The 72,089-nt window shown below is 41.7% G+C and overlaps 1 long non-coding RNA gene and 1 pseudogene across 1 annotated transcript; one reads left to right on the top strand and one right to left on the bottom strand.

The window, feature by feature from the left end:
* Positions 1-29,599: 29,599 nt before the first annotated feature.
* Positions 29,600-50,440, top strand: LOC110565176 (probable leucine--tRNA ligase, mitochondrial; annotated as a pseudogene).
* A 16,709-nt stretch (positions 50,441-67,149) lies between these two features.
* Positions 67,150-70,862, bottom strand: LOC132650094 (uncharacterized). Its single transcript, XR_009588463.1, has 3 exons — positions 70,769-70,862; positions 70,225-70,535; positions 67,150-67,825 (listed from the first exon to the last, which is right to left on the bottom strand). It is a non-coding gene; the product is annotated as an uncharacterized LOC132650094 (long non-coding RNA).
* Positions 70,863-72,089: the final 1,227 nt, after the last annotated feature.

The following is a 72,089-nucleotide window of genomic DNA, read 5'->3' as shown; positions in this document are numbered from 1 at the left end:
AGAAACATTTATTACATGAGATTTTCTAATACAGACTGGAATATTTAATTATTTAAATTTTAGATGATAAAATAAATCACTTGTCCCTAGCAAACAGCATTCTAGCTTCTGTTGTGCAAGGTTCCTGGTACTTTGCCAGACATGTTCAGTGGAGAGACCAAATCCAATGGTGGAGGGAAATTCAGTAAATGGACTAGCCTCAGGATATGATATTTAATCTCATTTTATGCATTACCCACTAGAGAGCTGTCTGGCATGTTCCTTTGATATGACTGTGGCTTCAAACTTAAAAGGAAGTAATATGAAAACTTAGATCAAGATTGCTCTAAAATCAGTAGCCCTCTTATATACAAAAGACAAAAGGATGGAGACACAATATGTCACAATAGCCACAAATGACATAAAGTACCTTGGAGTAACACTAACCAAGCAAATCAAAGACATGTATGAAAAAAAATTTCAAGTCTCTGAAGAAAGAATTAGAAGAAGATATCAGAAGATGGAAAGATCTCCCATGCTCATGGCTTGGCAGGATTAACATAGTAAAAATGGCCATCTTACCAAAAGCAATCTACAGATTCAATGCAATTCCTATCAAATTACCAACACAATTCTTTACAGACCTAGAAAGAAAAATTCTCAACTTCATATGAAATAACAAGAAACCCAGAATTGCTAAAACAATCTTCTACAATAAAAAATCTTCTGGAGGTTTCTCCATCCCTTATCTTAAGCTGTACTATAGAGCAACAGTAATAAAAACTGCATGGTACTGGCATAGAAACAGAATGGTGGGTCAATGGAACCAAGTAGAGGACCCAGAGATAAACCCACACACTTATGGACACCTGATCTTTGACAAAGATGCCAAAACCATACAATCAAGAAAAGACAGCATCTTCAACAAATGGTGCTGGTCCAACTGGATGTCTACATGTAGAAAAATGAAAATAGATCCATACTTATCACCCTGCACAAAACTAAAGTCCAAGTGGATCAAAGACCTCAACATAAAAACCACACACATTAAATCGGTTAGAAAAAAAATGGGCAATACCCTTGAACTCATTGGCACAGGAGACAACTTCCTGAACAGAACACCAACAGCACAGGCTCTAAGAGCAACAATAAATAAATGGGACCTCATGAAGCTGAAAAGCTTCTGTAAATCAGGATACTGTCATCAAAACAAAGCGACTGCCTACAGATTGGGAAAGAATCTTCACCAACCCTCTATGTGATAAAGGACTAATATACAGTATATATAAAGAACTAAAGAAGCTGAAAAGCTACAAAGCAAGTAATCCAATTAAAAAATGCGGAACAGAGCTAAACAGAGAATTCTCTGTAGAGGAATATCGAATGGCAGAGAAGCACTTAAAGAAATGCTAAACGTCATTAGCCATTGGGGAAATGCAAATCAAAACAACCCTGAGATTTCACCTTACACCCATCAGAATGGCCAAGATGAAAAACTCAAGTGACAACACATGCTGAAGAGGTTGTGGACAAAGGGGAACCCTCCTCCACTGCTGGTGGGAATGTAAACTTGTACAATCACTCTGGAAAGCAATCTGGTGCTTTCTCAGACAACTAGGAATATCGTTTCCACAAGATCCAGCCATACCACTCCTAGGCATATATCCAAAAGAGGCTCAAGTACACAGTAAGGAAATTTGCTCCACCATGTTTGTAGCAGCTTTATTTGTAATAGCCAGAAGCTGGAAACAGCCCAGATGCCCCTCAACTGAAGAATGGATGCAGATATTGTGGTACATCTACACAATGGAGACTCAGCAATGAAAAATAAGGAAATCATGAAATTTGTAGGTAAATGGTGGGACCTTGAAAGGATCATTCTGAGTGAGCTGTCCCAGAAGCAGAAAGACACACACAGTATATACTCACTCATATAGACATAACATAGGATACACCTACTAAAAACTGTTCATCTAAAGAAACTAATCAAGAGAGAGGACCCTAACTAAAACGCTCAATCCTCATCCTGAAAGGCAAAGAGGATGGACATCAGAAGAAGAAGAAAACAGGAAACAACCTATGAACCTGCTACAGAGGGAAGAAGAAGAAAAGCCAGAAGAAGAAAACAGGAAACAAACTAGGAACCTGCCACAGAGGGCCTCTCAAAGCCTCTGCCCTGCAGACTATCAAAGCAGATGCTGATCCTGATGGCCAACTGGCAGGCAGAGTGAATGGAATTCTATGTAAGAAGTGGGAAATAGTAAGAGCTGGAGAGGACAAGAACTCCACAAGGAGAGCAACAGAACAAGAAAATTTGAACACAGGGAACTTCCCAGAGATTCATACTCCAACCAAGGACTATTCATGGAGATAACCTAGAACCCTGCACAGATGCAGCCCATAGCAGTTCAGTGTCCAAGTGGGTTTCATAGTAATGGAAAGAGAGACTTCCTCTGACATAATCTGATTGCCCTGCTCTTTGATCACCTCCCCCTGAGGGGGGAGCAGCCTTACCAGGCCACAGAAGATGACAATGCAGCCACTCCTGATGTGATCTGATAGGCTAAGATCAGAAGGAAGGAGAAGAGGACCTCCCCTATCAGTGACTTGGGAGGGGCATGTATGAGGAAGAGAAAGGGAGGGTGGGATCGGGAGGGGAGGAGGGAGGGGCTTATGGGGGAATACAAAATGAATAAAGTGTAATTAATAGTAAAAAATTTTAAAAAAAGATTGCTCTATTAACATTCAAAGCTGAAAAGAATATATGGTGCTCACTCCTGTAATCCTAACATTTGGGAGGGTAAGACAAGAAGATTACCTTGAGTGTAAGGCCAGCCTGGGTTACATACAAGATCCTATCCCACAAAATGGAATCCATATGTAGCTAGTTAATTTGAGGGGGGGGGTGTTTATTTGTTTGTTTTTTCCAGACAGGATCTTTCTATGTACCCTTGCTTTCTAGAACTCACTCAGTAGACCAGGCTGGCTTCAAACTCACAGAGATCAGCCTCACTTTGCCTCCTGAGTGCTGGGATTAAAGGTGTATGCCATCACAGTCAGGCTAAAGGACGCTCTTTTATGATGACTCTGTAGTGTTAATATGTATGTGAACTAGATGATGGGCACATGTGCTGTCTCTCTCTCCCAGTGCTCTTCTCTTTATCTCCCTCTCTCTGTCTCTCTTACACAAACACATACAAAAAAAAATGGTAACAAAGAATTATTTGTAGCCATTGTCAAGTAATCCCTAGAGAGCAGAGTCTCTGCTTTAGAGAGAATTAGTACTGTTAATATTTTCAAAGGTGTTAAACTTTATGGCCTCTTGACTGTAGAATTGATTTGAGTAACTTCACAGAGAACATGTGAAAAGAAGCTTTAGATTTTTAGCCAATTGGCTAAATTAAAAGCTTTTAAGTTATCATTTCAAAAAATGCCTTTGATGATTTTAAAGACCAGGATTCTGTTTTCATTTTATTTGTTCTAATGAGCAAATCATGGAAGGATCCAGAACAGATCTTTGACTCTCAAAACGTATATTACTTGACTTAGTAAGAAAGTTGGCCTACCGAAGGTAGAAGACACAGCATGGGGAGCACAGCAGTCTCCTCAGTCCTAGCCATGTTGGGCAATTGCACAGCCATACAGCAGCTAGCATTACATTTTCTCAAGATGACAGTTGCAGAAGCAACAAATAAAACAGGTCAAGTCCAAAAGTGAAATTAGGGAGAAAGGAGGATTACAAACTCCTTGTGGATCTTTCACCTTAAGCTAACAATGCCCAAAATGAACACAGGTGAATAATTGACTAGATAAAGATCTCCCCTTCCATTCATTCTACCCTTGCTTTTCTACTTCAGGTAATACTGATTTTCAAAACAGTAAATCTAGTTGAAGATAATGCTGTTCTATTGCTATATGACTTTTATTCAGTGTCTGGAAGCAGATCCAAGGGCTTAGAGAGTACATTATTAAATATTTTCATTATAATTCATATTCATTATCATCCACATTATATTTTATTTTAATATATTCATTGGAAAGATTTTGATATTTTATTATGAGGAACTCAAATACACACAAAATGTAGTATTAAGGGTCCCATCCTTAGATTTAAGTTTCTTTTTTTTTATTTTTGGTTTTTTGAGACACCATTTCTCTGTGCAACGATGGCTGTCCTGGACTTACTTTTGCAGACCGGGCTGGCCTCAAACTCATAAAGATCCTCCTGCCTCTGTCTCCCCAAGTGCTGGTATTACAGGCATTCACCACCGCTGCCAGAATTAAGTTTTATTTTTAATATTTGCTTTATGTTCTTACTTAAAACCATAGTGGTAAAGGTGTGTGTTTTTAAAAGATGTTTCTACTATAACAAGGCATAAAAATATTTCACCCATAATCCTCACCCATCCTACCCTCCAATTCCCTGTGTGTTTATGGCCACAATGCAATGAGAATTTAGCTGTGAAACTAGTATACAAATTTGCTTTTGTATACTAATATTCACATTTTTAGTCTAGTCTTCACTCAGCAGCATTTTGGAGGTACCTCAATGTTGAAGAGCATAAAATGATATAAAACAAAATAGAAGATGGCTCCTGACATATGTTTGTTAGGAATGGACATTTTAAAGATATTTGTCTAGAAAACTAAAGAGAAAAAGTCTGTGTCATGCTAGGAGGTAAAAGTTGAAAAGGTAGCATTAGCATTGTTAAAGGGATTGGGGGAGGCAAGCTACTCCCTGTCTGTTAGTCTGATTCATGAGCTGGTAGAGTTCCACGTACCTGGCACCCCTGTATACCAGGTGCCTGCAGAGTCACTGGGAGCCAGTGACTCATGCATGTGGTAGAGAAGCCAAAGTTCAGGCATTGGTTGGGGCTAGACTGCTTGGACCCACCATTAGATGGCTGGTTTACCATTGTGTCTCACCATGGGGAGATGGAGCTGGTAGTCAGAGTTGAGTTATTTTGCATCTTTTAAAAATATATATTTATTTAATGTATATTGGTGTTTTGTCTGCACATATGTCTGCACACTATTATATGGCATTGGATTCCATGAGACTTCAGTAATAGATTCCATGTGTGTGCTGGGAATTGAAACCAGGACCCTCTGGAAGAATAGCCAGTTTTCTTAATTACTGAGTTATCTCTCCAACCCCTATTCAGCAATTTTTAAAAAACTGGGTTGGGTTTATAGCTTAAGTGTTAGAGTACTTGTTAGCATGCCTGAGGCCCTGGATTTGATCCCTAGTAACACCCAAATAATTTAATTGTTTTTTTTTTCTTGTTTGTTTGTTTGAGACAGAATTTCTCTATGTAGTCTTGGCTATCCTGGACTCACTTTGTAGACCAGGATGGCCTCGAACTCACAGAGATCTACCTGCCTCTGCCTCCACAAGTGTTGAGATCATAGGCATGCACCACAGCACCTAGGTAATTTAATTTTTTTTTTATATTAGGACTCTGTTACTTAAAACAACAATAACAAAATAGCATATAAAACAACCAAGGAAAGGGTACGGCCCGCCCAATCCCACAGTGACAGAGAATAGGTTATATACTCACCAAAACCAGGCAGAAATGTCATACAACCTGGACACACCAGGCGCTGGGCCTCCCAAGCTTGGAGAGCATAGCGAAGAGACCCCAGGACTTCCTAGAAAGCATCCAGAGTAGCGACCCAGTCTCCAGTTACAGCGGGACGTGACAGTGGAGCAGCACTGAACTGGTGGGGCACCACAGCCCTCCAGTTTAAGACTAACCAGGGCCAAACCAGAGAACAGAGAGCCTGGTTACCCCATCCCTGCTGAAGTGACCATCCTGAAATCTCCAGCTGCAGCAAGACCTCAGAACCTGGCAGTGACAGCAGCACAGAACTGGCGGAGCACATCAAAGAAGCAGGGCCAAACCAGAGAGCAGAGAGCCCCGGATACCACGATCTCTGCCAAGAGACCTGCCTGTACAGCTAGTCCTCAGCACACGCTGAGAGTTCTCAGCTTCCTGAAGAACTCTCCAGACACCAGAGAGAGACAGCACCAGTCTGATCTGAAGAATCCAAAAACGAACAGGGAAGGTTTCAGATAAGCCAATGGCCAGGGGTAGGCAAAAGAACACAACATAAATCAGGACATCATGACTTCACCAGCAAATCCCAAAATCGATGGATACTCCAATTCAGCAGAAGCACAGGAAAATGATTTTAAAGCCATGCTTGCCCAATTATTTGAAGCTCATAAGGAGGAAATGAACAAGTCTTTCAAAGAGATATAGCCAGTCAATTGGAGGCAAAGAAAGAAGAAATAGACAATATCCTTAAAGAAACACAGGCAAACATAACCAAACAAATAGATACACAAGTAGAGGGAAAATTAGTGGCATATAAAAAGGAAATGAAAAAAGAAATAGAGGCCATCGTTGAGAGACAGGAATCCAAATTCAAACACATGAAAGAAATGGTGCAAGGCATGAAAATAGAATTAGAATCAATAAAGAAAACACAAAATGAGAAAACCCTTGAGCTGGAGAACTTGGAGAAAAGATCAGGAACCACAAAAGTAAGCATCACCAACAGAATACAAGAGATGGAAGAGGGAATCTCTGGAGCTGAAGACACACTTGCAGAAATGGATACTTCTCTCAAAGAAAAAGTAAAATCAGAAAAGTCCCAATCACAAAATATCCAAGAAATCAAGGATGCTATGAAAAGACAAAATCTAAGAATAATAGGAATTCATGAAAAAGAAGACTCCAGACTCCAAGGTCCAGAAAATATTTTCAAGAAAATCATAGAAGAAAATTTTCCCAACTTAAAGAAAGAGATGTCCATAAATATACAAGAGGCCTACAGAACTCCAAATAGACTAGACCAGAAAAGAAACACATCACGTCACATCATAGTCAAAACACTAAATCTACAGAACAAAGAAAAGATATTAAAAGCAGCAAGGGAAAAAGGCCAAGTAACATATGAAGGTAGACCTATCAGAATCACACCGGACTTCTCATCAGAAACTTTGAAAGCCAGAAGGGCCTGGGCAAGTATCCATTTACCAAAATTAAGTCAAGATCAGGTAGAAAGACTGAATAGCCCTATATCTCCCAAGGAAATCGAAGCAGTCATTAACAGTCTACCCTCCAAAAAAAGCCCTGGACCAGATGGCTTCAGCGCAGAATTCTACAAGACCTTCAAAGAAGTGCGAACTCCAATTCTCCTCAAGCTACTCCACAAAATAGAAACAGAAGGAACACTACCAAACTCATTCTATGAAGCCACAGTCACCTTAATACCTAAACCACACAAAGACCCAACAAAAAAAGAGAACTTCAGGCCTATCTCTCTTATGAACATTGACGCAAAAATACTCAATAAAATACTTGCAAACCGAATCCAAGAACATATCAAAGATATCATCCACCATGACCAAGTAGGCTTCATCCCAGTCATGCAAGGCTGGTTCAACATACGGAAATCCATCAAGGTAATCCACTACATAAACAAACTGAAGGAGAAAAACCACATGATCATCTCCTTAGATGCCGAAAAAGCATTTGACAAAGTCCAACACCCACTCATATTTAAAGTCTTGGAGAGATCAGGGATACAAGGCACATACCTAAAGATAGTAAAGGCAATATACAGCAAGCCTATAGCTAACATCAAACTCAATGGAGAGAAACTTAAATCAATCCCACTGAAATCAGGGACAAGACAAGGCTGCCCATTGTCCCCATATCTCTTCAACATAGTACTTGAAGTCCTAGCCAGAGCAATAAGACAACTAAAGGAGATCAAGGGGAAACAAATCGGAAAGGAAGAGGTCAAAGTGTCACTATTTGCAAATGATATGATAGTATACATGAGCGACGCCAAAAATTCAACCAGAGAACTCCTTCAGCTGATAAACACCTTCAGCAAAGTGGCAGGATACAAAATCAACTCAAAAAAATCAGAAGCCCTCCTATATACCAAAGACAAAAAGGCTGAGAAAGAAATTAGGGAAACAACACCCTTCACAATAGCCACTAATAACATAAAGTACCTTGGTGTGACTCTAACCAAGCAAGTGAAAGACCTGTTTGAAAAAAACTTCAGGGGGCTGGAGAGATGGCTCAGAGGTTAAGAACACTGGCTGTTCTTCCAAAGGTCCTGAGTTCAATTCCCAGTAACCACATGGTGGCTCTTAACCATCCAAAATGTGATCTGGTGCCTTCTTCTGGCCTGCAGGCACATATGCGGGCAGAATACTGAATAAATAAATCTTAAAAAAAAAAAAAAAAAAAAACTTCAGGTCTCTGAAGAAAGAAATCGAAGAAGATATCAGAAGATGGAAAGATCTCCCATGCTCATGGATTGGTAGGATTAACATTGTGAAAATGGCCATACTACCAAAAGCAGTCTACAGATTCAATGCAATTCCCACCAAAATACCAACTCAATTCTTTACAGACCTTGAAAAAAAGATTCTCAGCTTCATATGGAGAAACAAAAAACCCAGAATCTCCAAAACGATCCTGTACAACAACAGATCATCTGGAGGTATCTCCATCCCTGATCTCAAGCTGTACTACAGGGCAACAGTAATAAAAACTGCATGGTATTGGCATAGAAACAGAAAGGAGGATCAATGGAACCGCATAGAAGACCCAGAAATAAATCCACACACTTATGAATACTCGATATTTGACAAAGAAGCCAAATCCATTCAATGGAAAAAAAAAAAAAAAAAAAAACAGCATCTTCAACAAATGGTGCTGGACCAACTGGATGTCTACATGCAGAAAAATGAAAATAGATCCATATTTATCACCCTGCACAAAACTAAAGTCAAAGTGGATCAAGGACCTCAACATAAAACCAGATACCCTAAATCAATTGGAAAAAAAAGTGGGGAACAGCCTAGAACTCATTGGCACAGGAGACAACTTCCTGAACAGAACACCAACAGCACAGGCTCTAAGAGCAACAATCAATAAATGGGACCTCATGAAACTGAAAAGCTTCTGTAAAGCAAAGGATACCGTCATCAAAACAAAACGACTGCCTACAGATTGGGAAAGAATCTTCACTAACCCTTTATCTGACAGAGGACTAATATCCAGTATATACAAAGAACTAAAGAAGCTGAAAAGCAGCAAACCAAGTAATCCAATTAAAAAATGGGGAACAGAGCTAAACAGAGAATTCTCGACAGAGGAATATCGAATGGCAGAAAAACACTTAAAGAAATGCTCATCCTCATTAGCCATCAGGGAAATGCAAATCAAAACGACCTTGAGATATCACCTTACACCCATCAGAATGGCCAAGATGAAAAACTCAAGTGATAACACATGCTGGAGAGGTTGTGGAGAAAGGGGAACCCTCCTCCACTGCTGGTGGGAATGTAAACTGGTACAACCACTCTGGAAAGCTATCTGGTGCTTTCTAAGACAATTAGGAATAGTGCTTCCTCAAGACCCAGTTATACCACTGCTAGGTATATACCCAAAGTTCGTTCAAGTACACAAAAGGGATGCTTTCTCAACCATGTTTATAGCAGCTTTATTTGTAATAGCCAGAACCTGGAAACAACCCAGATGTCCATCAACGGAGGAATGGGTACAGAAATTATGGTATTTTTACACAATGGAATACTACTCAGCAATCAAAAAGGAGGGAATCATGAAATTTGCAGGCAAATGGTGGGATCTAGAAAAGATCATTCTGAGTGAAATATCCCAGAAGGACAAAGACAAACACGGGATATACTCACTTATATAGACCTATAAGATATGATAAACATAATGAAATCTATACACCCAAAAAAGATAATCAATTGAGCAGACAGGGGGTAAGATGATCAATCCTCGTTTAGAAAGACAGATGGGATGTGCATTGAATGTATGACAGGAGTCTACTGAGCACATCTGAAAGACTCTAACTAGCAGTGTTTTCAAAGCAAAGACTCATGACCAAACCTTTAGCAGAGTACAGGGAATCATAAGAAAGAAGGGGAGTTAGTCTGTTGGGGAAAGGATAGGAGCTCCACAAGGACCAAATATATCTGGGCACAGGGTCTTTTCTGAGACTGACATTCAATCAAGGACCATGTATGGATATAACCTAGAACCTCCGCTCAGATGTAGCCTGTGGTAGCTCAGTAACCAATTGGTTTCCCAAAGTGAGGGGAACAAGGACTATTTCTAACAGGAACTCAATGACTGGCTCTTTGGTCTCCCCACCCCCGAAGGGAGGAGCAGTCCTGTTAAGCCACAGAGGAGGGCTTTGCAGCCAGTCCTGAAGATACCTGATAAAACAGGATCAGATGAATGGGGAGGAGGTCCCCCCCATCCGTGGACTTGGAAAGGGGCACGGTGGAGATGAGGGAGGAAGGGAGGGACTGGTAGGGAATGAGGGATCGGGACACTGCTGGGATACAGAGTTAATAAAATGTAACTGATAAAAAAATAATAATAAAATAAAATAAATAAATAAATAAATAAACAACAACCAAGGAAAGGTAGTAATGCAGCTCAGTTGATAGAGTGTTTGCCTAACATACAGGAAACCCTGGACTGATTCCCTAGTAGCACATTGTCCTGGTGTAGTGGAATGTGCCTATAATCTTTGCACTCAGGAGGTAAAAGCAGGTGGATTATAAGATCAAAGTTTAAGGCAAGCCTGCAATACATGAAACCCTGTCTGAAAAGGAATGAGTGAATGAATGAATGACTCTTACATGAGAAAAACAACCCATTTCCTACTACAAATGCCCTCCTCCTGGGTTGGAAGCTTTCCTCATTTTTTTATCTTATGCTCTGCACACTTGGTAAAGTTTACCTTTCATTGAAAGTCAGCTACAGAAAGAGCCATTTGAAACATGATTTCCTCTTACATTTTTTTTTCTCTTTTCCCACTTATGGTGGTGATGGGAATTAACTCTAAGGCCCCAAGGTTACTAGGCAAGCACTCTACCACTAAGCTACATCCTAGCCTTTTATCCACTTCTTTTACTTGCCTTTTAAAGTTCAATAAAACTAGAAAACAAGCACATGGCAGTTGTAAGATGGGTTGACTTTACCAAATTCAGACTTTGTCAGTTATTCAAGATCCATCTTTAAAAATTCTGTATTTTTTATTCTACATGTCCCCATGTAGACAACAGCTTGATTCATATCATAAAGAGAAAATAATGTGGGTATATAAACTAGTAGACCTAGGTTCTACGTAGACACAAATTTCCTTTGAAATGAGAATCAAATCACAGTGAACAAATACTCTTGACATTTATGATTGCTTTTCAGATGAGCTACGTTCTTCGTCTCCAGCTTGTGTTTATCCCGGTAAAAATGTTTGTACTGGGTTGGAAAGATGGTTCAGCAGTTAAAAGCACTTGCTGCTCTTCCAGACGACCCAAGTTCAGTTTCCAATACCAATGTCTGATATCTCATAGCCACTTATAACTCCAGTTCCAGGGCATCTGATGGCTTCTTCTGGCCTCTGTTAATAACCCTACTCATGTTCTTCTACTCCCACCCACACACACATATTAAAAACTAAAATCTTTTTTTTTAATGTTCATAGCTGTTTCCTGTATTGTAACTACTGAGCCAAGAATAATAGGCAAAAAACTTGAGAGACTCTTCTCATTGAACATGTCTAAGAAAAGTGGGAGAAACATTCCAAAAGCATTATCTCTTTTATCTCAAAACAAATGACTTCATTCCACTTTGAGATTTAGTGGAAATAAATTGGTAAATATTTTGCAGTATAATTGCTCGTAAGAACTGAATCTCTAAATTGTGGTATGCATGGTGGGGTGCTTCAGGACCTGACTGTGCACTTATGTCTCTTCCCTTTTTGGCAGGAAATTACTACATGTTTGCCAGATTACTACAAATGGACACAATATCTGTTTATCAAACTCTATGAAGCTTATCAAATGGAGTTATGTTCATGTTAGCTACACTTTTAAAATTTTATAAATTCTCTCTGTCTCAGAATCTTCTCTGGTAGCCAGGTGTGATGGTGCATGCCCTTATTTCTAGCACTAGGAAGACTGAGGCAGACAGATATCAGTGTTTTTCAGGCTAGCCTGCCTTACTACGTAGTGAGACCCTGTCTCAAAACTACTAAAACAAAACAAAATTCATCACTTTCATGTGAGAAACAAAATCCTATTTGCACATAATGGTAAAGATGAATGCTGCTTCAGGCTCATATACTCCTCTGCAGCAGACCTTGCACTACCTAAAATAAAGCAGTGTTTGGTCCTTTCTTTTTATCTACTAAGTAAAATTTTTCCTGCATTCTCCCTGATGAGCCAATTTTCCTAGTCTTATGAACCTAAGCATTTTAGGTCCTAGATACTTATATCATGGTCTTCTTTATATGTTTATATGGAAAAGACCTTGGGGACCTGATGTTAGAGGAAATAAACTATTTGATGCTGTTCTTTCCATCTGATTCCAGACTGCAGTTCTTCAAGTTTTTTTGTGACTACATAACCTATGGTTGTAAAATTATAACACAGATTATAGTTTATGGGCTGATTAACCTCTCCCACCCTGATGTTTATGACTCAGAACCAATCAGGTCCCAACACATTCTGAAAGAGGCACTGAAGAGAATACAATAAAGGACTTGACTGTGCTGTCTTTAGCACTGCCTCGAAAGGCTGGAAAGTATCTAGCACTGGTGACAGAGGATACACTTGTCATCTGACAGGCTTGAGGGCAATGTCAGGACCCTGATCAGGCAAGAGTGGCTATAGCCTTACAGTGTTGTAACCATTAGTAACATTGCCCACAGCCCACCAGAGTTCCTCACAGAAGGCAAACCATCCTGCAGTCCGGAGTTGAGGTAGATGCAGGACATGAGCAAGAGAGAAGAAGGGTCTGTGCGGTGTATAGGTGTTAGTTCCATCTCGATGGGAATTACTGACAATACTTTTTGGTGCCAAGGAACTACACATGTTAAACACATCAACTACCATTAAGTTTTTAAACAGTGTAATCAGGTAAAGCAAGCTCCAGACTCCTCTGTACTCATTGCCTTCTTTTTACTAGGAGACACCTGAATGTCACAAACTGGTAAGTATAGGCAGTGGTATTTGTTTTAAACTAAGACTAAAATTAACAGGAACTCTGTAGTGTCTTCATCATGGTTAGGACCACCTGTTCTACCTGCCAAGTGAGTCTGTGGAGTCAGACTCAGAATTGTTACCCTTAAGGGGACAGTGTTGAAGGCAGAAGGCATAGCAGTTCTGGAGCTGATGAAAATGTTCTATATTTTGACATGAGTAGTGGTTACATGCCTACTCATTTAAAAATTCATTCATTGTTCACTTAAGACATATCTACTTTTTATATATTACACATTAACTTAAACTACAGTCTTTCAAAATTGCAAATGTAGTTTAGTTTCTTGAGACTCGAGTTTCTTCCCTGTCTGTCAGTATCTCTGGGACCTTAGACAGGTTACACTGCTTCTCTACTACTCATAATCATTCTCTGTGATAGGATTCTCTGAGGATAGGTGTCTCCTTACCACAAAGTTGATGAAAGGGACACATCTAAGCCGAGGATAGTGGCACACAACTGTAATCTAGGGATACTGAGGAAGAAGTAGTCCAAGTCTGGAACTAAACCCGAGCTAGATAACCACTTAGCTGTAACCTACTTAGCATGGAAACTTAGCACCTGGTTATCACTCATAAAGTTAGTGCTGTTATTAAAGACCAGTATATTTATTTCTTCTTCAGTAATCCTATTCTTCAAACCTTTAAATAGTACCATTTTTTTCTTCTTTTCCAAAGTGTTCTAGAGTTTCTAATCCTGAATGTTCAACCTGTCGTTCAAGAAAAACATAAGGTTGAAATAGACACATGCTGAGAGGCTTTCACTTTCTTAAGCATATTCTCATAAGGGCATTTTGTATGTCCTTGTCACAGCTTTCTAGTGGTACATTGGTCAGGCAGCCCACCTGAAGGTGTCTTCACACTGTTATGTTACAACCTTGTTCTCGAAGGGCACCTCCACAGGGCATTCACCACAGTGCACTCCCCTGTCTCCCGCATCCTGACAAGCTTTGGTTAACTGGGATCCAGTGGATCAAACAGTGCTAGCCAGGTGAATGAATATGGCTGTTCATGGTACTCTGGAGTCAAGGTAGAGAAGAAGTACTTCTGACAGTAGTTCATTAAGACAACTGCATATGGGGCTGGAAAGATGGCTCAGCAGTTAAGAGTACTGACTGCTATTCCAGAGGACCTGGATTCAATTCCCAGCATCCATGTGGCAGCTCACAACTGTCTGTAATTTCTGTTCCAGAGGATTTGACACCCCCACATAGACATGCATGCAGTCAAAACATCAATGTACATAAAAAATAATACATTAAAAACTGTATATGCAAAGGTAAGTGATAGTCAGAGACGTTCATTAATGCCTAATATGTGGGTATACCACACCTGCAGCTCTACTGAAGGAGCTTATGCAGAGTTCTTAGAGATGGGCAGAGAGCCTCAGTGTTGTTCAGATATATACAGGGTGGTGAGCAAGGTCTTGAATTTTTAACAAGAAAGGCATCTGAAGGTCATTACAGGTCGTTTTTGATGAGGTATCACAAATCAGCAGTAACTCTACCTTGCAATTATGCATCCAAAAAAGGAAAAGGGACTGAGTCTTTGTGAAATTCCAAAGAGCTTGAGTTATAGTTTCTCTGCACCATTGCTTATAGTGACCTAGAAGTAAAGAGCTGACTGGTCTCCAGGAGGGAAAGCCAGAGTAAGAATGAGCTGATCCAAGTCCAAAGTTCCAGATGTGACTCTCCTGTGCATTTGATTAGTTGTACAGGCTGCCCAGGGCCTCAGTCTATTGATACGTAAAGATGAGCAATTAGACCTGATGACAGTTCCAACAGTGAAAGCAAGGTTGCTTAGTAAATCATAGTGGCTTTGACAAAGTCATGAGTTTTGTATGTGTGTAATACCCAGTGCTTCTTTTTTGGGTTGTGTCTCATCTGCAGGTAACTCAGGTCAGATATAATATACAATAAGGCTCATGTGCATGAAAGCACATAGTCCCACCAGCTCAGCAGAGCCCCAGTGTCTTCCCTTTAAAGACTGCAGTGAGGCGCATTTAGTTTTAGTTTACTTTGATACAGCAGACCCTAGGCATGCACCTGGAAAAGATTCAAAAGAGCTTGTTAAGAGAACAACTCTGATAATACAGCTTTCTGTGTAGCTCCTCTCTGTTAGCCTTAGGCCCACCATATTCCTCAAAGGGTAGTCATTCTTCCCTTCCCCCACCCTCCAGAGAATCTCTATGGCATATTGGAAAGGAAGGGTGCCAGTTCCCTTCCTTACCTGCCATGCAATTTAAATGGCTGTATTGGTAGACCTGTTTAGAACCTGTGTGTTGACCTCTGCTTTGTGTTGGAAATGTAATAACCTGTCCAGGGGCATTGTTCTTTATACTGTTAGCTGTGAATTTTCAACTGTTGAGCAGAAATGGTGAGTTGCCATGGTAACTCTTGGTTCTTGCTGAACTTCTGTGCAGGTTTATTGTAAAAGCTCTTAGGAGATTAGCACTGAAAGCTGGGAAAGGGGGAAGAGTCCGTGATGCTGGCACATGCAGTGGCTCTGTTAAGAGAGCAGACCCACGGCTGTGAAGCACATGGAAACCTTTGGGTTACACCTGGCTAAAAGAGGCACTGAGTCTCCAAAGACCATTGGAAACATGAATAACACCCTAGGACTGCGGAAAAAAGAGAGGAGAGTGGCTTTACTGAAAATTAAAAGTAAGCCTCTGAAAGGCTCAAATAGAATTACTAGAATAAAATAGATCCAAAGGGGTTCGAACATGGTATAGCACCCTGTAAGGTATCATCTGCAGTGCCCAACATATAATTAAAGTTACTACATTTGTGGGGCAGTGATGGTATATGGCTTTAACCCTAGCATTTGGAAGGCAGAAGCAGGCAGATTTCTGTGAGTTCAAAGCCAGCCTAGTCTACAGAGCTAGTTCTAGGACAGCCAAGGCTATCAAAGACAAAGGCTATCAAGACAAAGAAACCCTATCTTGAAAAACAAAACAAACAAATTATTACATTTATTTTAAAGCAGAATTTTGTAACCCAATAGGCATAAACCCAGAAGTTGAAGTAAATTGATAACATGAAGGCATTTGTTATATAAATCAACAGGACTTAAAAGAAAAGATGATCACAGAGAATTTTTTTTAACTTTTATTAATTACAGTTTATTCCTTTTGTATCCCCCCATAAGCCCCTCCCTCCTCCCCTCTCAGTCCCCCCCTCCCCCCCTTTCTACATGCATGCCTCTCCCCAAGTCCACTGATAGGGGAGGTCCTCCTCTCCTTCTTTCTGATCTTTTTTTTTTTTTTTTGGTTCTTCTCAATGCAGTTTATTCAGGAACCTTGAACAATCTTCTGACCCTGGGGAAAGCCAGCCCACAGCTTAAAATAGCCTCTGGGTAGCCAACCCCAGCGTGCCACGTGGGCAATGCAGATAGGTCCACATACACGGAAGCAAGCCAGATCCTCAGCCTTACCCAAATATGGAGTTGTTTGTGACAGAGAGCACTCACCATCGGGAAGGTGGAAGGCAGAAACCAGCTCCATCTTTAAGGCACGGCATTACGCAGCTCTCTACAGTTCCCCCTTTTTGTTTTAGACGCATCAGGCAAGAGTAGAGGTCTGATCTCTGATATAAGAAATAAATTGGGACTTTGTACCGATGTTCATTTAGGTGTCATCCACCCAAAGAGCATCAGACCCGTCTGATACCTTTTTCTCAGAGGCGGGACCTGGGGCATCAACCCGCATGCAATCAGACATGCTCTTCTCTGGGTCCAAAGCGGCTGACCCTGAGTGCAGTGCTTAGCCTCGCATCCTGAGCGTAACATTTTAGCTTTTTATGGTAGCCAACCATGCTTGGGGAGACTGTCCTGCTTCAATGGCTGTAAAGGCCTGAATGGTCATGGCTGCATTACGCTGTTGTGAGACTCTAATCTTGCATATACACCACAGGCAAACCAAGGAGACCAACACCAGAAGGCCTGCTAATGCTCCCATGCCTGCCCATTCCTTCAGATGATTCATGGCTGCAGCAATCCATGATGATAATCCTGTGGCTAGTCCTGCGTCCACTCTGGTAGAATTTACAGTGACAATGGCCACTCTCAGCTGCTCCATCGTAGTATCGAATTCTCCAGTCCAATTACCTAAAATATAGCTCGACAATTGTTTAGACAGATTTGCAGCACAGGAAAAATTCTCATATTGTATGCTAGTGACACAAAGCCCAGCATACTTTTATTGACAGCCAAGTTGAACGATTTGCCATAGGGTATCAATTTGCTCCTGCACGAGGTCAATCTTCTGATTGAACACCATCAAGCCTCCTTTTAGTTGACCATTAATTCCTTTTTGTACATATAAGGCATGAGCTACATTGGCTAAAAGATTATTCAGGGTCTGAGCAGTCTGCACAGTATGACTCATGGTTAATGACGCGGTGGTAGCTCCAACAGCCGCCAATGAGATGGCAGTAACAATGGCGGCTGTAATTCCAAGATCCCTTTTCTGTCTGAAGAGAGTCATAGCATGAGGGGCATCAACGGGCACAGGCAACCAGCGAGGCATGCGAGAAGCAAAAAGACACACACGGTATATACTCACTCATATAGACATACAACATAGGACAAACCCACTAAAATCTGTGCATCTAAAGAAACTAAGCAAGAGAGAGGACCCTACCTAAAATGGTCAATCCCCATCCTGAAAGGCAAAGAGGATGGACATAAGAAGAAGAAGAAAACAGGAAACAACCTAGGAACCTACCACAGAGGGCCTCTGAAAGCCTCTGCCCTGCAGACTGTCAAAGCAGATGCTGAGCCTAATGGGCAACTGCTGGGCAGAGTGAATGGAATTTTATGTAAGAACTGGGAAATAGTAAGAGCTGGAGAGGACAGGGTCTCCACAAAGAGAGCAACAGAACAAGAAAATTTGAACATAGGGAACTTCCCAGAGACTCATACTCCAACCAAGGACTATTCATGGAGATAACCCAGAACCCCTGCACAGATGTAGCCCAGGGCAGTTTAGAGTCCAAGTGGGTTGCATAGTAATGTGAAGAGGGACTGCCTCTGACATAATCTGATTGGCCTGCTCTTTGATCTCCTCCCCCTGGGGGGGAGCAGCCTTACCAGGCCATAGTAGAGGACAATGCAGCCACTTTTGATGTGAACTGATGGACTAAGATCAGAAAGGAGAGGAGAACCTCCCCTATCAGTGGACTTGGGGAGTGGCAGGCATGCAGAGGGAGGAGGGAGGGTGGGATTGGGAGAGAAGGAGGGAGGGTCTTAGGGGGGAATGCAGAATGAATGAAGTGTAATTGATGAAAAATTTAAAAAAAAGAAAAAAAAGATAATTTAAGAACCTTAAAAATGTATTTTTAATATCAGAGATCAGAACTCTACTCTTGCCTGATGCGTCTAAAACAAAAAGGGGGACCTGTAGAGAGCTGCATAACGCAGCGCCTGAAAGATGGAGCTGGTTTCCGCCTTCCACCTTCCCGATGGTGAGTGCTCTCTGTCACGAACAACTCCATATTTGGCTAAGGCTGAGGATCTGGCTTGCTTCCGTGTATGTGGACCTATCTGCATTGCCCACATGGCACGCTGGGGTTGGCTACCCAGAGGCTATTTAAGCTGTGGGCTGGCTTTCCCCAGGGTCAGATGATTGTTCAAGGTTCCTGAATAAACTGCATTGAAAAAAAAATAGTACTCAACTTAAAAAAAAAAAAAAAGACCAGCAAGGTGGCTCAATGGGTAAGGACACCTGCCAACAAGTCTGATGACCTGAATTAGATCCCTAGAATTCACATGGAGGAAAGAGGTAATCCACTCCCACAAGTTGTCATCTGAGCTCCACAGCTGTACCATTTCAAACTGATAGGAGCAAACACCCACACACATGTACACAGCTAAAAGAAAATAATAACACACACTATTCCATATACACTGTAACTCTCCTGCAATTCAATCCATTTTTATCTAGGTATCTGTCATTTTTAACATGGTACCTTCCCATCTCTGAGGATATTGCTTCCAATTCCACATCTAAATTTGATCAGCATTTCCAATTTTGAATAAAATTTTAAACACAGAATGTGTTTAAAGATTATCATTTTTGGAAAAAAAGTTTGATCAAACTTTTACAATTTTGTAATACAAAAAATATGAAGAGTAATATTTCATGTTAAAAAACAATGCAGCACAAGGATACATCACATAAAACATCTACTCTTGTTTGTGAGTTTTTCGTTTTATTAACCTACAACAATTCCTTTTTGCTCTTGAGTTAAAGTTATCCAGTGCATTTGGTGTCCCTCAAAAGACAAACAAACAAATAACCAAAAAAAAAAAAGGGGGGGAGTAACAACAGAAAAGACACAGACTTTAAAATAGCAAGACTCCATGAAGGTTTAGAAGAGAGACACTGTCTTTGTAACATGGGGAAATGAGAGAAAAAGGAGATAAAAACTGGAGAAAAGGATGACAACAAATCTGTTCTTCCAAACTTAATGATTCATGTTTATGAAACAACAATGTTCCCAAAAAGTGAATAACAGTGTTACATAACAGAAAGTAAGAAAAAGGCTGCAGGAAAACTGACAATCAAACCCCAACCACATAAGCATGCATTTGTCTCTGGCCTAGATGATTAATTTTACATAAAAGAAGTAAATACAACCAATCAAGGAATGTTACAATGCCAAATTAGCCACAATCATGATAATTAAGCTACCACAGAAATTTTCTTACCGACCATCCAGATCAACTCCCACAGCATTCAGAAGACACTGAGGCCCTGTCTCCTAACAGAGTTAGTACTACCAGTGACTGCTGGGATTCAGGAAAGCTAGGATTCTTTGCTCACTAACCTCCCATACACAATCTCTGCCTTTAGATGCTTTTTATTTACCATAAACCACAAATGTAAAATGAAGTTTTCTCAAATTTAACAAAAGCATTTTGGAAAGCATGGAGTTAGTCAATTTACATGGAGCACTTCTCACTCCTGGGGGCAATGGTCTCCTGAACCTACTCAGACCTTGGACACCACCACTGCTAGTTCTAGAACTGATGCAGGATGTTCCAACGAGGGGGTTAAGGCTTCTCATAATATTTCCTATAAGCCCACACCTGTTTGTTTATATCCCCCATTTTTATTCATTGTTAGCCAGATAGAGTCAAGTAATTGTGGTAATGATACTTGCTTTTTTGCCCAATGCTGGAATGCTAGTGAATTTAGGTATGCCCTGGTTACTCGCATCCATCCCTGATCTTAAGTTGTACTATAGAGCAACAGTTTTAAAAACTGCATGGTACTGACATAGAAAAAGAATGGTGAATCAATGGAACCGAACAGAGGACCCAGAAATAAACCCACACACTTATGGACACCTGATCTTTGACAAAGATCATACAATAGAAAAACCATATAATGGAAAAAAAGCATCCCCAACAAATGGTGCTGGTCCAACTGGATGTGTACATGTAGAAAAATGAAAATAGATCCATACTTATCACCCTGCACAAAACTAAAATCCAAGTGGATCAAAGACCTCAACATACAACCAGACACATTAAATCGGCTAGAAAAAAAAGTGGGGAATACCCTAGAACTCATTGGTACAGGAGAAAACTTCCTGAACAGAACACCAACAGCACAGGCTCTAAGGGCATCTCTTTAAGTTGGGAAAATTTTCTACTATGATTTTCTTGAAAATATTTTCTGGACCTTGGAAACTGGAATCTTCTTTTTTTGTCCATTCCTAGTATTCTTTGATTTCATCTTTTTATGGCTTCCTTGATTTTTTTAGATGTTTTGTCCTTGGAATTTTTCTGATTTTACTTTTTCTTTGAAAGAAATATCTGTTTCTGCAAGTGTATCTTCATCTCCTGAGGTTTTTCTCTTCCATCTCTTGTATTCTATTGGTGATGCTTACCTTTGTGGTTTCTGATCTTTGCTCTAAGTTCTCTAGCTCCATGGTTTTGTCTGTTTGTGTTTTCTGTATTGATTCTTTTTTCATGTTTTGAACCATTTCCTTCATCTGTTTGAATGTGAATTCCTGTCTTTCATGATGGCCTATTTTTTTGTTTGTTTCCTGGCTATATGCCAGTAATTGAACCTCTACCCCTGTCTCTATCTGTTTGTCTGTAGCTGCCTGTATTTCTTTGAAAGCTTTGTTCATTTCATCTTGATTTGCCTCCATTTCTGTGGCTTTTTCTTTGAGAGATTTGTTCGTTTCCTTTTTTTTAATCTTTTTTTAACAATTTTATTAATTACAGTTTATTCACTTTGTATCCCAGTTGTAGCCCCTCCTTCATTTCCTCTCAATCCCACCCTCCCTCTTCTTCTCCTATGCCCCTCCCCCAGTCCAATGATAGGGAAGGCCTTCCTCCCCTTCCATCTGACCATAATGTATCAGGTCTCATCAGGACTGGTTTCTTTGTCTTCCTCTGTGGACTGGTCAGTCTGCTCCCCCCTCAGGTGGAGGTAATGCAAGAGCCAGCCCATGAGTTCATGTCAGAGATGGTCCCTGGTTTTATTATTGGGGAACCCTCTTGGATACTGAGCTGCCTTGGGCTACTTCTGTGCAGGGGTTCTAAGTTATCTCCATGCATGGTCCTCAGAAAAGACCCCTGTGCCCAGATTTTTTGGTTCTGTTGCTCCCTTGTGGAGCTCCTGTAACTCCAGGTCTTTCTATCTCCCCCTTCTTTCATAAGATTCCCTGCACTCTGCCCAAAGTTTGGCTATTCATCTCAGCATATGTTTTGATACCTTTCTGGGTGGAGTCTTTCAGGAGGCCCTCTGTGATAGGCTCCTGACCTGTTCCTGGTTTTCTCCCTCTTCTGATGTCCTTCTCATTTATCTTTCTGAATGAAGATTGAGCATCTTACCCAGGGTCCTCCTTCTTGTTTATTGTAGTATGATTATCTTATATTATAGTGTACAGATTTTAATATGATTATCTTATATTATAATGTCTAATATCCACTTATAAGTGAGTATATACCATGTGTGTCTTTCTGCATCTGGGATACCTCACTCAAGATGATCTTTCCTAGATCCCACCATTTGCCTGCAAATTTCATGATTTTTTTTGTTTTTATATGTGTCTCTAATAACTGGATAAGCATAGCATTAAAGTCATTTTCCTGTTTCCTATGAATTAAAATATCCATTGATTTTTGCGGTTCTTGGTGTAGCCATGATGTCCTGATTTTTGTTGGATGTGTTCTTACTCCAACCTTTAGCCGTCTACTTATCTGTGTAACCTTTGCTGTTTGTTCCTGGAGTCTGTCCTTCAGACTGGGTCTTTCTCTGTTGTCTGGAGTATTCTTCAGAGAAGATGAGAGAGGTCCACCAGTTTGAAAGTGTGTGTTGGTGTTTCAGCTGTAGTTAAGGGGGGAAGGTCGCAGCACAGGTGCACAGGTGCACAGGTGCAGGTGAGCAAGCGTAGGCATGTGCATGGAAATTGCCTTGAAGGACAGGGTGCTAGACAGTATAGATGCCTATACTGAATGTGGGGCTTAAGGACAGGAGAAGGTGTGGGTGTTGGTGCTGTTTGCAGGCACAATGCACACTCACAGGTTCCCTGAATACCTCAGTGGCCTACAGGCCTATCATACTGTTCTCTTCATATTCAGATCTGTCTGGGCTCCAGGTATTGTTTGCCTGGACTCCACTGGTAGACCCACGGAACAGGGGCTTCAATGTTGAGTGTGAAGTGACCTTCCCCATGTTTTTTGATTAATTTTGGTTAAAAGTCTATTTCATTAGATATTGGAATGGCTACTCTTGCTTGCTTTTTGGGTCCATTTTCTTGGCAAAGTGTCTTCTAGACCTTTGTCTTCCAGACCTTTACTCTCAGGAAATGTCTATCTTTGTGACTTAGATGTGTTTCTTGTAAGCAACAGATTGTTGGGTCTTGTTTACACATCCATTCTGTTAGTCTGTGTCTTTTTATTGGAGAGTTGATTCCATTGATGTTGAGAGAGATTAATGACCAGTGGCTGTTAGATCCTTTGATTGTGATGTTTGTTGTAGTGGTGTGTTTGTGTGCTTGGCTACATTTAGTTTTGCTGTACTGAAGTTATTTATTTCCTCTGTTTTCCTGACTGTAGCTAGCTTTCTTGAGTTGTATTTTTCCTTCTAATATCTTCTGTAATGGGTTTGTGGGCAGGTATTGTTTAAATTTGTTTTTGTCATTGAATATCTTGTTTTAGCCATCTATGATGACTGAGAGTATTGCTGGGTATAGTTGCCTGGGCTTACATCTGTGTTCTCTTACAGTCTGCATGATATCTGTCCAGACCCTTCTGGCTTTCATAGTCTCTCTTCAGAATTCAGGTGTGATTCTGATGTGTTTGCCATTATATGTTACTTGGCCTTTGTCCTTTGCAGCTTTTAATATTTTTTTCTTTGTTCTGTGTATTTAGTGTTTTGATTATTATGTTTTTGGATGAATTTTTTTATGTCTCACCTATTCTACCTTTTCTGATAGGCCATGGGTATTTTTAATTGACAGGTGTGATGTATCCATACAATACAAAAAATATTCTCTCTACATTTATGGTCAAAATAAAATGCAATTCAAATAAAGACACAGTTTTACTTTAGAGAATTAGAGTGGATATTGCCACCCTTCTATGGTCGACCACAGGATTCCCTTGGAACTTTTCTGACAACTCCTCCTCTGAGAGACATCATTTATCCCAGATCTCCTGACTAAATTATAGGTGTGAGGCTCTGTTTGATCATCAGAGCTGAACTGGGGTTGGAGGACTGATAAATTCTTTAATATTTATAGAGCCAGTGTGGACTGCTTAATAAATAGGAGATGTAATATATATCCCTTCTTTTTATTTTTAAATTGAAAACAGACTCAAGCTCTTATGTACTTAGTGAATGGAAGGTTCTTCTGTTCCTGTTGGAGACTCCATCCCTCTTCTCTCTGTTCTTCAAGAGCACCCTCACTCAAACTTAAGCAGCTCAAAGTGAAACTTTGGGAGGGCTAACATCTTACAGTAGAGCTGCTGGGTAAATGCACTGAAATCTAGAAAAAAAATTGATAAATTTCTTTTCTCTGGTGCAAGGGATCTGCCAAGAAAAAGATGGATGCCATGGACACCTTTGTGGACTCTGCATAGTACCACATCAGATACACTGATACTCACCATAGTCATAGGTAATGTCCCTACTGTGCAACAGGTAGCACACCTTCCAGGAAGCAAAACAAAGATGGAATTAGATATACAAGGAAGGTGCTGGAACATGCCTGGGCAAGATAGAGAGAGGAGCTGAGCTGGCAGAAAGAATACACACATTATGTGTATCTGGAACTGGTACCCAGAGACAGTAGAAGGATGAGGATTCTGAGCAGTCCTTGAACACAGCAGAGCTGCAAATGCCTCAGCAAATACTGTGGGAAGACTTACCAATACACATGTTCATTCAGAACCCTAGGAGGGCAGATGCACCTGTGTACTAGGCCTTTCTCTTCCACTCCTGAAAGTTGCTGGAGAACAGAGCCTGGACCAGAATAGTGCCATTGACACAGTGGTGGCTCTTATTGGTCAGCTGTGCACCTCATGCCAGGCTCTCAGTTTGGGGAAGCTGAGGGACAGAGCCTTTGCTTAACATGGAAAAGCCTGGGGTTCTATCCTAACACCAGAGGTGCCAAGGCTCTTTTAAAGTGAGTATGTTCATTATTAAGTTAGATTACTCAGCCTAGTAATTCTCATCTATAATACAAATTGAAAAAGCAGCTAAAGGAAGATGTGAACACCCTATACTTATGGGACTATAAGGATGCTTGTTCATGTTCTGCAAAGAGACCGGGCAAAGTGCTGAAGAGAGCTAAGAAGCTTAGACTCTTACCACACATGGTCCATAAATTTCCTAAAGTGGAAATCAGTAGTAAATACAAACATTTTAAAATAATTGAAGTAAGAGTGGAAGCCAAGAGTGTTGGCATGTGTTTATAATCCCAGCAGTAAGGAGGCAGTAACAGGAAAACCAAAAGTTCTAGGCCAGCCTGGGCTGCACAAAGGCCTACATAAAAAATAATAACAATAAAAATAAAAAAAATAAAGGAGAAGGAGGAATGAGGATGAAGAAAAGGAATAGAATTAAAACTGACTAGTTTGGCCACATGTGGTGATATCATTAATCCCGGCACTCAAGAGACAGAAGCATGTGGATATCTGTGAGTTTAAGGTCAGTCATGTCTAAATAACGAGATTCAAACCTGTGGGTGCTACACGGTGAAAGCAGAGTGTGAGGAAGGCTTTCTCAGGCTACTTCCCAGCTGTTCTGAGCCTTGCATAGCCCCTCTGTGAACAACACAGGCTTCACATCTCTCCTGGAATGCTGTCCCAGATTCATCATTGTCTTGAGTCTTCTAGAATGATGTACTAGGTAGAACAAAAACTGAACATTTAACCGTATTTATCTCAGACTTGTTTGTGAGCTAAATACCCCCCAACTTTGGCTTTACTGTTGCCTGAAACAGCAGTTGAATTCATTTATTGATTTGCTTTTAATTTTTTTTTTATTTGAGACAGGGCCTCACTGTGTAGCTCTGGTTGTACTGAAAGTCACTCTGTAGACCAGCTGACCTTGAACTGACAGAGACCAGCCTGCCTCTCCTTTCTATGTTTTAGGATTAAAGGTCTATGCCACCATGTCCAGAAGCAGTTGAATTTTTTTAAGAAAAGATTTTTTTTCATAAGGAAAATAAAAGGTGGTTGTAAATTTATTTGTTTGTTTAGTTAGTTGATTTGGGTGGCATTGTTTTGATTTTCTCTTGTTTTTAATTTTATGAGAATTCTGGCACTGTAAGAACTGCAAAAGAGACCCATGCTAAAATGTACACTGCTTGGTCAGACTTCTCAACCTGCCACTAACAATTCTGTTCCCAGCCTCAGAACTGGCCAGCCAAGAGCTAGGAGAAAAGTGCTTTACACTTTACAGCACTGTGGGGGGAAAAAAAACTGACAGGTTAAAATCAGGGAGCAGAGACTGTCCAAAGCACAAGTTCCCTACGTACTCTTCATCCAAGGCAGCAGCCAACAAATAGAGGACCTGGAGAGTCCTTCCCCACTGTACACTAGCCAGGAGTAGGAGGAAGTCTGACCTTTGTATCCATGTTGGTCAAGACTATCTAGTAGATGAGGAAGCAATTGAGATGTTTTATGACAAGTTCTAGATAAATTTCATTCCTTTAGTAAGCCATATTTGGACTCTTGCTGGCTGTTTCAAGGCACTTTAAAAAATAAGATTCAATTTCTGTTTTGAAATTAACAATTAATGTGCTTTTTTTCTATTATAAATGCTACTATTGCCCTCTACTGGTGAGAATTTTTAAAATCTCAATTGTCTAGATATACTAAATATTAAACCATCCTATGGAGGCACTTGTTGCTGGTTTCTTTTTATCTTGTTCTTTTTTTATACAAAATTATTTTTTTGAGGCAGGGATTCTCTGTGTAGCCCTGGCTGTCCTAGAACTCTCTCTGTACACTAGGCTGCTCTTGGAATTCAGAGATCTGGCTGCCTCCCAAGTGCTGGGATTAAAGATGTGCACCACCATCACCTGGCTCAAAAATTACACAGTTTTCTTGGGGGAGTTGTTCTGTTTTTTCTATGGTTTCTCTGTATAGCCCTGGCTGTCCTGGACTCACTTTGTAGACCAGTCTGGCCTCAAATTCACAGAAATACACCTGTCCCTACCCCCCTGAGTGCTGAGATTACAGGCTTGTGCCACTGTGTTTGGCAAAACTTAGATTTTTATTACATTTACTTAGTGTGTGTGAGTATGCATGAAGCATGTACAAAGGTCAGAGAACAACACATGGTGACCAGTTAGCACTGGTCCTTTTTTCAGTTTGTACATACATTCTTATCTTATTAAAAGAAAGTCATTTTTCTGACATTAATTATTTTCCAGGCATATGCAAAATAAAACAAGTCTACTTCACACAGTTGTGGCAAAGAAGGTTTTCAAATGCCCATTTATTTTTCTTCTAGTCCTTTCAGCTCAGCACTGGCAGACCTCTGAATGCCTGTGGATCTGTACATTGGCAGAAGAGAGCATGCTTTCATGTACTTGTTCTTCATAAGATTCCTTTAGTCATTTTTGCCATGATCAAAAGATGTTGAAACACAGGTGAGCATTTGTAGTACTTTACAAAAGAATTCTGTTAACAAACAGTGACTGGAAGTAGGTATCCATTCTGAATATATATATATATATATGTGTGTGTGTGTGTGTGTGTGTGTGTGTGTGTGTGTGTGTATCCTGCTTTTCCTGTATACGTTAAGGGTGTTGTAGGCCTTTAGAATTTGAGGTCCATTTACAGAAAGCTCTTGATCATTTGGTATGAAATGTTTGGGGTTTTCGGTGCGTCTGTCTGTTATATCATTTGAGATTTTTACTTGTGAAGAGAAGAAGAGTGTTGTGATGTTATGCGGGTTTTTGTAGCATCTCACACATTTGTCACTCTGTCAGTAAATCATGCTTCTAAGCTTGGCTGAATCCTTCCCTGATATATCACTCTGATATTTGTGTACCAGAGCAGAAGATAGCATTGTAAATCCATTAATAATCTTTTCCTGTTGGCTTATATGTTCCTCAAAACATTCAAAAGATGTATGAAAGGATGGCAATCTTTTGTAATCTTAGCAATCAGGAGGCAAAGACAGGATAATGGCTGCAAGCTTGAGGCCAGCCTTGGCTGCATCGTGAGTTCTAGACCATAGAGAGATACCATCTTGAAGATATATGTGCATGCTTTTTCCCAATGAAATATGTTTCATTTGGGAATCTGAGGCAAAAAGATTATGCTTTGAAGCCAGCTTGGGCTACATAGAAAGACCCTGTCTCTAAGAACAAGAAGTTTAAAAGTAAATGAACATCCATTCTTTCCACCTCAGTATTCGAAGTAGAATTATATGTTACTTTGGTGCATGCAAGATACCCCTTGCCAGTTACATCACCCCTTTTCTTACTATCCCTCCACCAGATAAATCCTGCAGTAAACCTTAACTACTTATTTTCGTTATAAACTTATCACTTCTGACTTTATTGTATTTATTATTATTATTATTGTATGTGTGTATGGTTGTGGGGAGGGGCATGTGTGTCATAGCATGCATGTGGAGGTCAGAGGACAACTTGCAGAATCAGTTTCCTTTTCCACCTTTGGGTTCTGGGGCTCAAACTCAGGTCAGGAGGGTTGTGTGAAAACCTGCAGAGCCATCTCACTGCCCAATTCCCTGTGTGTTTTCAAAACAATATGCATGGTTTGGCTTTCCTGCATTGATCCTTCTGTGATTAGAATTTCATTATACATATTCTGTAGTGTTTCCTCACCCAACATGTTTTGAGATTCAGCATGGTTAATACATGGTTACCTCTTTCTTTTTCATTGTTGAGGGGCATCATTGTGTGGACTGGAATTTCCACTGCAAAACTTGGGTTATATACCCAAAGCAACACAGGGATTCTCCACTTTTGAAATTTTTTATGCTAATTTCTTTTCAACATATGTATTGCCAATATTTCCTTATTTTTGGCTTAGCTCTTATTTATGGCATCTTTTGACAAGCAGAAATCCTTAATCTAATATAGTAAAACTTAATACTGGAGTTGAAGATGGGATTCAGCAGAGTACTTACCTAGTGTGTACTAGACCCTAGATCCAACACCCAATACCATCCACAAAAAAAAGAAAAAAAAATTTAACCTTTCTCTCCGTGGCTCTTGCTTTTCATGCATTTGTCTCATTGTTGAACAGCTCAGCCCTCTCCCCGTTGGTCTTTGGTGTCTTCATAATAAATCAGTGGATTATATCCACTAGGGCTTGCTGTAAGTAGTCACATTCCTTAAGACCTGCTGGTAGGATCTGTACTCCATACACTGATGGCTTGTTCTCTGTTATGCTGGTTCATTATTTAAAGCCTTTTTCATTTTAATATACAAATCTTGATGTCCTTTGGGGGAAGTCATCCTTCTTGTCCTTTATCTTCAGGAGATTTTGGCTCTGGTCACACCCTTGTTTTCTTTATCAGTTTTAGGCTCAACCTGTCAAATTCCAGAGTACTAGGCAATAAGCTCTTAACTACTAAAGCATCTCTCCAGCATCCCTGGCCTTCTTTTTAGTATAAATGTATTTCAAACTTATCTTTGTTTTCTAAAAATTATTGAATATAACTTATTTATAAATTACAGTTAATCCTGTGTCTCAAGTCACTGTTATCTAAATTGTTACTGGTTTTGCTGTTCTTACCCACAGTTGATTGTTCTTTGGGGTTTAGTGATTTTCACCCAAGTTTATATGTCATGGCTCGTTGTTTCCAGGAACTCCTGGTATAGGCAAGTTGTGTTAGCTTCTCTCCATTGCTGGAGAGGACACCAACCCACAACAACCTCAGATTCTGTGCCCGTGGTTGCATGACCATCCTTGTATAGCATGGATCCAGTCCCAGAACTAACAGAATCAGCTTATGTCTGTAGATTCTCAGGAAAGTTTTCTTATATCACCATGGTCAATGAGGGTAAGTTTAATGGTTTTTCTGTGCTAAGCAACTGTGAGCTGCTTCCTAATACTTATATGACTTCAGTGTCTCCTGCTGTACTGGAGGGTTTTGGTCTTCATATATTCTGTCTAGTCTTTGTGATCCCTGCTCTGCTAAGGAGTCATGCCTACTAAGGTACCATAGATGCCTTAGAGTAGAAATACCTAAATAAAATATACTTTCTGGGTTTATGAGAAGGTTGCCATTTTCTGTTGTTTATTCTGTTTTGGTTTTGTCAGCTCAGTGACACATAGTGCCACTTTAAATAGTGCATCTTATACCACATCCAGCCTTTTCCACTATTTTTTATGGTAGGAAAATAATTTACAGTCTTGTGTGTATGTGCTTCTAGCAGAATGATCCCAGGTCATCCTATTACTTACAAGCTGTACAGAAAATATACATCTCCCTTCCCACCTTCCCATCCCTCGCCTCCTATCCATTTCCTAGTCTTTTGTTTCTTTTCACATTCCAAAACAAACAAAAAAAAATTTGCTTATTTTCCCCACATGTTTGTGGCTTGATGATTTGCTTTTCATAGACAAGGGAAAGGTTGGCTATGTTTTAACTTACTAAGTAGTAAATGATGATCATGAACTTATCTTCTTGCCTCCATCTCCCAAATACTGAGATTACAGCATGTACCACTGTGCCCAGCTTGAACACTAACGTGTAAGTGTTACATCTATTACATATGTCTTTTACTTTTTTGATTTAATAGGATATTTTGGTGCTTTTCCCATAAGAACATGCATATTTATCATTCTTTTTTGTTTCTGCATTGTATATCATAATTAATTAAAGCATTCATTTATTTTTTATAATTTATCATTTTTTAAAAGACTGGTGCTTTATTTCTTAGCAGGATAGAAGAATATATCTTCAGGATCAGTCCTAACACTGTAGTCTTGGGTAAACAGCTATATACATATATTTTTTTCTGAGTTTTTAACTGGGAGAGGTAACACATGGCTTTGTTCCCAGAACTTGGGACAGAGGCAGGCAAATCTCTGAGTTCTAGGACATCCAAAGCTGCATAGTGAAAACCTATTTTAAATGCTTTTATTTCATTTATTTATTTAGTTTATGTGTACATTTAAATGGATGGGCCTCTGCTTGCCACAGTATTCCTATGGGGTTCAGAAGGTAGATTGCAGGGATTGGTGTTCTTCTTCCACTATGTAGGTTACAGGGATTGAACTATGCTCCTCAGGCTTGGTGGCAAGCATCTTTATCCACTGAACCATTCTGCTTGACCCTATTTTAAAATTTTTGATAGATAAAAATATATGACTTTTGTACATTCCTAGAATCCCACTACTTGGAGGGCAAAGGTAGGAGGATCTCAAACAAACAAACAAAAAAAATTATATGTATCCCTAACTTTCAGTTTCTTCATAAAACAGACAGAAATTTAACTTCATTTGAATGAGGTTGCTGGAAGTCCCAACCTTACTCACTCTGCCAGTTCTGGAGTTAGAGCTCTAGTGTATGAAAAACATACTGGATTGAATTGAATGCTGAAACTGGCTTTCTGTTTCTTATCCAGAGACCTTGATGTGTGGGAAAAAAAAAACACTGAGCTGCATCAGAAGTACACTAAATACATCAATACATCGATATCACTGGGCCTCATTAGATAATTAGTTAAAATGTTTGTGGTTCAGGTTATGCTACTCAGTCCACTTTGCATTTTGTATCTGTGAAAAGGATTCACTGGTTGTGAATTATGTCCTATTATTGTCATAGTCTCATGGAAATTTTGTTTATGTGCTTTGGATTTTGTTGTTTGTTTGTTTTCTAAACTCACCATCTGGCCCAGATCAGCCTGGAACTCTTGTTCTTCTTCCCTCAGTGTTAGGATTATTTATAGGTATGTACCACCACATCCAGCCCAGGTTTTTGCAGTGACTGCATAATAAATGTAATCTGCAAAAAGAGAAGCTCCTGGTAATTCTAGGTGAGTGCAGGCCTCATCTTGGTTTCTTTCTGGTTCTACTGTGTAGCCGCCTGGCCCAGTCAGGAAAGTGGGCAGTTCTCTGTTCAGGGCTTCAGTTTTCATAGAAATGACGCAAGCTTAATCTAAGCTTGGAATTTTATCAGTTTACTTCCTCTCTTCCTTCTTTCCATCTTTTAGAAGTAGGACAAAGGTGGCTTTCAATGCCTAGCAGGTATCCATTGTTCTAATTTCTGAATTTGTGGAGAAACCTGGACTAACCTACTCTTACTGCTTACACAGGCTATGTTTCAGTTGATGAAAATAATCCTGCACACAGGAGTGCAATTGAAGGGGTCAAGAAAAGTCTGAGGCAAAAGAATCAGGGCCTTCCAGGCACAGAGGCCCAATATGGTGCCTCCCCACTCTTCTGCTCTTAGAAAGGATTCAGGAGTCTCTCATTCTCTTGGCTGAAGTAGACCACATCTGCCTTTACAGGAGCATCACATTCGTTCAATCTGTGTTTTCACGTGTGACTGGGGCAGAGAAGTCTTCAGAAGCAAGGTGCTGCTAGGGCTCAGGGGAGCCTCAGAGACCATAGCCAGACCATGGCACTCATGCAATTTTTTTAAGTGTATGTATAAGAGGTGTTTTACCACACATGCAAAGTGCCCTGAAGACCAGAAATGGGCATTGGATCCTCTGGAACTGGAGTTAAAGGTAGTGAGCTTCCATATGGGTGCTGAGAATTGAAACTGGGTCCTCTGGAAGAGCAGCCAGTGCTTTTAATTCCTGAACCATCTCTCCAGTTCCCACCCCCGTCTCTATGCTAACTCGTCTGTCTGGGACAGTGTCTGCTAAGGTATAACTGGAAGAAGCCAGCGTCTAGGTGGACTTTAGAGAATTAGTAGCATGAGCTTTCTGAATTTGAGACACGTTTATTATCAGAGCTTTGGTCCTGGTATACTGCTGTTCTACCGGATGCCTGCCACTTAAAGGGAGAGGGCAATATGGACACCCTGGGGCCATCACTCAAACTTTTGAAAGTAGTTTTGAAATAGGAAAGTAAATGATTTTCTGGTAGTGGTCAAGCTAGTCAGGTGGCAATGAAGACAGAATTCCTGATTTATCAAGTTGGACCCATTCCAGGACTAATGTATTTTTCAATGAGAGTGGTTTTCAATTGTGATTTTTCAGTTTGCTTTAAACAGAGGAAGGAGATAAGAGAGGGGAAGAGGGACAGTAAGAGAGAGTGAGGGAGAGAGGTAGAGGGGATGGGGAAGGAAGGAGGGAGGAATAGAGAAAGAAGGGCAGAGAGAGGGAAAGAGAGAGTGAGGGAGTAAGGGAGAGAGAGAGAGAGAGAGAGAGAGAGAGAGAGAGAGAGAGAGAGAAGAGATATTTAAAACCAAGTTAGAGTTTTAGGTAGAACAGCCAGGGTGAGGGTCTGGCTGGTGGGTTGCAGTTCTACACATTCCCAGAAGATGGCAGTGGTAGTTCACTTGATTATATCAGAATGCAAACTTAACAAAACTCCAAAAATAATAATAACAGTATTACAATTCCCTAGTATCAAGCCTTTTTTTTTTTTTTTAAGAAAATTCCATATATAGCCTAGGGTTGCCTCACACTCAGGATCATCCTTTCTGGGCCTTCTGAGTGGCTGGGGTTGCAGGAATGCAATAATATGCTCAGTCCCCTGAGATGGTATTTGTTTTGGGTGTGGGGATTTTGTTTGTTTTATTTATTTTATTTATTTCTTTTTCAAGACAGAGTTTTTCTGTGTAGCCTTGGCTGTCCTGGCCTCGTTCTGTAGAACAGGTTGGCCTTGAACTCACAAAGATCCACCAGCCTCTGTCTTCCCAAATGCTGGGATCAAAGGTGTATGACACTGAGCCCAGCTCTGTCCCCTAAGTCTTAATGCTGCCAATTTTACTCACTCTAGGCATATTTTTTGGGTGCTGAATGTAAATCCACGACCTGGTGTGTGGTGCCCATGTATTTTACCACTGAGCCACACTTCCATTTCCCTGAGTTTCTCTTATGTGTGACTAAAATCAATGCCCAGTATAAAAGAAGAGTGAGAAAGCCTCAGGCCCTGTTGAAGGGATGCTGGCACCTGAGACAGTAACAACAACACTGAATAAACACAAGATAAACTTGTGCTAAGAACATGCAACTGGATGTACACAGCTCAGACTTGTGGAGCGCATTGGAGCTACCTCTTGGTGTTGAGGTACAGTGTTCCTACTTTGTAGAGCACTATGTCCTTTGCTTCTCATCTTAAATCTGTCTGCACCAGCCTGTCCTGACACAGTAGCATGCTCATCTGGCCCTGTGACATCAACTAATGCACTGAATGAGGCCTCACAAACATGATGCTCAGCATTTGTTTTTGACTGTTCAATGCACTGGAGTTTTTTTCCACTGTTGTAAATGTACCCCATCCCTCGCCGTTGCTTCTGTATATCCCTCTGCATGTGTGTATGCATGCCTGTGCTGCATATATGTGCACACACATGCTCATTAAAGGATTTTGGAACAGGAAGGTGGGTTGCATCTCAGGCAGAAAGAGCATGCGTTTAGACCTGGACCCTGAGGACATTATGGTACATTATGGAATTGACACTCACAATATCAGAAATCTTTTGTTTCTGGCCCTCATGTTTCTCAGTATCTTGTCTTCCCTGTCTGCCCTGTCTGCCCTGTCTACTCTGTCTACCTTAGAGTGAAATGGGCCAAGAAGAACAGGTAGAGAATATAAGTATTTAGGCACCTGCTTCTGGGTTACCTAGCAACCTATGATGTCATCATGTTTCACCTGCCAGGTGGCCATACCTGGAAGGAGTGGTTATCTTGTTCCTTAAAGGGACAGACTTACCAGATGATCCCTCTATTGTCTCTTGCCCTCTTGCTACCTCATGGCCCCTCTTGCTCTCTTCCCTCCCTGCCCTCTTCCCCTTCTCTTCCCCCCCATCATGTCCTGCTCTCCCTTCTCTCTCTCTCTCTCTCTCTCTCTCTTCATATCCATCTAATAAACCTCTTTCATATAAAATCTGCTGTGTGTCTAATCATCATTATTTAATTTGTCCCCTACAGAGAACACTTAGATTTTTAACATACATTGCCCATTCCTGGCTAACTTTAAGAGTCTAAGCAGGTCCTATCTTAAGAGAAATATAAGCCCCTTTCACACAGACAGCCAGCAATATTCCCTCTAGGCCCTTCTGTGCTGGGCCTGATGAGCCGCTTGCACTGTATGACTCATATTTTTATTACATCACTTGAGTCCATCTTCCCATCAACATCCTGAGGCAAGTTCACTTGCTCCCATGTTATAGGTTGGCAAACTGGACACCCAGAGCAAGTAAGTGTCTTTCATGGCTCATAACTTGAAGTAGATGGGATCCAGGCCTGCCAGTTTGACCCAGTGCTCTCTCCACTTCACCTTGGTGTAAAAGGGACATGTGCTTAAACTTGGATGCTGCTGAGGGAATTAAAAATAACAGGGCTAACTCCATTTTTTTCCTCAGATTCTATCTTACGTTGACAGTCCTTAGAATGACTTGGCCCCCACCTTCAGGTTCTGAGAAAAGCCACTTGGCCCTCCACCTCAAAGGTTGTCATAAATACCACAGAATATGTTAAAGGGTCCTCCACCCAGCAGGCTAGTTATCTTTCGGTTTGACCAGGTGGCTTGGAACAATCAGCCTAAAGGTCACCTCAATTACTGAACACCCACTCAATCTTACCCAACCCTGTAATGCCAAGGCTTGGAAATTCCCTGCTTGTCTATTGCCGGACAGAGCCTCAGACACAGAGCATGGAGTCTTCCAAGATATTTTCCCACAAAGCCTCAAAGCACAGTTCAAAAAATGGGACTTCTACCCTGCTCCATTCCTTGGCACGATAGAGCAGCTCTACTCCCCTTACCTCCCTGTTCAGGACCCATTCAGAATCATGTATTGTTCCTGAGTATTATTTTGTTATCTAGGTCCTGCTCCTGTTTGGGCAAAAACAAAAGCAAAGTTAAGAGGTAACATGGGAGAAGATGAGCAAGTCCAAACACAAGGGAGTGGACCCTGAGGAGGTTGTGGCATGGTCTGGAATTGACACAATCTGGTTCTACATCCTCTCTGCAGCCCTTCCTAAGAAGGACATCTTATGGGATGTAAAGAGTAAGTCTTCTTCCTTCTCTGGGCTGCTTCCTCTACAGGCTGCTCTAGAATCTGAAGGAATTGGGGAAGGAAATGTCTTGCTGGAAATAGTAACACAGAATTCTAGAAGTCATGGTGTCCATGCTTTTTCCCACTCCAAAACCATAGTTCTCTATTGTTTAAAGGCCTTGGCTCCACTTTGGTGGGGAGTGGGGTGGGGTTTCCACTGCATATCCATATTTCCAGTCCTATATTTGCTGCCCAGAACTCCACTCCACACCACTGCAAGCTCTGTAGTGATTATAATGTGAGTTGTTCAGACAACTGTTTCCATGAAGACCAATGCCCTCTGCTTTCTTAGGTCTGCTGAGCTACAAAGAGGCAAGTCCTCTTCAACATACCCTGAAAGGATCCCTCATCAAACTGATGCCTGGATTACGGAATCACATGCAACCTATCAACCACTCCCTGCTAACTTCACTTCCCCTCATAAGATTTGTTTCTCCAAAGTTTTCGTTTTGATGTGGATATGGGAAGTGAAAGCGAGTGCCTGTGGGAGGAGTCTGTTTTATCTCAGGATTAGCTGCTTTTCTCCCTATGTCTTAGGCAGTGGATTTGGGCAATGGTGACAGATGCAAGCCATAACAAACAGCCTTTAAGTAACAGAGGCAGGACATGCAGAATGGGACAGGGAATGGGTAAGCTTTCTCCTTTCTACATGTACAGGTCCCCATATCTGCTTTTCTTTCTTTCTTTCTTTCTTTCTTTCTTTCTTTCTTTCTTTCTTTCTTTCTTTCTTTCTTTCTTTCTTATTTTTTTAATTTTTATATATTTTTCTTTTTAAATTTTGTTTTATTAATTACAGCTTATTCACTTTGTATCACAGCTGTATCCCCCTCCTTCATCCTCTCCAAATCCCACACTCCCTCCCTCATCTCTTCCCATGCCCCTCCCCTAGTTCACTGATAGAGAAGGTCCTCCTTCCTACCATCTGACCCTTGCCTATCAGATCTCATCAGGAGTGGCTGCATTTTCTTCCTCTGTGGCCAGGTAAGGTTACTCACCCCTCAGGAGGAGGTGATCAAAGAGTCACCCACAGAAATCATGTCAGAGACATTCTCTGTTCCCATTACTAGATAACCCACTTGGAGACTGAGTTGCCATGGGCTACAACTGTGTAAGATTCTAGGTTAACTCCGTGCATGGTCCTTGGTTGGAGTAACAGTCTCAGAGACCCCTGGGCCCAGAATTTTTGGTTCTGTTGCTCTCCTTGTGGAGCTCCTGTCCTCTACAGGTCTTACTATATCCCCCTTCTTTCATAGGATTCCCTGCACTCTGTCCGAAGTTTGGTTATGGGTCTCAGCATCTACTTTGATACACTGCTGGGTAGTGTCTTTCAGAGGCCCTATATGGTAGGCTCCTCTCCTGTTTCCTGTTTTCTACTTCTTACAATGTCCATCCCATTTGTCTTTCCCAGCCTTTTACTCTGAGGTAGTGTTTATCTTTGTTACATAGGTGTGTTTCCTGAATACAGCAGAATGTTGGATCCTGTTCTGCAACTATTCACTTAGTCTGAGTCTTTTATTGAACAGTTGAGTCCATTGATGTTGATAGATAATAGTGACCAATGAATGTTTGTTCCTTTTATTGTGGAGTTGGTGGTGTTATTGTGTTGCTATGCTCATTTTCTTTTAAATTTTTTGTTGTTGTTGTTGTGAAGTTATCTATATCCTGTGTTTTCTTGGGTGTAATTGTTTCATTGGATGGGAGTTAAGTTTAGTTTTTTCATGGAATATTTTGTTTTCTCCATCTATGTTGATTGAAAGCTTAGATAGTTATTTTAGTCTGGGTTGGCCTTTGTGGTCTCTTAGAATCTGCATGACATCTGTCTAGGCCCTTCTGGGTGTCATAGTTTCTACTGAGAAGTTTGGTGTGGTTTTGATAGGTCTACTTAATATATGTTACTTGGCTGTTTTCCCTTGCTGTTTTTACTATTTTTTTTTCTTTGTTCTGTAGATTTAGTGTTTTGAGTATTATCTGACATGAGGAGTTTCTTTTCTGGTCTAGTCTATTTGGTGTTCTGTAGGCCTCTTGTATATTTATGGGCATCTCTTTCTTTAAGTTGAGAAAATTTTCTTTTATGATTTTCTTGAAAATATTTTCTGGATCTTGGAGCCTGGAATCTTCTTTTTCATCTATTCCTATTATTCTTAGATTTCATCTTTACATGGCTTCTTTGATTTCTTGGAGTTTTATGTTGGGGCTTTTCCAATTTTAGTTTTTCTTTGAGAGATTTCTAAAACTGTATCTTCAGTACCTGAGATTTTCTCTTCTATCTCTTGTATTCTGTTGGTAATGCTTACCTTTGTGGTTCCTGATCTTTTCTCTAAGTTCTCAAGTTCCAGGGGTTGTTTTTTTTTTTTTTTTTTTTGTTTGTTTGTTTTTTCTGTGTGCTTTATTTTTTTATTCTAATTCTGTTTTTTTTATGTTTTGCACATTTCCTTCATCTGCTTGAATGTGGATTCCTGTCTTTCCATAATAACCTCTATTTTTTTGTTGTTGTTCTATATGCCACTACTTATGCCTCTTTTTGCTTGCCTATTTTTTTCCTGTATTGCTTTGAAAGCTTTGTTTATTTCTTCTTTATGTGCCTCCAACAACTAGATAAGCAGAGATTTGAGATCATTTCCTTGTTTTTCCAATGAATTAGCATATCCATTGATTTTGGGGTTTGCTTGTGAGGCCATGATATCCTGATTTTTTTCTTGGATGTGTTCTCATGCCAGTCTCTAGCCATTTGGTTATCTGTAACCTTTGCTGTTTGTTCCTGGAGTCTGTACTTCTGACTTGGTCTGTCTGTCTCTAGTGTCTGGAGATCAGAGAGGCCCACTGGTTCTGGACTGTATTTTGGTGTTTCAGCTTTAGCTAAGTGAGGAATGTAGGCACACGTGCACAATGTGGTTTTGTGTGTATGGTAGTGTGCCTTGAAAGACAGGGTGCTAGAGCATGTAGATGCCTGGAAGGGTGGAGCTTAAGTACAAGAGAGGGTGCAAGTGCTGACACTGTTCTATGGTGTAATGCGCAGTAACATGTGCTCTGAATACCTTGGTGGCCTACAGACCTGTCATACTGTCCTCCTGATATTTAGATCTGTCTTGGCTCCAGGAATTGTTTGCCTGGACTCCACTGGTAGGTCCACAATCATGGGTCTCAATGTTGAGAACACTGTCCCAAGGATCCCTATGTAGCTGACAGTGGGGGTATGGGTGGGAAGGATTTGATGTCTGGCTGCTAATGCAAAGAGTCCCTGGATTTGGGGCTCTACATGCACTCACTTGAAGGTGCACTCACTTGCTACCAGGCCCAATCAGAAAGCACAGGGGTTCTCCCTCTTCTCTACTCTCATATTTGGGCCTGCAGGGGAAAATGGGAGTGTAGGAGATCTGTTGGCTCAGAGGTGTCTACAATATGGCTGCTAGACATGGAGACTGATATTTTGGGTAGCCAGCTCTGCTGTCTCAGTCAAAGAGCACAAATGTTCCTGCTTGAGCTAACCACTGTCCCACTGCAGCTTCTACACCACAGCCACACACCTGGGAAGCTATCCTCTGCTGTCTCAGTCACCAAGTATGGAGGCTAGTGCTTTCAGGCAACCACTGCTGCTTCTGCCGAGCAGGGACTCCCATGCTTGGGGCAAGGGGAAGTGCAGGGGGGTTGAATTTTCGCCACTCTCAGTACCTGGAGACATTCACGGGTGACCTGGATCCAATTTTCCCAGCTCGCTGGTTGTCCTCGTGCCCCCAGGAAACCTCAATGTCAATGTTCTGGCTTCATCTGCCCCTCTATTCACCAATTTCAGCGTTTTGGATCTTGTGCCCCTCAGATATGGTGCTGGTCTCCACCATCTTGGACTCCTCCCCACATCTGCCTTTTACGAGCTTCCAGCTATCTCTGCTGGCTCCCATTCTTGAGAACACCCAACCTAATGGCCACAGGGTACAGGCATCTGCACCCACATTTACTTGGTCATTTGTGTGACCCAGGACTACCAAGTGGACCTTTCTACTTCCTCAGATCAAAGTAGTGATTATACTTGGTGTATGTGTTTGGAAAATACATATACACTGGGCAAGGTGAGGGTTTGGTAGCTGACCTCACACTGTGCCTCAGGGTTATTCCCAAGAATGTTGTGCAACCATTGCCATTGTTACCTGTCCTCATGAGATCCCACCTCTGTTTGTATTAGTAACTATCTTCAGCACTCTGTTGGCCCCAAGGAATATCTGTATCAGCAAGCTTGCTGGCCCAGAAAGCAGTGTGCTGATGCCCATCCCAGGACAGGTAGCAACTGCTGAGCAGCTCTGCTGCCCATGCTCAGGATATCCGGGGTACCAAAAGGAGATGGGGATGACTCTGGAAGGACCGTGGGGCTTTTTGCATTCCCTTCTAATCAATATTCTTTCTTTGTCTTTTTGATTGCCACAAAATGCAGCTGGTGTACTCACTGGAGTGCTGAGATGGCAATAGAGGCTGTGTTCCCTGATAACACAATCCATCAAGGCAAGGTCTAACGGGTCAGTGCCCCAGCCTCAGCTGCTGAATAAAGAGGATCAGCTGCTGAATAGCGAGGAGAAAACCAAGGCCCAAAGCTTCTGGGACTACAAAAATTCAGTCATAACTCAGGTCAGAATTTATGGGACTGGAGTAGTTGGGTGACTGATCATTCTGAGGGAACCTTTGTCCAATGGTCTGTGCAGCCTTCGTTCTCTGAAGGCCACAGGGGTCTTCTTGCTTTGTGACATGACCCTATTGCCTAAATTAATTGCTCTCACTGCTTTGGCTTTCCTGATGGAAAGAGATGTTTTCAAAAAATGGCTGCCCCTACCAACCTGTCACCTAGAGCTCAGGAAACAACATAATTCCTATGTTTCTGGACTTGACCTGCAGTTGGAGAATCTAGTATGTCTTTGATGAGACATTGCACATTGTACTAACAGGGGTTCATAGATGAAAGAAACAGAGATTACCATAAAATACCTTATCATTTTATATATGAGCTTGAGACCCAAACAGGTCAGATGGCTCACTTTAAATACTACAGGTAGTGAGGACCTGAGCACAGATTGGGACGCAAGCTCTCCTATCCTCACTGGGAGCTATTCCATGTGCTTACTTTGTACACAGTGTCCTAGAACTTGTTTTAGGTTAGATAGGAGGTTATTTTTAAATGGGTATCTGATAACTGCCAGATGGAGGTTATTTTTAATGGGTATCTGATAACTCAAATTCTTCTTAGGCTGTTTTTTTTTTTTTGTTTTTGTTTTTTTTTTTTTTTTTTTTTTTTTACTTGCTAATTCAAGGCTTGGTATAGGTTGGTGGTAGAATACTTGTTTAGGTTGGTGGTAGAACACTTATTTAGATTGTGCCAGGGCCTGGATTCCATTCGCTGAACTAAGAAAGGAAAGCTTGATGATTTAAGTTTGTAAAGGTATCCAAGGCCCCTCATTACCTGGACTGTATGTAACTCAGATGACATTGATGACATAGATGGTTTTTTGTTTATTTAGTTTTCCTTGTTGTTGTTTTGTGGTTGTTGTTGTTTTCATGACCTGAGTGAGCTGCCCTGGGTCTAGCATGCTTATCTAATGGCATTTCTTCAGCTTTAGCTCCATCCTTTGTAAGGAGGGAGACACAGAGGTGAATCTGGGGATCTGAGTGCTGCCAAGTGGTTGCTCTCATACCATTTTCTCTCTAGAACATAGGTCAGATAATGGATGAGTTATAATTTCAGCTGTAAACTCATGACATCTTAAAGATGTGTCATTTTCTTTCTTTCTTTCTTTCTTTCTTTCTTTCTTTCTTTCTTTCTTTCTCTCTCTCTTTCTTTTTTTCTATACTGGTAGGGATTGAACCCAGTCATGTTAGTTGAGTACTTTCATTCATTGACATCAAATGCCTGTCATGGCTTTATCCCCTATTGTCTTTATGTTGCTTATCAGCAACTCCTGCCTCCTACTCAAGCATCTAGCACTGTTTTCTTTTTTTTCTTTCTTTTTTATTCCTTTCTTTCTTTCCTTCTTTCTTTTTCTCTTTCTTTTTTGTTGTTGTTGGTGTTTTTTGGTTTTGTTTTGTTTTATTTATTTTCAAGACAGGGTTTTTCTGTGAAGCCCTGGCTGTCCTAAACTTTCTTTGTAGACCAGGCTGGCCTAGAACTCACTGAGATCCTCTTGCCTCTGCCTCCCACGTTCAAGGTTTAAAGGTGTGTGCCACCATGCCCAGCTAGCATTGTTTTATTAAACATATGTTGTGGAAAACAACACTGTCTCAGTGATGTGAAAAGAGAAGCAGTCTTAAATAGTGGAAACAGCATTTGCTTCAAATTTAAAAGTATTTGTGCTCATGAAATCTAGTCATTATTCAAGGGAGTAAATATATTTATAAGTATCTTTTGTCATATTCTGTTAGCTTTGTTTTTTGGTTTGGGTTTTTTTCGTTGTTGTTCATTTGTTTGTTTATTATCATTCCCTTTTCTTCTGGAAAGCTAAAAGGAATTTTTGAAGAAAATGAGTTTTTTAAAAAAACATCAATTTTTACCAACAGTTGACTACATATTTCACAGAAGACTTTGCACTGAAATCTGTAGTTTCTAAGCTGATGAGCTTCAGCAACATCCTCTCGATAAGTGGCTGGGCCTCATTCAGTAGCTGAGCAAATAGGATCAAAGTGTTGGGAACATTTCTTCCATGATCACAACCTTATCATACTACTTCAAGGTTTTAAAGGTTATCTGAGCAAAGTCATTTGCTTTTTCTGAGACAGGGTCTTACTGTGCAGCCCAGGTTAGCCTTTGACCTAAGATCATCCTCCTATCTTCAAGCCTCTGTTTTTATCTCCAGTCTCTTTTAAGAGGACATGTAGGCCTGAAGGTTAGACACCATGTCTGACTGAGTAGTTGTGAAGCCAGGGACAGGAATAGACCTGTCTCCATTGTAACCTTCATCCCCTACTACCTGATCTCCTGAATGTATCAAGATGCTTCCTTGGTATGGATAGTGTTTGTATTTACTTAATAGAGCAGAGTTGCTTCCATTGACAAAAAGCTGTCATCTTTTTGCTGCTGTCATCTCCAGCTTTTCTTGACAAGGGAAGAATTCATCAATAATTGGTAGATAGAGAAGACCCACACCCTGGTATTGCACAAGGAAAATCTTAGGGAGACAGTTCTCTGTTGAGTGTTTAAAAGTTTGACCTTGTTCCCAGAACAGATTTTCCTCCCTTTTTGAGGCTTAGCTTCTTTATCTGTCAGATGGGGTACAAATCCTGCCCTTGAAGGGCAGTTGTGAGCTTTGAGTATATAGTTCTGTGAAGGAAGTCTTTTGACCTCAACAAAGAGGTAATGAAGAGCATTTATCCCACCTGTTGAGTCTCTGGACTCTACTTCATTCATGGCCTATCTTACCCTGCTTATTTTGTTTTAAATATTCTTTCCTCTTCCTTAGAAAGCCTCTCAGAGAGTGTTTCTTCACAGCCTGGAGATTGAGGATGCTCTGTGTGCCCCGCTGGTGATGGCTGCCCCCCTGGCCCTTTATGTAACCTCAGAACTCTGTGCAGGTATGTAGGATTGTTCTTGTCTAACTAATTACTAAGTAACATTTGCCCAAGCCTCTCACTGTCACTCAGAGTGATCTTCATACCTCAAGGGTTCAGATGCTCACTGCAGAGTGTATGTGTGTAGGTGCATGCATGCTTTGTTGTGGGTGTGGGTGCAGGCATATGTGCCATGCATGTATGTAGAGGTCAGAGGACAACCTGTGGATGTCAGTTCTCACCTTTCTACCTTGTTTTGAGACTGCATATTAACTATATGTAAGCCAGGCTAGGTGGCCTAAGAGCTTCTAGAGATATACCTGTCTTTACTTTCTGTGTCCCATGTAGCAGCACTCTTGGACTGCAGATGCTCAGGGTGCTGTGTCCAACTTTTACATGGTTTTGGGCATCCAAACTCAGATCAACAAGCTTTCTGGACAAGCACTTTTACCCATTCATCTGTAACCCGTCTTCATTGTGAACTCACAAGCTAAGTTCAGATTTCACCTGTCTTGTTATCCAAAGCTACTTCCAAATGTCTGTCCAAACATTTCAATCCCACCAGGCCCTCTGATGTGTAATGAGAATTTTAGAAATTTGGTTCCTTTAATACAGAAATGTTCTAAGAATGTATTTTAATCCCAGGTGTGGGGATATGTGGCTGTTTCACAGCAGCTGACTGCAACTTGCCTCGTGCACTAGCAGGGGCCTGATTTTGCCAGCTGCAGATAGTTTCTGTAATTGTGTGACCTTTGGAAATCTGGGGAGTTTTTTTCGAGGGTATGTAAATTCTAGGACCCTGAGAGGTGGTAGTGGTGGTTTGTGTTTGCTTGCTGTTGATCACAATTTGTTAAGAAGAAAAAAATCAGACATCCTGACAGCAAAAATTAAACTTGCCCCAAGGAGCTGGACACCCCTAATCAGCTGAAAGCAGTCTATAAATAACACTGCTTCCTTTCCAACCCCTGGTTTTATTCAAGGATCTATTTTCCCCCCTTTCAATCCTTTTTTTCTATCTTACCTGGTGTTAGTGGGTTGATAGGTTGGAAGAAAAAAAGTGGAGAAGAGTGGAAGAAAGAAACCACAAAGTATCTAATGCTGGCTACACTGATGGGATTTGTTTGGTTGTTTTTCGTATATTTGTTTGTTGTTAGTTTCTAGTATTAGAAATTGAGTCCAGCATTGTGAATGCTAAGTCCATGATCTGCCACTGATCCCTGCTCCAGCTTCTGATGGTATATTTATGCAATGTAGGTATTGTTCTTTCAAAAGCGTTTGAGCAGATTTATTTCTCTGGGAAAGGTCAGTGTGAAATGGCCTTGCTTCCTGTTCATTTTCTCGTAATTGCCAGAGCTGCTATAAGCAGTGTCAGCACAGACCCAGTCCTACTCAGTAGGATCAGCTAACACAAACAAGGATGGGGAAATAAGGCCCAAAATGCCACCAGAAGAGGACTGCCATCCACAGAAACTGTGACCACCATGGCCCAACCCCCAGCATTCACTGTGGCCACCAAGGAAGCTTGGTTCAGGGTGGGAGTAGGGAGGCTTGTTTTTTATCTTGTTTTTTAGGTAGGGTCTCTGGAGATGGGGATAAAAGGGCTGCAGCTTGCCTTGCTTGCCAGAACTTTGTCACTTAGCTCCTGCATTCAGACTAACCCTATCGGACCTGTCACCTTGGCTATGCCTTTGTTTTTGCCATGAAATGATGGTTATTTTCACTTAAAAGAGCAAAGTGGCAAAAACTTGCACATATGCAGGGTACTGAGCTCCACCCTTGCAGCCAAGCTACACCCACTATTCAGGGAAAGCCTGGCTAGAGCCCTACCTAAAACTAAGCATTCTGATTCCTCCAGGAAGTCTGGGCTTCCTTGTTTGTTTGTTTGTTTGTTTGTTTTCCCCAGTGGAATCTATAACCGCTTCTGTCCAGAACATTTTCATCCAAGGTCCTTTCATCTCTTAGGCATCCCGTCTGACTTCCATACAGAGGTTTTGGAAACCTTCCCAATACATCTGAGTCACAGGACAAGCCACTACCAGCTCAGCAAATAAAGACATGATTGTCTGTTTTCTGTGACCTCCATCTCACTTTTAGGAAAGGAAGAAGCCAGAATCATTTCTGCGTCTGTCAAAAGGCCATTATGCTCATTGACGAATGCAACAGCTCAGGCCAGGACCAGCTGAGCAACAGGACTTGGTCAGGTCTTCTACTCGGTCCCTAAGAAGCCTTGACTTCCCTCCTAGTAACTGGCAATATGGAGTCACCTGGGTATCAGACAGAAAACATAAAAAAAAAAAAAAAAAAAACTACAGTGAATGAATATGGCACCAGCACAAGCGCCAAGGCAGAGGCCAGTAGAATAAAATGCATCAGCATTACTCAGGGCCTGTCCACAAACCAGGTGTTGACATACTTTTTAAAAACGCTTTTATTTACATTTTTATATATTTCTCCCTGCTCCACCCCAATCCCTTCCAATACCCAACACAAGGTAGGAGAGAGAAAGGGTTAGTGGGAGAGGGGGCACAGTTCTCTTAGCCGCTTCCTACTGGACAGGGTCATCAGGTTCTTTGGAGCCAGTCCAGTCCTCAGTTCTGGAGGACTGGAGGACTTCTTGTCCCATAACAGCAACAGGAGCCACAGAGGGAAGCAGCAGCGGCCTTGTTCTTTCTCTCCTCCACACTCTCTGGTCTCTGACATTTATTTTCTCTCCAGAGTCCTCAGATTTAAACTATCTGCAGCTGGCAAAGAGCTCCTCTTGGAGCCCACACAAGTCCAATAGTTTTCTGCTATGGATCATATGAATCAGTCCCATATTCCACCTCTGATTAAAACAAAAATATGTCAATATCCACAACACTCAGGCTTACCTAAGGGCTGTTAATTTCAATCTGTGAGAAGTACAGGAGTTTGTAGTGGGCATAAACCAGCAATTACTAACACATGGTTCAAAAAGGCTGGTCCTGTATGTGGATGCACACACATATCCACTTGTGTCTTTTCCTGTGTGTTTGCAATGTTGATGTCAGACACAGGATAGTGTTCATGCTAAGAAACATGTCTCAATGAGCTGTATCCTTGCATGTTTTTTCTAAGGAAAGGAAACAGTATGTGTTGATTCACATTCTGGCCCAAGGTCTCTACCTCCTTGCATACACATATTTGGAATATCTGAAGCCAATGGCCTCAACCCAATTCTAGTATAATAATATTTAGAAGGAAAACCCACAAATCAATAGGGAAAGGAAGCTTTATGCAACAAACTGGGTTTAGAAAGTTTACTTTGTGTTTTTGAAGATAATTTTCTTATATTATAAATAAAATAAATTACTACTAAATTTGAAAGTTAAATAGTGAAAAATGAAGTCTTTCAAAGAAATCAGAAGAATATTATTGAACTGATTCCACAGTATGGAAAAACTCTATACTTAAATACCTTTCCAAATTATAAAAGATTTGTGAATGTAGCTCAGTGGTAGAGTGCTTGCTTAACACATGCAAAGCCCCAAGCTCATCACCACCACCACTATAATATACACATATGTATGTATTTATGTATGTATGTATGTATGTATAAAAGCAATAACTTTCTTGTGGAAAAGCTATAAAACATTGTTTTTAAAAGAAAAAGGGGATCTTGAAGTACAGCCTAGTAGTAGAACATATACTTACCATGCTTGAGGCACTGGGTTCCATTCCTAGCTCTAAAAGGAAAGAGAAGCCCCAGAACTCTAAGGAAGAAGCCTGGAAAGGGTTTGCACCTTACACCTTTCTTGTGGTCTACCCTAAGTGAAGGGTCCATTCATGAGAGGGAGGATGAGAGTGTTAAGTTCCCAGGGGAGCTATGAGCATCCTTCTCTCTAGTGTACTCTATGTGAAAAGGGGCTGGGGGTAAGAATTTTAGATCACATATACTCATGGCAGGAGAAGCTGTGAACACAGTCTGTACTTGGGGCCAGTTCTCAGGTAGGCATTCCTTCTTCAGCAAAGGGGTAACCCCAGGACATGCTTTTTCTACTCATTTCAGAATAACTGTGTCCCTCCATCCTCACATCTCTGAATGCTGTCCACAAAAAGGCTGCCTGAAACCTGGGATCACAGACCAGCTTGGAAAGGGGTCAGCTCCTCCCTATACACCAGTACACCACTTGATCCTCACGCCCTAAGCAGTCTTCATTTCTACCCCATTCATCATCCATACAGTCATAAGAGTATCAAATAGGAAAAAGTTTTAAAAGTTGTTAAAAAAAATCTCTGATATTGGCACAGGAACCTAGACGCCAACAAAGTAGATGCACTAGCACTGCTCAGAGTGGCCAAGCCACACAACTTCATGGAAAAAGTCATCCATGGCATCATTAGCCTCCTTAAAGTCTCTATAACAAGGGCATAGCTTTGCACCTGTTCCTGATCACCCCCTGTGTGTTCAAAGTGGTATGACCTTCTGTGCCTTGGTTTTGCAGGCTTGGCATTGGTACCAAGCAATCTCTGTGACCATTATGCCTGGGATGCTGGTGTGAAGCTTCATGGTGGGCCTGGCCCACTGTGGACTCAGGGTTGTTTCATCCTGGTACGGTGCAGACATAGGTCCAGACTGTGGTATACAGACTATCACTACCAGTAACCCCAGCCAGCCCACAACACAGAGGCCTGTGTTCCCCTCTCTGTACCTTCACTTTATCCCAAAAGCTCGTAAGCTCCAACTCTCAGGGCCTGAAAGGACTGGAAAGGAGAGACACCAGCTGGATCTGCCTTAATGGCTCCAGTGTCTTCATTTGCATTTAGGAGCACCTAGATAGTTTCAGGGGAGCATACTGAAGAAACACATAGAAGAAGACAGTAAAGAATGCTTCTTTGGGGCTGGAGAAATGGCTAGGTGGTTAAGACCACTAGATGTTCTTCCAGAGGACCTAAGTTTGGTGCCCAGCACCCACATGGTAGCTCACAACCATCTGTAACTATAGTTCCAGGGGCTCTGATGCTCTCTTCTACCTCCACTGGCACCAAACATGCTGTGACACATAGATATACATGCAAACAAACTGCCCATTCACATGAAATAAAACTTAAAAAAATTAATGTCTCTGTCAAACTGTCAAACTTATTTTAGTAAAGCTACATAAAACTCTTTCCCCATTTATTTATTTATTTGTTTGGTTAGTTGGTTGTTTTGGTTAACTGTACCATTTTTAATATATAAGAGTACTAATGTATGACAGGAAGTTCGAGGTTCAATTTTTGTTTGTTTGTTTGTCTTTTGAGACAAGGTTTCCCTGTGCCATGGCTGTCCTAGAATTTTCTCTGTAGGCCAGGCTTGCCTCAAACTCTTAGAGATCTTCCTGAGTTCTGGGACTAAATGTGTGTCCAGTTCAAGGTTCAAATTTTTGTTGTATTTTGTTTTTACATCCTGGGGTCAAACCTAGAGCCCAGTGCATTCTAGGCAAGTAGTGTCCTGCTAAGCTGCTGTTATGCCCAGTTCATGAGACCCCCTAAATACCACCAGGAATCGACTCCACTTCAAACACATCAGGGTTTATTTAATACAAGATCAAGTCCGGGTCACAAGCTCTCTATGTAAACAGAGAGGTATGCGGCCCTGAGGTCTGGGGGAACAGGGTTTTTAAAGGGCAAAACCATAAGCAGGGAATTTCAAAGCCTTTTCTAAGTCTTGGTCTATTTTAGACACCAAGACCATAATGGTCCTGACCTATCCATCTGGGGGTATCTGCTCCTGTTAGGGAGGGGGAACGATTGATTAGCACATCATGTGTGTTTTTTCTTAGTAGCAGGGCTTTGTGACCTTGGTCACCAGCTAGGGGTTATTTGGGTGGGTTGTCAGGCAATATCTCTCAAGCATGAGCCTGGTTACTTTTCTGCAGCAGGGCAGGTCTGTCTCAACTTGCCTGCTTCTTTGTCTAAACTTGTACTCAGGACCACAGTCATGTTGCCCAAGGAATTAAATTTCAAATTTTGGACCTCTCACTGCATTCCCAGCCCTCTTCTTATTTACTTTAATATTGAGTCTCAGTAAATTGCTCAAATTGACTTTGAGCTTGAGCCCAGGCTCGCCCTGAACTTTGATCCTCTTGCCTCAGCCCCTAGGTATCTGGAATTACAGACTTGTGATACCTGGCCCAGAAGGTATAATTGTTTCTTTGTTTGTTTGTTTGTTTCTCCCTTAAACATTTTATGCAAACAGTAGATCCCTGTAGGCACTCCTCTATGCATATTCAATTTGTTTAATAGGAGACACATTTCTAGGGACTACCAGTCAATGGCTTATGTGTCAGAAAGTGAAGGGACCAGGATAGGTTTGTTTGTTTGTTTGTTTGTTTACCCGATGACAGGTATAGTGGAACTGGGTCATTTACATCCAAATGTGATTTCCCTCATCTTATTCTACAGGAGGCTATACCATTCTTAGTTAAGGAAACAAGATCAAAGAAGTGACTTACCTTACCATGTCCAGTCCTGACTCTAGGCCAGGCATAGTGCAGGTTCTAGGGATACAGACCAAACAAAAGCCAGGCACAGTCATTTACTCTGTAATCTCAGCACTTGAGAGTCTGAGGCAGGAGGAATACTGTAAGGTTGATGCTAGCCAGGGCCACATGATAAGACTTTGTGTCAACAAAAATAAAAATCCAGTGGGACAACAGGGTTTCTATCCTCATGAAGCTTAAAGTTCAGAGAGATAGAAAAGTACAAAAGGAGAATATAAATAAACAATATGAACATGAATTGTGGAAAGTGCCAACATTGCATCCATGCTGGAGGCTGAGAAACATCAATTCTCCTGAAGACTGGCCAGCAAGCCTGGCCCTATTGCACCTGTGCCAAACCTGGACCATAGGAAGCCCATATTTAGAAGAAGTACTTAGCTTAGGAGGCTGAACACCCTCACAGCTTCCCTGTGAACTCTCCTCACCCTCTCTGTTCTTTTTCTACTCATATCAACAACAAGGCCTATGGCAAGATCTCTGTGTCCCAACAAGTTGTCCAGGACCAGGATAAAGTCCATGAATTAGTTCTCCAGAGTGAGCTGTGCATCATGCTGTTGCAGAGGAGAAGAATCAAGAAGGCCTTCCTCCCTGAGAATTGCTCTCATCAATTTTCTGGTGCAGGAGTGACCAGAGCTTCAAGGACCCTCCTTCTCTGCCCAGATCAGAGAAAGGAATGCTGGCTTAGATGTCACCTTCTGTGTCTGAGATGCTGTGACTTCCCTGTTTGGGAGACAGCAAAATCATAGCAGGTGTGGACCCAGACCATCAATAAATTGGACAGAGCTGATTTATGTGGGTGATTAGTAAAATGCTCTTACAGACACAGCCTGAGAAAGGGCTTAATACTTATTTGGGAGATGGGGAAAAGAAACTAACCATCTCAGGATGCTCTAGCTCTGTATCTATAATCTGATGGCACCCAGATGTGGCTGTCATCACACAGTGTTTCCTGCCATTCCTGGATGCTTTTTAGCGTCATAAACATATATCAGGTTGATACATATCTGTGCTCTTGGAATAACCTTATATTCTAGTTCTAAGGGTTAATTGGGAGCAGACCAATGTCCTCCACTATCACAGGCTTGGCTCTGTGCCACCACCCTGGAATATCTATGGTCTGTCAGCTTGATCCTACACTTTATGCAGCCAATGCTCATGTAGGTCCACTTGCAAGAAAGGCTCACACACAGGGCCTTTAGCTTGATACTGTGCCTGGTCTCAAATTTCACCTTAGCTGTAGCTATCATAAAGGATTTTAAATTTTTTCCAAGTGAGGCTGCTTAGGGTACAGCTCAGAGTTTGAGCCTAGCAAGGCAAGGTCCTAGGTTCCATCCCCAACAACAACAACAACAACAACAAAAGCAAAGCAACTCTACCAAAGAAACTGTGCAGTAATCTCAAAATGTGAGAGGCTGAGGCATAATGATCATGAGTTTAAAGTCATGTTGGCTACATTTGACTCTGTTTCAAAGAAAAACTACTATTGATCCTAATGGACAACAAAGTTTGAAAACCATTGGATTAACAAATGTTATAAACCATAATTTCTACCTAGTCCTTCCTCCTTCATTTTCATCTTACCTGGAGTGAGTTTGGCCATATAACATGAAATAGAGATTGGGAAAGATTGGGACTGGAAAGAAAGGCAGGCCACAACTCTGGGGAGGTGTTTTAAGAGGATACCCAAGCTGACACAGATGACAGTCCCATCACACAGGAGGCACATGAATGTAAGGTGAGGGCTTTTTGCTGTTTTATATTCTCCTGGAATGAGCTCAATGGCTTTGATGAACTAACGGTAAGATGTCTTATATTTCGGTGTTATTTCCACTAAGCAGTGGACCAATAAAATCTGAAGGCTGCTGGGATGACACATTGGGTGTTGAGGAACATGCTCTCCAAGAGGATGAAACTTGGAAATACAAGTTCATTCGTACTTCCTAGGAGACAGTAGATATAATAGAAAGATTGGACAAAAAATTGCTCCCTGTGGGTGAGTGCATGGGGTGGGGTGTGATATGAGTCAGAAACTCATTATCTCAGTTAGTTGCCATGAATATGAAGAATATTCTTCATGAATATGAAGAAACCCAGGCTCAGAAGCTCAGTAATTTGCCTAGTATTCAAAGCTAATATGTGGAAGAGGCAGGGTGTACACTCACATCTAGCTTCTCTTAATGCTGTCCTGTGTCACAAGGCCTTCACCTAAATAGCCATCTTGCTTGATATGTGACAACATGATGAGATGCCAGCCTGTCCAGAGCCTGGCTGGAACTCTCCTTATGAAAAATTAGTTGGTCTCTAAGTCTGGGAGACTACAGAAATGATGCCTACTCTGCTGGGGCTGATAGTTGGTGAGAGGCTGAGAGCCTGGGCTTGGTTCTTTAGGGCTAGGATGAAGGTTGTTGCTAGCTCCTGGGAGATTCAGGCTACAAATAGATGAAGGTTATTTGTTTTGGGGAAGTAAATGAGAATTTGTTTGCAAGGAAAATTGTGCCCTAAATGGATCCTGCCAGAGTGAGCTTCTGCCGATGAAAATGAAAGTGACTTCAAGAACATAACACTAAGTGAGGTGGTAAACTGCCCATCCAACCAGAATACTCTCCTTCAGAGACCAGGTCATTACAAGTATGAGCATCCAGTCAGTGGAAGAAAAGGCAGCTAATGAAAGACAGTTTTAAAAATTGTGACATGAAAATGTTCTCATAACAAAAAGCAAGATATTCTAGACAATATGATCCTAACCTTTTGTGTTGTGCAGGCTTGTCTGTATGTATACCATATGGATGCAGGTGACTGTAGAAGCCTGAAACTACAGTTAGATCAGGTTAGGAGCCATTCTGTATGGGTGCTAGGAACTGAACCTGGGTCCTCTGTAAGAGCAGCAAGATTTTTTAACTACTAAGCTATCTCTCTACCCCTACAAATCACTTGATGCAGGTCTTTCCATTTATCATTTTGCATTTCTTTCTCTTTTTGCCATCAAGTATTTCAATCATAGAGAAAATATAAGCATGTGTAATGTCAGCCCAATGTGATGGCACATACTTTTAATTTCACCATTGGGAAGCCCAATCATAAAGATGCTATGTCTGAAGCCTCCTGGGTTATTAAATTTATAAAGCAAAATAACAGTATGATATTGTGAAGATTCACATGAATTAGTAGTCTGGCACCATGTATTACTTTATTTTCTTTGTCAGGGAATTCCACCCTCTAGGAACATGAGTACAGTTAGGAAATGTTTCTTTTGTGTGGGACAGAATCCAGAGAGTCACAGCAGTGTTTGAAGTCAACATTGCCCTAGGTACTAGGTCTGAAATTAAAGGAAGCTTCTTGTAGCCTTGTGGTGTTGTAGATGGCATTCCAGTTTTCATCGTGAACAAGGCCTTCCTGCCCATCTGCTATCAGTCAGGATTGTAGATGAGATCAGCTTAACCTGTGTCAAGACCTGTTTCCATATGTTGTAACTAGCTTGAGACCACAACAGTATGGTGAGCTATCTTGAACTCCCTACTCCACAAATATCCCACTTATGAAACTTTTTGCAGAAGCCTTGTGCTACTTTAGGAACATGAGTACATGTACTGCTTGGTGGGAATTAGTCACACCCTATAGCTCATGGGAAGGTGGAGGAGTGGCCAGTGAGAAGAGCAAGCAGACAGCTTGCTTTGTGAGAGGCTGAAGGCTTATATCCAAGCTGCTTAGTTTGTAAAATGGAATCTGAGATGATCAACAGTGGACAAGTGGTGAGTCCCCATGGAGTATAGTGGGTGGGGATGACCCTGACAGTACAGTTGAGGACAGAACAGGCCTAATGCAAAGATCCAGGCCTAAGATCCAGGTCTGAGGCCAGTGACTTCCCAAACTTGACCCTCATCCTTGTCTGCATCCTTGAAGAAGAAAAGTAGGTAGAGGAATAATGAGGTCCTAGGGGAGGAGGCCAGACCTGCTGCAACTCAAAATCCATTATTTACCTCCCTGACCCTCACACCCTGAACCTAAATTTGAGGGATTTTTGGCTTCTGGATAAGTACAGCTGTGCCAGTCAGATTTTATTGGTCCACTGCTTAGTGGAAATAACACCGAAATATAAGACATCTTACCGTTAGTTCATCAAAGCCATTGAGCTCATTCCAGGAGAATATAAAACAGCAAAAAGCCCTCACCTTACATTCATGTGCCTCCTGTGTGATGGGACTGTCATCTGTGTCAGCTTGGGTATCCTCTTAAAACACCTCCCCAGAGTTGTCACCTGCGGGCTAGAGAGATGACTCAGTGGTTAAAAGAGCTTCCTGCTCTTACAATGAACCTGGCTTTAATTCCTAGCACTCATGTCTAGTGACTCACAGCTACCTGTAACTTCAGCTCCAGGGTATCCAGTGCTATCTGTGGCCCCTGAGGACACCTATACAGTTGTACACAAACACACACGCACATACACACAAATAAAAATAGAGCATTGTTATCATCAGCCAATACTTAACTCCAGTGTCGCACACAGCTTGTATCATTCCTGACAGTCTAACTCTCTGGAGGAGAGAATGGAGTGAGGGGATCCAGTCCAGAGCCCACTGTCCACTTCTTCCCTTCAGAGCATCCAGGTACCAGAGTGAGAGTGTGCAGGCACTGGATATGAAGAGACAAAGCTCAGCCAGCCAGGTGGGTTTGGGGATCCCACCCAGTTCAGTAGGGAGTTCCTGGAGGTAGGAAGGCTCCGAAACAGCCCTGCCAGTGTTATAGCACTTTTAGCATCACAGTTCCCCCTATTGGGAGGAATGAGGGCTTATAAACCTTGGGACGTGGGTAAGGGTTTTCAGGGTGAGTGTTATTTGCTGGGGCTAAGGTGCTGGGGATACTTTATTTGTATGGAGAGGAATTTCAAGTGTTGCACAACGTGACTACTTCAAGAATTGTGGGAGTGGGGTCCCAGGACTATGTAGGCTGGGGATCACGTAGGCACTGAACATGGAGGGAGTGGTCCTTACTCTTGCCAGTCTGGAGATTGAAATTTTCAGGGTTTGGATGTATCTCCAACCTCACTCTATCTCCATACTCATTTCTAGGGTAGCACAGTCCATGTGCCCCACAAATTCCAGCATGCTGGAGGGTGTGGAGTCCCAGCAGCTACATCTGTAAAACCTGGCTTTGAGGTTTCTGAAGATATCCTAGTGGCCTACAGAGAAGTGGAGAGGTAGAAAACTAGAGGGACATTGAAAGTTAGACCCTAAATTTCACATGTCCCTTTTGCCTACTTCCTCTTGGAAAGAAGTCAGTCATAAGAGGTCAGCTAGTTGCAGAGAGCTAGGCAGCTGCTCCCAGCAACAGTGCTGCACTGGAGAGGGAGACCTCAGCCCAGCACAGAAGAGGAGAACCCCAGTCCTGCCACTTAGTTTTCTAAGTATTGTTCATCAATGTCTTTAGCTGTCTTGTAAGAATCTAAAGGCTTTGCTGGCACTGCTTAACCAACACCTCCTGAATGACAGCCATGGACATTCCAAGTCTGTGAGAGCTGCTGACTGTGGCCTGAAGTAGTAGTATAATCAGAGTCCTTTGCTTTCTGCCAAAGTGGGCTACCACCCATTCCCTCTGGCTTAGACCCCTTTCTCCATCCCACAGAGATGTGAGAGATTGGCACTCTTTGTGCTGATCTTGGAACCAAAGGTTTGCTCGCCAATCCTCTCACTTCCTGTCTTTCATGAGACCCACATATTGGTTTGTGCAGGTAACAATTTAGAGTGCTAGGAATTTTGAAAGGTATGGAGTCACCCTACAGGAAAACTGGGGGGGGGGACAGTCTTTCAGATTTCTGCTTCTGACAGGGCATGACTATTCATGCAAGGTAGATATGGGTCATTTCTTTGAATGTCACTATGTGTTCTGGTCCTCACTGCACCCCAATACATACATGTGTCATACCACACTCATATACACACATGTGAGTATATACCAAACCATATATGAATACACCTGATACATCTAATCATACACACGTGTCTCACATATAAACACACAACCCTCCATACCACACATGCATACACATGTGCACAAACACACAAATACCACATATATTTTCCATATCCCCTCCCCCTTTATAACACACCACAAGCACACACACACACACACACACACACACACACACACATGCAAACCACATGTATAACAAGCGGCAACAATCTTCCTTCAGGAAAAGTTTTATGATGATTCGGTTTTGTTTCTCAAAGAAGTGTGCCCCACACCATCTGCCTGGTAGAGGAGGGCAGTTAACTCGTGAGAGCTAATGAAAACCCAGCTCCCCCTTCCCCATGTATTCTGACAGCACTTGTAGGTGTTCCCATCATCTGACAGTGGCTGGACCTGACCCTCACCACTGAGGCTGCTTAGTTCTGGCTACTGACTCAGGCCCTAAGTGTCTGAAGGTGAACTGGGACTCAACTACTAAAACTCACACCCTTGGATAGAGAATTAAAGTCTAATGACACCTGCAATGGATGTTTGTATAATGACATGCATAGATACAGCATCCGAGGAGAAGCCTAAACTATACATATATCCCTATTTCCCTATTACATGAGAACCCTAACTCTGTCCAATGGGGACTGTTAGAGCAACTAAACGCTCTGCTCTAGCCATCTGCTGCCTGGAAATGCCTCTGTTTCTGTTACAGTTATGTCACTGTATCATCTTTTATCTAGTTAGACAAGAACTCCCCTCCTGAGAGGTGTGCAATTGAACTCCCTCCTTCCTTGGTTCTTCGTTGTTTGTCTCCAGCATGATACAGGTTCAAATGTCACATCTGCTGAGTTCTTCCTCAACTGTATGCTTTCTCAGCCATGCCTTGTCTCTGCTGCCTATTTCCCCTGAGAACTGTGTTCTTTCTTCCTGACACAGACAGTGTGACACTTCATCTACTCAGAAGACTGATGAGCACCTGCTTCTGTAATCTGGGGGGGCTGTGGGGCAAGCCTTGCTGTGGTGGCAGGTACAGCCCTGAGGAGGTGCTGGGTGAATGCTTGAAAGTGAAATGCTGTCCTGTTCCCAGTTCTGCCTTCTGGGGCTCTGAATACTCACAGTGAGGCTGGTTAAAGCAGAACAAAAGCACTGCCAGGAACCAACTGACTCCTGTGCTAGGATTTTGTATTTTTTATGATTTTAAAGGCTGACTTGAAAAAATATCACAGACTGGGTGATTTAAACAATAACTAGCCATCCTCTCATCCTGCTAGAGGCCATGAGTCCAAGCCAGGGTGTGGTAAGCCACCAGCTGTCATGCTTTCTGGCAAGTTGGTGTGTTCCATAGCTTGAAGTTAAATCACTCCAGTTCTTGAGCATCACCTCAGGTAAAAGTGAAAAAGAATGACTTTCCCTCTGAGGTAAGCTAGACCTCAACTCATACAGGAAAGAGACTCACTGCACAGCAGCTTGACCATTTGGAGTTCACAGAGCTGGCTGGATGGCATGTAGCCAACCACTGAAACAAAAACAAGACCATCCAGGAGCAGCTAGGATCAATGTGACCACCAACAAGACCACCAACTGTCATTTGCTTCATCACATCTACTTTTCAGGATCACCTGCTCTCATCATGTACATACCAGAAAACTGGATGGAACAGAAAGAGGAGGCAAAGCTTCATTCCAGACCCACTCCTGGAACTCCTTGTATTTTTTATGCTTGAACTCATAAAAAATTCTTCCTTGCCAAGTAAGCTATCCAAAATCTTGGGATAGGTGACCTTCTCTCTTGGTGTGCACTTTTTTGTGAGTGGGTGCTTTTGTCCTGAAATAAAACTCCCCCATGTGTCTCAACTCTGAATTCTTTCTGAGCTGTGACAAGAACTTCTTTCTCTCCCTCTTCTCCCCCATCTTTCCTCTCTCCCTCTCTCTAAAACAGGGCCTCACTTGCTTTCCCTCCTGAGCTCCACTTCCCATCCTTTTACTTCCACCTCCTAAGTGCTTCCTAAGTGCTGGGATTAAGTATGAGCCACCATGTTTAGCTAACCTTTCATAATTCTTTTGAATTTTGAGACAGGGTCTCTCTTTATAGCTTTAGTTATCCTGGATCTGTGTAGACCTTCTGTAATTTTTTGTGTATGAGTGTTTTGCCTATGCCCATGGAAGTATAAAGAGGGCATTGGATCCCCTGAAACTGGACTTAAAAATGGTTGTGAGTCACCATAAGGATGCTTGAAATTTAACCTGGGTTCTCTGTAAAAGCAACCAGTGTTCTTAACCACTGAGCCATATCTCCAACTCTCTTTTATAGTTTTTAACTCGAACTTTCTAGAAGAAACGTTAGATCAGAAACCAGGTGTGGTAGATAATATCTTTTGACCCAGCACTCAGAAGGATCTCTATGCATTCAAGAATAGCCTGGTTAACAGTTTTAGGACAGCCAGCGAGCCTCAGACCAGTGTTTCAAGAATCCTAGATCAAAACTGCTGTAGGTGACAGGCACCTTACAGCTCTCTACAGGGGTCAGCTGTAGCATCCCCTGGCTAGTAACACCCAAAGGAGTTGACTCAGCACAGCTCTGGTGATAGGTCTGTAACATTGTATCAGGGACCCTAAAGAATTAAAATTTCTTCAGGAACTTCTATGGAGGCAGTGAAAAAGCCTTTAGCCCTGGCTCTAGTGGAAGAACTGAAAAGGAGCCTGTCTTCTGGGAGATTATGAGGTCTTGTTTTATAGCTGATCTACTGGCTTTTATTCCTGTTCTAGGCACAAAGCAGAGAGAATCTGAGAACTCTTCCCTCCCCTAATTTGGCCTAAACTAAGTAAACACATTCCTGTTACTACTTCTTGTTCCTTAGGTTTCTGGTAAAGCAGCTAGCAGTAGACTTCAGGTTCTTCTTTACAGGTCCAGCCACAGCAGCCAGGCATCAAGGGTTTATCCCACAGTGGGACCAGGGTCTACAGTGGGCCAAGGGTTCTGCCAGTTCTGGTCCTACCCAGCTTCAGTCATCTCATTTTTCAATGAGGTGCAGCCATGAGAAGGAGGCAGCCAAGACTATCAGTCTTCTGTGTTAAGTAGAGAAGTCAGTCAGGACACATGACGCCACAGCTCAGGAAGGGGCCATGAGGCACCTAGATCAAGGAGGTTTGTATGGCTTCTGAGAAAATGAAACCCTTTTCAACACAATCTGAGAGTGATTGAATGCACTGGGAACAGGGCTTCCACAGCTACATAGCCACTTAGATTATTACATTTTGAAGGATGAGATAGCATAAAACAATTCTACCTGCATACAAATCCCATATTCATCACTTCCAGGCTGTGGATTTTAGGCAAGCTCCTTTTCTCTCTGTCACCTGTTTCCATAAGGCTTCTGGGCTGGCCTGGTTGAAATACAGTAAGTGCCAATGACCTGTTAGCAGTTAGAATCCATGATTCTTCCACTGACTATGACTGGGAATGGTAGGAGGGAAAACACAGAAGTCCTATGTGTTCAGAAAGATTGAGTCCTTTCTGCTTCATTATGGAGTTTCTGGCAACATAGTGTTCCTCTGCCAGTGGTGGGTTATGTTCGTAAAAAAGCCACTCTGTATAGAAAGAATCAGAAGTTGAAATGTATTTGCTACCCCAATAAACACCATGACCAAAAGCAAATTGGGGATGAAAGAGCTTACACTTCATAATTCATTATTGAAGGAAGTGATAAATTAGACTAGTATCTGACATGACAATGAGTTAATTAACTTACCGTTAACTTGTATGACTTAATTATCCTAAACAGATTGTAATAGCAGTTTTTAAAGTATTGGAGGTAAACCTTGTATTTATAAGTTGTATGGGTATAATACAGAGTAAAAGCATGTGTGTGTTTTTGTGTGTGTGGAAAAGTGACCTTGAACTTGTAGCAATATACCAAAAGTTATACCAATGTTCTTAACTCCCAGCATTTCCTCATGTTGGTTTTGTGTGCTGCTAGGACAGTTGGAAGGCTGTCAAGCTTGGCTGACTTCCTGTTTCTATAGCCTCCTTATTGTCATTTCAGTGAATGCCGTTTTCCTGGCTTATGAGACTCCATCCCAGAGTGGAGGCTCACATCTTTGGAAGACCCCCACATCTTCTCTTCCAGCTCTATGTTCCTCAACCTTTGTCTTCCGCCCCTGGGTCTTTTTTCTGTCCCTCTTGTAAATCTGATGATTCCCAGCACTCTGGAAAAAAATGGGCTCTTCCTTGAATTTTAAACAATTTTTGTCTCACACTCTATCTAGGTGATTGAGACACTGAGTTACAGCAGCTGATAGGACCTTTTAATAATAATTAAAAAGAACTATTGGTACTGTAGGTTTTCAAGGCTACCTCCTACTTTTCACTGTGGTCAATGTGAGACCTTTTCAGTTAACACTAGCAGCTTCTATTAGTCACAGAAGGGCAGGGCAGCTTTTGCTAGTGACTTCACTCTAGCCACCAAAACAGCAAGTTCAGACTGAATTTTCCCCACAGTATATTTATGAGCAAGCAGGCATAATTCTGCACCCATCTGCAAGGTGGGAAGGGGACCCTTATCAAGAACTGAACATGTTCCCAGCCTCTGGAGCTGTGGGAAAATTAATGTTTCTTCTGGATACCACCAAGTTTGTGGTACTTTGGCATATGAGCCTGAGCTGATGAAGACATAGGTACACAGAAAGTTTTCAAGATACCTGAATCTTTAGATATGTAAAATTTGAATCTCGAATAGCTGCATCTTTAAATTTTGAATTTTGTGTGGTTTCATTATGTTATCCACAGATTCTTTTTTTTCTTTTGCTCAAGCTAGTTTGAGTTGAGTTTCTGATAAGTTTGTTTATTATCAGTAGTTGCTTTACAGACTGAATATTCACTCATTGCTAAAGCCCTGTTCTATTGTTACTTATAGACAAGAACCATGGTAATCCCGACTCTAGTCTCTGCCATTCTGCTGCTGCCAGACATGTTTAATCTTGACCTGAGGGCCATGTAGGAGCATTAGCATTCTGAAACAATCTACTTCTGGCCTGGAAGATGCCCACTCTTAAGGTTAGTGGAGTGTCCATAACTCTGAGCTTGCCCAATATTGGCTCATGCATATTGGGAATCTGATAAGGTCTATTTAGTGATTTTGGATTTCATTTGAAAGTGTCTGTGGTTTAAACAACTAACTATTGCTGGCTAAGGAATCCTATTAACCATATCCTTCAGCAAGCATTTTTGCCTCATGAGAGGATTTTTTTCCCAGCAACCTGAGTTCATGGGAACTTCAATAGTCTTCTAACACAGGGAGCCTCAGTGAAGCTGTATAACTAGTGATGCAGTACACAATGAAAAAAAAAACGGGCTCCATAGTTCCTCTATTGTCATATTATTATGGCCCACACATCCTGAGCTTGTGGTCTTAGTTAGAGGACCCTCATGATGTGTATCTGCATCTTCCACACAGAGAACACTAGATAGCATCTCTCCCTGATGGTTTGTTTCTATCCTACTGAGCAAGAGCCAAAAGCAGCAGATTCTGATGTAGGTTTTTTTTTTCCTTTTTAATGGATTAAGGCCAGTGGCCTGAAGATCAGTGATGAAGCACTTAAGATTCAGTTTCCCCATCTATAGAAGACACCACTGCAAATGTAGGACTGAATTTTGTAGATGAAACAGATACTTCTAGGTATTGCACCCTCTAATACTGGGGACAGAGGTTTTCTGTCAGGGAGACCAATGGTAGAAGCAGTGCTGAGTGGTACTTGGTCACACAGGATGTTGGGGCCTGTTTATGGTCCCTAGCCTCATAAACCTGTAGCTGTAGTACTTTATGTATGACACCCCTCTATATTCTTCAAGAAAATCAAACTCTAATTTATCCAGCAGAGTCTAGAAATGTTCTCTGTCACTTTCTCCCTTTCAGAGTAGCATAGTTCTGATTTTGATCTTGTCACAAGCTTCCTAGAATAGGATTAACACGTCCGCCTTTCTTACACTTGTATTTGTCAACGGAATTTGGATGACAAATATCCATGCAACTTCCAGGTGATACCTTAGAGGGGAGGATCGTGTCCACATCATCTTTCCTACTTGCTGCTATGTTGATATGATGAGACACCTTTGACAGTGTAGATGAGGCCTGCACCACAATTGTCAGAGCAACAAGATGGAAAGAACTTGGGCTTCTGACACTTTTGCAGAATGGAACTGTCAGCTTATATTGTACATGAAGAAAAAGGGAACACATTTGCTTTAGTCATGCTCTAAGGGGTTTGATCATGGTAGCCGAATCATTATGACATCCAGGAAACCATTATTTCCTTCAAGGCAGCAGCCTCAGTTGGAAATATGGCTGAGCTCCATTGGGTTGATGCTCATGCAGTCTTGATTAGAATTCTTGGAGTAAAACACATCTTAGCAAGAGATGGAAACATCAGAAATAGTGTCTACAGTCTCCAGTGAAAAAGAAGCCACTGTTGTTGTCTCCTGGTGTTGACATCCTGAGTTTCATTTCACACCATAATAAAAAAAAAATGCCTTGCATCAAATGGACAAAGGCCAAAGGAGAGATGACTGTGGCAAAGTCATCTTTCCCATATCACCCATCACTAGCAAGCTGTTTACACAGAGCAAAAGGCCTATGAGTACAGCAAGGACCACAAATCTTTCATTGACAGCCACAGATTGGAACTCCATCAGCAGGTCATCTTAGGAAAGGAGTTCCTTGTACCCAGTACACATGAGGACACTGGGCATAGCTCCTGGTGTCCCCATTCAGCAAAGTGCTCAGGCAGGAAAAAGGTGCAACTGGTGTCACGATTGTGGCAAGGGTTTAAGTCAGAGCTCAAAACTTCAGACTCACTAGAGAATGCACACAGGTGAGAAGCCCTACTGGTGTAACAGCTGTAGGAAAGGCTTCAGCTGCATCTCTGACCTCAAAATCCACTGATGAGTGTACACTGGAGAGAAACCTTACAAGTGTGACATGTGTGGGAAGGGCTTCACAATGTGGGCAAAACTCTACGAGAGAACTTACACAGGAGATAAGCCATATAAATGTGGAGACTGGCAAAGGCTTTAGTTACAGCTCAAGCCTTTGAACCTACTGGAGAGTCCACACTGGGGAAAAAACCATATAAGTGCAACAAGTGTAGGAAGTCCTTCAGCTTGAGTTCTACCCTTAACATCCATCAGCATGTCCACACGGGAGAGAAGACATATAAATGTGAAGAGTGCGGGAAGAGTTTCAATTCAGTCTCAAGCTTTAAAAGCCACCAAGTTGTCCATACAGGAGAGTGGCCAATTCACTGCAATGTGTATGGTAAATGCTTCAGCTGGAGGTCAAATTTTCAAGCCCACCAGAGAGTTCACACTGGGGATAAACTAAACAGATGTACTTGGTAAGCGCTTTACCTGGAGCTTGAGCCTTCACAATCACCAGAGTGTTCAAATGAGAAGCCCTATAAATGTGAGAATTGTGGGAAAGGCTTCTGTCATGCCAAAACTCTGCAGACTCATCAGAGTCCACATTGGTGAGAAACAATTCAAATGCAATGTGTGCCAGATACAGTTCAGTCAAGCCTCATACCTCCAGTCCCACCAGAGCATACACACCTGCAAGAAGCCAAATGCAACACATGGGAAAGCCTTCAGCCAGTGGTACAATCTCCAAGTCCATCAGAGCATTCATACTGAGGAGAAGCCATTCAAGCGTGAGGAGTGTGGGCAGGAATTCAGATGGAGCAATGCACTTACTACTCACTGGAGGGTCCACACAAGAGAGAAACCCTATACCTGTCAGCAATGTGGGAAGGGCTTCAGTTATGCTTCAAACTTCCACATGCACCAGAGGGTCCATACAGGAGAGAAACCCTACACATATCAGCAGTGTTGGAAGGGTTTCAGTCAGGCCTTTTCCTTTCACATGCACCAGAGTATCCACACCAGGGAGAAGCCATTCAAGTGTGAGGAGTGTGGGAAGGAATTCAGCTGGAGACTGGCACTTAGTGCTCACCAGAAGGTCCACACATTAGAGATACCTTACACATGTGAGTAGGAAAGGCTTCAGTCAGGTCTCATCCTTCCACATACACCAGAGCATTCACACAGGAGAGAAACCCTACAATTGTCAGCATTGTGGGTAAGGCTTCTGTCATGCCTCACACTTCTACAGGCACCAGAGGGTTCATGCAGGGAAGAGGCCCTACATCTGCAGCATCTGCTCTAAGGGCTTCAGTCAGAGATCACATCTTGTCTATCACTAGAGGGTCCACACTACAGGGAATATCTAGGTTTGTTCTGTTGTCAGGTGGGCTCCATGCTGCTGACTGTTAAAAGCTTCCCCCAGAACAGTGACTGTCTCTGACAAGATCACCTCCCCCTGAGCAGGGAGCAGCTTTGCCAGGCAACAGGGAACAACAAAGCCAGTCCTGATGAGACCTGATAGGCTAGGGTCAGATGGAAGGGGAGGAGCATCTCCCCTATCCATGGACTTGGAGGGGGGCATGGGAGGAGATAAGGGAGGGTGGAATTAGGAGGGAATGAGGGAGGGAGCTACAGCTAGACTACAAAGCGAATAAATGGTAATTAATGTAAAAAATAAAAATTTAATAAAGAAAAGCTTCCCCTAAACCCAGAGACTTTAGACTTCACATGGGACTGTATTTTGTTTTGTTTGCTTGCCTTAAAATCATTTTCCTTCTGGAAAGGGAAGATAGTATTTTAGAATGGATCTTCTTAGCATGCAAAGTAAATTTTTTAAATTAAATTTTTATTTTTTTATATTAATTAGTTTACTTTGTATCCTAGCTGTAGCCCCCTCCTTCATTCTCTCCCAATTCCACCCTCCCTCTCTCATCTCCTCCCTGCCTCTCTCTAAGTCCACTGATAGGGGAGGTCCTCCTCCCCTTCCATCTGACCCTACCTTATCAGGTCTCATCAGGACTGGCTGCAGTGTACTCCTCTGTGGCCTAGCAAGGCTTCTCCTCCCTCGATGGGGGGTGGGGTGGTCAAAGAGCCAGCCACTGAGTTCATGTAAAGTAAAAATTTTGAAGACTTATATACACATGGTTTCTGATTTTATTATAAAAGGAAGAATTAATTGTTAATTGCTAGGAACAGACCCAAAAGAAATTGTAGTGTCTCATGCTAATGCTGAGATTGTGTCATTATGGGTAATCAATGAAAATTGGCAAAGACCTTGTAGGAACTGTTTGTGAGAAATTAACAATAAATACTGTAAAAGTAAGTGACTTCAGTTTATAAAAAGAACTAATTGGATTCTTCCCCACAAAGTAAAAAGAACACCAATTCCTAAAGTTCTAACATTTTATACTAATGCAAATAAGCCTGGAATGGCTGGGTATAAGTCAGAAAAAAATAAGCAAGGTAATTCAAAGCTCAGATTCTTTAGTTAAAATACCAGTTGTATGACATTCTTATGGCGTAATTAGATTTTCACCAATCTTTTTTATTGTTGCTGTTTTTGTTTTTGAGACAGGGTTTCTCTGTGTAGCCTTGGCTGTCCTGAACTTACTTTGTAGACCAGGTTGGTCTCAAACACAGGGATCCACCTGCCTCTGCCTCCCTGAGTGCTGGGATTACAGGCTGGTCTCAAACACAGGGATCCACCTGCCTCTGCCTCCCTGAGTGCTGGGATTACAGGTATTTTCTATGAAGCTCAGCTTGAATGAATATCTTAATATAGTTACTCTCATTATGCAGAAAGAGCTGTTTTGCATATAAAAACTGCTGAATGTAGTGATTCAAAATTAACTTCACTATTTCTTCAACTGCAATGAGTGATACCTAATAGAAATCATCTATTATATATAACACATATAGGATCCCATACGGGTCTAACAGGCTCTCTATCACATGGTTACAATGAATTTAATCATCTATAGATAGGAAATGTGCTAGAACCTTCAAAATTTCCTAAGAAACACCATGTTAACAGCAAAGGTTTAAAAAGAGATTTTTCTGTCACTTGAGAACAAAGGAAACTATAGGGGTCCTCCTACTTGTTCTTTGTGTAACCATACTCCATTACCTGCATTTCTAGTTAAATGAAACAATTTTTGGAAAACAAAATATAAACCATATTACAGCTGTGCCAAACAATCCTTTACTACAAACAGTTGTAGAGAAATCTAATCATACATTAAAAGAGATGCTTTTTAAAAGGGGCAACAAAGACTCCCAGATATAGAATAAGTAATGCCTTATTAACTTTAAATTTTTAAAAGCTAATGAGCAAAAACAACAGCTGCTGAGAGACACTGCATTATAGAAAAAAAAAAATCAGCCTGTTTATATTGGTCAAACAGGTGGTATACCTTCTATTATGATTGAGGTACCAAAGTCTCTCTTATATTTTTGTAATGCCGTGGAGAGGTTGTTACTCAAAGTCATACCCCCATTGCCATCCCTTTGTAGCAATAACAGGAAGCCATGTGAGTGGAGGGTGTTGTAACAACAAGGTGTTGCCATAATTATGATCCCAGGTACAGTTTACCTCAGAGCAGTTGAGAGCAGATCAACTGTATGAGAACCATGACAGAAAAAAATAATAAAAAAAAAGGTGGCTGGATACAGGCATGTCCTATGTAGGCAAGGTTAAGACTTGTCCTGGTAAGAGTGGAAGCCCTCCTTCAAAAGCTGTGAGTTGTTTCCTTCACAGGTGGAGCCATAAAAATTATCTGCCTACATTGTCACAAAAGGTCTGATATCTAAACAGGAACATGGGCCACAAATATATGAAAAGCCCCAAACTGATACAGGTGGCCAACCTTGGTCATGCATTGGATCCCACAAGAAATAAGGGGAGTATTCTGAAGGACTGACCCACAAGGCTGTAAGGGAGGCTAACTGTAGAGGATGGGAAAGTGGAAAGACAAACCTCCTTAGAATTGTGGGATCCATTGAGGGCAGACATCTCAAACTCTGCAGAGATTACAATCATCACATAAATATCAGATTTCTGGGTAAGATATCATGATGGGAGTCAGGGAAACTTTTAGACATTGTACAGGAAAGGTGCCATTAATGCTGACCATGGATCCATTCCCAAATGGGTCACCTTTTGATAGGAGAAATGCATAGATTTCCTCTCCTTTATGGTGAATGTCTACCCAATTGGAAAAATCTTCTGTAATAATTTTGGCCACAGAGACAAAATCAGAGGGACAGGCATCTTTCTGGAGGCCAGAGTCAACCTAACCAGGCTCTAGATGAAAGAAGCCATGAAAGGGACATAAATGAATAACTGGAGAGAGAGGACTCATCAAGGATTGAAATAACAGAATGAGATAATGACAAAACAATATATATATATATATATATATATATATATATATATATATAGGTTTATTGAAAGCAACAGGGGAGGGGGAGAGAAATGCATGTAAAGAGAAGAGAGAAAGAAAAAGAGATACACAGAGAAGAGAGCAGGAGAGAGGGAGGAGGGAGAACCAAAATGTCTAGATTATTTACTAAAAGGCCCCTTGGAGAAGGGAAGCCCAACCCCTGGGCTAGAAAACTCAGGGTAGAGGGCAGGGTATGCAAGCCACACCCTGCAGCAGGTAGGGACCAAAGGATGTCTAAAACCAAACTATCTACATTAGGGTTGTCACTGTAGATAGTTGCCAATGAGCATCCCAGGAGACTGGCATAAGAAACAGGAGGGGTTCTAACTATGGCCTACAACAAAGGCTGAGCCTGTGCCTGAGAATTAGCAGTAATAATGGCACACATAAGCAGAAATAAAATATAAGGTTCTGTCTCTGCCTTTTCTGGGGACATGTTTTTGACCTGAGTCACTAGGGCGTTAAGGACTCTCAAGTTATGGGGGGAGCCAGTCCTGGTCTTCAGTACCGGCAAATGCCTCTGCATCTGGGGTCCTCCTCTTGGTCTCCAAGGATCTTGCATACCCAGAGAGGTGTTATCTTTCTGGACCAGGTGTTCTTCCCCTTGTTCAGCGACTGGTTTTCCATTGTCTTTGTCAGTCTCTCCATTTTTTAATGTTTGGCTTGATGGTTCAGACAGGTACCTGAATAGATTTCTCTGTACCTTTCGGGAAAACACAAACAAAACACTGACCTTTTGTAGACATAAGTCTATTGTATAATTCAAATGCTGATTTCTGTATATGCCCCCATATCTGGTTGCAATCCTAGTTTTGAGAATCTCCTTTCTCAATGTTGTGTAAGCACTGCTCCCCAATTGTCCACTGATATACCAATAAAGCATCTTACAGCCAGTCATTAGCAGGGAAGAGAATAGGGCTAGACTTCCTGCCAGCCTGCCAGCCAGGGGAAGAAGTTGGAAATTATACTATGGGAGAGTCCAAAAGACATTAGTAGAAGGAACTGATGCTGGAAAAGCTACAAAGTGCAAGTATCTCTGGGATATAGGCTGGGAAGAATCCATATTAGCTTAGAGGGCTAAGAATACAGAAATAACTGCTCAGTTATTATGTTGTGAATCTCATTACTTAACAAATATTAAAGAATCTCAGTTATTTAAATGATAGCTGGGTTAAGAGAGAAACTGAGAAACAAACACAGTTTTATAAAATAACTGTTAACATTTTGTTGCCCAACATGGAGCTGAACTTATATAGAAAGAAAAAAAAAATTACAAAGCAGTTTCTTAGTTAATCTCATTAAGAGAGCAACCACATTTTCTAAGGCAAAAGCTCACTGTGGCTCTTGTTTTAAACTCTATTTTCTTTGGGGAGTTTAGGCCTTTATCTCCCTTCCACCAACCCTTTCACCCTAGGTAGGAAAGAGAAGGTTAGTAGGGAGAGGGACTCAGACTCCTTATGTCTCCCGTCTATGGGTTCTTGTAGGGCTATGCCAATTCTTAGTCAACAACAAAAGCAGCAGTCTCTTCCTAGCCACTGTGCCATGAAGCATTTCTCTCTGTCCACCTGCTCCAAACAGCCACACCATCTGTCTCTGGTCTTTCCAAACTTCCACTCACTACATGCCAACACTGCATGCCATATCTTCTTTTTCTGGACTCTCATATTTATATCCTCATAGACCTAGATCAGGCCTCTCTGCTGCCAAATAAGGCAAGCCATTACCAGCTGCCAAAGCCCATGCCCTACAGGAGACAATTATCAGCTGTACACAAACCGAAGTCCAAACTAAAATCCCACACTTGGGATTAAAACAATAATATATTTATATAACATAACTGAGATTTAAAAAACCAAAACTTCTATTACAGTTTACAGCTTCCTGATTAGACTCCTGCAGATCAGCAAGGCCTCCAACTTGCTGCAGAAAAACAAAAACTGATACAAATCCCAGAGAAGGAAGTCCTTTAGGAAACCTTGCTAAGAAAAAAAAAAAAAAAGTGGCTTTTTAACACAAGCAAGTTTCTCAAAGACAAACTCTCCTAGCCAAGGCAAGAAGATAAATCCCTTTGAGAAGAGACTTTTGATGGTCTGACATATGCACACCAGAGACGCAAACACTTGTGGACCAAATAACATCCCAGAGTGGGGAAGGGTCAAAATCCTGTGAGGGAAGCAAATAAACAAACAAGGAGATAGGCAAACAGGGTTTTGTATCAGGAGGGGGATGCTCTTTGTGAGGAACACAGAAGGCATTCTGGGGATAGAAGTTGGTGCAGCTGCACAAGGGCCATGGACTTTATGGAGCCTTTGCTCACAGTGTGCAGACACTTGGGATTTTAGTGTATGTAGCCACGACCAAAACGAAATCTGTGGTAATGTGCCTGGAGGTGCTCAGACACCAGCAGAAGCAAGGGCAGGATGTATAGAGTGAGTATGAGACACATGTAAAGCTGTCCCTTAGAGGAGGCCTGTGAGGACTCCTGAATAAAGGAATGCAGGTGGCCAGGGAGGGGGCATGACAAGGAAGAGCATTCTGGCCAGAGACAAGCAAGTAACAGCAGCTGAGCCACAAAGACAGAAGCAGGAAAAAAAAATGGATGTCAGCAGAGCTAGAGTATAAAGCCCTAGCAAGATGGGGTACCTGTGAGGCACAGTGGACAAAGCCTGTCACACTAGTACTTGGGAAGCTGAGGCAGAAGGTCCACAAATTTCTGGGTAAGCCTGGGCTACACTGCAAGACTTTACAACAAAACAAAAAACTGAAAACAACGTGATTTTACTGAGTGAAATGGGAGGCCAACTGTGCGAGGCGGAGAGCGGCACAATGGTAATCTAAGGTTGAGGTGGGAAGGAAGCACCACCCCACACAAGAGCAGAAGCAGTGCTGGGTCATCTGGTGGCTACACTTAGTTGTCTGGTCAAGGACACAGTAAGATGTTATGGAAATTCCCTGCAGCTAAGGAAAGCCACTGAGGCCAGGCTTGTGGCAGGGGCATTCTTTCATGGAGAACCAGAGAGGCCATTATGTAAAGCTGTAAAGGCAAAGCCTGGATTCCCTTGCAGACCACAAGAGGTTACAGATGCCAGAGGCATGGGATACCTGGCCAGGAAAGCTGTTCATAGAGAGTGAATCCAGCCCAGGAGAAAGAAGTGTGTTATAGTCAACTAAATTGAAAGGAATTGGAGACGTGAAGAGTTCTTTGACAGCAGACATGGAGGTGCAGTTTGGAGTTTGATCTCCTGGTTTTTGGTCTTGTTTTGGTTCAGTATTTCCTCACTGTTTTTGAGTCAGGGTCTTCCAGTGGCCTGGAACTTGCGCAGTAGTTTAGGATTTCTATCAATGAGCACCAGGGTACTGCCTGTCCTCCACAGAGTCCCAGAAACAGTAGACACTTCTCTCCAGTCCACTTCCTGTATTTAAAAATATATTCACCTTTTTACATTTCACATGTGCAATGTACTTTGAGCACATATCCCCCACTATCCTCTTTTTCCTCCTCCAACCAATCCTTTCTTCTCAACCACATCCCCTCATATTTTTATGCAGTTCAGTATGGCTCAGCAGTACCATGTTTGCCCAGAATACAGGGGTCCTGTTTTCAATCCCTGGAACTGGGGGAAGTGGGAGAAGCAACCCAGCTTACCTGTTCTCATCTTCTCTTTGAGACAAGGCAGAGCTCTGGGAAGCAAGCTGGGGTAGAAAAGGCTTCTATGAGAGCTTTGCTAAGACAGTCAACCACATGCCTTCCTCAGTTTTTCCATCAGCCCCAAGTACTGGCATTCTACGTCTGTGCACATAAAGTAAGATTTTCCACCTACTTACTATTAACTGGCAGAGTAAGCCTCCAGGTTATCAAGCCATCCTTGCCTCACCTCACTCATGGAAGATGGTTAGGAAGGCTCATATTATCTATTTCCAGCAACTTCCAGGTTGTAGGGTGCTCTGACCTTCACAAAGCTGCCTGTGGGGATGGGCTTCCCAGAAATACAAATATTTAAGAAGCTCTGAACATTCTGATGAACACTGTCTTGACTGACCACCACTCTCAGAACGGTCTGGTAACTGTGACAGCTATCTTACATATAATTTTTTCTGTACAGAGGAGTGAAACCCTTGCCTCTCTCTCTAGAAAGTTTAAATACTAGTAAACGTTGCTCATCTGCAAGAGCCTCCACAAAGTCTCTTTTCCCGTGTGCATGAAGAAAATGACCAATACAAACTTAAACTCCGCGCTGGAGAGATGGCTCAGAGGTTAAGAACACTGGCTGTTCTTCCAAAGGTCCTGAGTTCAATTCCCAACAACCACATAGTGGCTCACAACCATCTAAAGTGAGATCTAGTGCCCTCTTCTGTTGTGCAGGCAGACATGCAGGCAGAATGATGTATAAATAATAATAAATAAATCTTAAAACAAACCAAAAGCAAAACCCTTAGTAAGGAAATGGGAGTTTGGGAGATAGCTCTGTGAGTCAAAATGACTTCCTCTGAGCCTGACCGCCTGAATTCCAGTCTCTGCACACCAGATGATTTAAGGAGAGACCCGAATCCCACAGGTTGTCTTCTGACTTTCCCCATACACAAGCTGTGGCACAGCCCCATTTAAGTAAGTAAATAAATACAAAAAGAAAAAAAATATATCACATTTAAAAACTGGAGTTGCTTTATATCCCCCTGTAGTTCCCTCTCTCCTCCCCTCCCAAACCCACACTTCTTCCTCCTTCTCCATGAATGCCCCTCCCCAAGACCACTGGTAGGGAAGGTCTTCTTTTCCTTCCTTCTGATCCTAGTCTGTTAAAAATTAAAAAAAAAAAAAAAAAAAAAAAAAAAAAAACGAAAAGGAAATCGTAAAGTATTGAAAGAGTAGCACGGTTGCCCTACTCTGTACTAACAACAGTTAAGGGGACTAATAAAGAGAATTTCTATGAGTCTAGGCCAGCCTGGGGTAAGAAGTGAGTTCCAAGCAG

This window comes from Meriones unguiculatus, chromosome X (assembly GCF_030254825.1).
Source record: "Meriones unguiculatus strain TT.TT164.6M chromosome X, Bangor_MerUng_6.1, whole genome shotgun sequence".
In the NCBI taxonomy this organism is placed as follows: Eukaryota; Metazoa; Chordata; class Mammalia; order Rodentia; family Muridae; genus Meriones; species Meriones unguiculatus.
This window is presented reverse-complemented; position numbering and strand designations above follow the sequence as displayed.